The sequence below is a fragment of the Anolis sagrei genome, chromosome 1, assembly GCF_037176765.1.
Source record: "Anolis sagrei isolate rAnoSag1 chromosome 1, rAnoSag1.mat, whole genome shotgun sequence".
Lineage (NCBI taxonomy): Eukaryota > Metazoa > Chordata > Lepidosauria > Squamata > Dactyloidae > Anolis > Anolis sagrei.
Genome location: NC_090021.1, coordinates 323,386,395 through 323,447,342, shown reverse-complemented (window position 1 = coordinate 323,447,342; position 60,948 = coordinate 323,386,395). Strand labels below are relative to the sequence as shown.

The following is a 60,948-nucleotide window of genomic DNA, read 5'->3' as shown; positions in this document are numbered from 1 at the left end:
TATCATTACCCCAATACCCCCATGCATATGGGATATATTGAGTATGGTGATCAGATCATGATATGAATAAACATAACAGTTTATTTTATTTTTTATTTATTTTATTTACTTTGCTTGTATACTGCAGTTTCTCAGCCTGTAGGCGACTCAACGCGGTTCACAACAAGAGCAAAAAGACAATCATAACAATATACAATTTAAAAACCATTAAGAGCATAATATACAAAGTAATGACACATCAATAACAACACATTAACGTCTCGTAACTAGAATCGTGATCCAATTCGCCATCTATAATTCCGTTCCTATATTCATCGTATTCATTGCACTGTTTATCCAAATGCCTGTTCAAACAGCCAGGTTTTTAGTTTTCTTCGAAACACCATTAACGTAGGAGCTGATCTAATGTCCATGGGATGGGCGTTCCACAACCGAGGGGCCACCACAGAGAAGGCCCTGTCCCTCGTCCCCGCCAGCCGTGCCTGTGATGCAGGTGGGATCGAGAGCAGGGCCTCCCCAGAAGATCTTAGAGTCCTGGTGAGTTCATAGGCAGAGATACGTTCGGATAGGTAGCTTAGACAGTTTAAATAATGCACCAGTAAGGCCTTTTCGCGAACCACCATGAGAATTTCGGGGGGGGGGGGGCTGAAGCCCCCCAAGCCCCCCCCCCCCGGCTACATGCCTGGATGGAAGGATTAAAAAAATGGACAATGGACAAATGGAGCGAATACACTTATGAACAGGACTGGCTGCACTTAAAAATGCTTTGTTGTAAAGTTGGAGGGAGGGGGAAGGGAAAAAGGGGGGCAAAAATGTAATGGTTTATGGATGTATATAAAGTATTTCGATGGATTAGAGGGATACCATTGCAATAATTTTTTTTTAAAAAAGATGTATTCTAATGCCTATTCCAGGATGTTTTCCTGTGAGCTTCCTTGAGTCCCCTATTTGGGATAAAAGTAGGATATAAGACCAATCAATCAACAATCCATCATTAGTCAATCAAGTTTGTTTAGGCTCAAGAAATATCAGAAGACCATTTATACACAAACATAGTTTTATTTTTATTAAAAAAAAAACCTTTTAGAGGAGGAAAATGTACATCATGGCGTAGGGATAGGTGTTTTCCCTGAAGGTGACTCATATGGTACAGCATAACCTTGATCAACCAAATGTCAGTGGAAAAACTGGCAGTCAAGGCAAGATTTTCTTTTCCAAGGATATAAATCATGGAGGGCGGAAAAGAAGGAGGAGGCGGAGGAAAAGAGCATAACCTTGTCTGATATCATGGGAGCGAAGGAGACAGGGCTTAGCCCGACAGTGTTGTGACTATACTGTTCTAAATGGCTAAAACAGCAGCTGCAAAGTCAAACTCAAATATGTTGTTTCAGTTATAGGATTGCCCTCCAACCTTAAGAGAACAGTGTTCAAATGACCCCAAAAATGCCTCCTTTTCTTCAAAGCATAGATTCTGCCTTTCCTTTCTTCATATCACTTGTTTCTTCCTTTGTGGTTTAGGAGTGATTGAAGCGAGGAATGGTGAAGATGTCTAAATAGCTTTGAAGCTTAAAGGCATCTTTTGATATAGACTTTAGCAAGGAAAGACAACACATCAACATTGTTCATCAGAGGCTTTAAGTATGAAAAATAAGGACTTGTCCTATTGTTAGGCAAAGTGAGATGACTACAAATATTGGGAGGTTTTGGTGGGCATTGACCATGAGTATTGGAGTTGTAGTTCACTTACATCCAGAGAGCACTATGAAGCACAGTGATGGATCTGGACCAAAAGTGAACACTGGTGGAGTTTGGGGAAAACAGACCTTGACATTGGGAGTTGTCATTGCTGGGATTTATAGTTCAAAGAGCCTTCAGAACTCCACCAGATATAGAATTGAGCCAAACTTCCCACACAAAACCCCCATGCCTTGAAGGGACTTGTTGGCACGAGCCTCCCTCCTGTCTCCCATGCTCTCCCTCGGCCGCACATGCGCACCACACTGCCTTGTGCCAAGCACACCTGCTCTCCCCTCCCCACTTGGAGTCAATGAAACAGCCATCCTCCTGGTTGAGTGGCCAACTGATAGGCAGTCCAATCACAGCGGAGGAGGGCTTTTGATTGGAGGATTCTCCTATCTTTCTCATCCAAAAAGGAAGAGAAGACAAAGGGAGAGATCTTCATCCTTCTCTGTCTAAGTGATTCTTAAGACAATCGGAAATGTATGCTTTCCAATTGTCTTTGGCAACCACTCTGAAACCCCCTCGCAACACCCCTCCCCCCGGGGTCCCGACCCCAGGTTGAGTAACACTTTCAGTCAACTGGGACTCAAGCAACCAGAATTCTCAAGCAATAAGCATTTTTTTAAAAAAAAACAAACCAATAACACATTCTGAATTCAGAAATCTGTTTTTATAATGTTGTTCCGACTCTTTGTGACCTCATGGACCAGTCCCCGCCAGAGCTCCCTGTCGGCCATCACCACTCCCGGCTCCTTCAAGGTCAAGCCAGTCACTTCAAGGATGCCATCCATCCATCTTTCCCTTGGTTGGCCCCTCTTCCTTTTTCCTTCCATTTCCCCCAGAATAATTGTCTTCTCTAAGCTTTCCTGACTTCTTATTATGTGGCCAAAATACTTCTATCTTCCCTCCAATGAGCAGTCGGGCTTTATTTCTTGAAGTATGGACTGGTTGGATCTTCTGGCGGTCCAAGGCACTCTCAGAACTTTCTTCCAGCACCACAGTTCAAAAGCATCTATCTTCCTTAGATGCTTCCCTATGGTCCAGTTCTTTATAATACAATACAGTAAAACTGTGTTAAATTAATTTTGTCTTTATGTGTCTTCATTTGATTTAATTACTATATTTCAATATTGGTTACTACAGAATTAGTGGTATGGTATAGTATGAGGGATTAGTCAGGCCTATTTTAATAGTAACTCCCAAGTAACCAGAAACTACATTTATCTAGCATCGCACAATCTCCACAAGTGCCGGCTAACTGAGAGTCTGCAGTAGTCCTTCCTCTACCTCCAATAAGATTTTGAAATCTTTCACACTTTTTTCTAGAAATCGCTTGCTGCAAAGTGATTTCCCTCCCGCAGCTGACTTCTGCATTGCTTTTTTTGTCCCCTAACATCGTCGTCTTCACCAGGACATACATAATGTATATCATAAATACTGCTTGTTTCTGTCATGTGAGCATATGCCCACTAGGGACTTCACTGAGCCCACCCGTGAATTTAATTCACCCAACTGCTGTCTTGCATTGATGAATGTCTGCGACTCTAATGTTGTGCCTGCCAGAATGATTTTGAAATATTGTAACATTAAGAGCCATAGTAAATTTCCTAATAAGTGCGAGGACTGCTTGCTTGTCACTTTGTCACAAGAGTTTATATATCATGCTTTTGGGGGCTGCAAATGTGCTCACAGGTCACAGTAAAGGAGCCAACAAAACCACTCACTTTAAATAGCAAGCAAACACTCTAACAGAGACAATATTGCATTGGAAGTATTATATCATAAAAAGCTATAACTTTTATAATATTACTCAGATATTTCCACATGCATGGCAGGAACAATAAAGGATAGCACTTTGCATATGAGCTAGGGTGGCATGGTGGTTTGAGCATTGGATTAGGACCCTGGAGACCAGGCTATGGAAAGTTACTGGATAAGTCATATTTTCTTAGCTCCGGAGTAAGGTTTTTAAATAAATTGGAAACAATTTTAAACTACACATTACTTTGCTTGGTCTCTCTACATGAAGCCTCCAGAGATATCTATGCTAGCCAGTGGTGATGGAAGTTGTATCTTAACACACCTGGAAAATTTCAGGAACTCCATGCATTATACCATTATACTTCCACTTCAATTACCATGACTATGTTCTTTGGAACTTTAGGGCTGCGGTTGCGCAATGGGTTAAACCCTTGTGCTGCTGAACTGCTGACCTGAAGGTTGGCAGTTTGAATCTGTTTGATGGGGTGAGCTCCCACTGTTAGCCCTAGCTCCTGCCAACCTAGCAGTTTGAAAACATGCAAATGTGAATAGATCAATAGGTACTGCCTTGGTGAGAAAGCCAAAAAGATGCCTCATGCCATCATGCTGGCCACACAATCAGGTGGTGTCTATGGACAATGCATGTTCCTCAGCTTGGAAATGGAAATGAGCACCTCCCCCAGAGCCGGAGATGAGCACCGCCTCCAGAGCCAGAAATTAAAGGAGAAGCCTTTGTCTTTGTGTATATTTGTCTCATTGTATTTCACTGTAACAAGGCATTGAATGTTTGCCTGTGTCTGTTAGTGTTCATATGCTGTAATCTGTTCTGAGTCCTGTTGGAGAGAAGGGTGGAATATAAATAAAGTGTGATAAATAAAGTGTTATTAAGTTTTGTGCTTTGGTGAGGCACAAGAACATCTGGTTGGAAATTCGAAATACTCCTTCTAATGATAAATCCTGGAGCCATGGCAGTTGAAAGGGACCCACAGTGCTATAGCTGAGGCCCCTTCTACACTGCCCTATATGCCAGGAATCTGATCCCAGATTATCTGCTTTAAACTGGATTATATCAGTACCCACTGCCAGATAATCTGTTATATAAAGATAATCTGGGCCTCAAATTGAGAATACAGCAATATTGTATAAAAAACTACAAAAAGTTAAAAACTTGGCAATATGCTAGATTTCCTTTGACCAGAAGCTGGCCACTTGGGGTGTCTGGTGTCGCTGTGAGAAGGTCCTCCATTGTGCATGTGGCAGGGCTCAGATGGTCTGTGGTTTGCTCTTCTCCACACTCATATGTTGAGGACTCCACTTTATACCCCCCTTTCTTAAGATTGGTTCTGCATTTTGTGGTACCAGAGTCTGTTCAGCGGCTTCCAAGTTGCCCAGTTTTTTGTGTGCGCAGGAGGGAGTTTCTCATCCGGGATCAGCCACTGATTGAGTTTCCAGGTTTTCATCCACCACTTTTGGACTCTTGCTTGCTGAGGTGTTTCTAAGAGTATCTCTGTAGATCTTAGGAAGCTGTTTCTTGATTCAAGGCATTGGCTTGCTGGCTGATATCTGAACAGAGGGTGGCGCAGACATGTCAATGCCTTAGTCCTTTCATTGCTGGCTGCTACTTCCCAGCTTATATCAGGTGGTGCAATTTATTTATTTAGCAGTTTTGTATACCGGTCTTCTCACCTCCATCGAGGGACTCAGGCCGGTTTCCAACATCAATATTACAACAATCATTAAAAACATCGTATTCCAGATTACACTAAGGCATTAAAAACAAATACAATCATATAATTACAATGGTCAGTCATCATCATAAAATCATTCGTTTTTGGTCAGCTTTAGATGTGGTTTATTTGGGGTGCTGATTTATTATTTGCAATACAGTATACTCTCTCCATTGGTGTTGGGCGTAGACATACTGTGATAACGCGGCATATCTCATTAAGAGCCACATCCACTGTTTTAGTGTGATGAGATGCATTCCACACTGGGCATGAGTATTCAGGAGAAGTGCAGCAAAGTGCAAGAGCAGATAACGTCACTGTGTCTGGTTGTGATCCCCAAATTGGAAGTGAAAGTGTGTAACACCAACACTTGTCTAAGACTGCATTGCTATACATGCCTGTGCTGGAGGCGAGTGCTACAGATATCACAGGCTGCCAAAAAGTCACATAAATGTTTCGTACAGCAGATCAAACTGGATCTCTCATTAGAAGACAAAATAATGGTTAACTACCTCCAGTGTTGCCAACTTTGATTGTTGACTTGTGGGTTTTCCTGGATAGACCTACATTGTTCAAGATGAACCAAATGGATATCATCTGGCTAGAAAACACTAACGCAGTGGTTCCCAACTTTTCTTTGACCAGGGACCATTTGACCAGGGACCACTCTCCAACACTAGTACCAAAAGGGTTTCAAATTAGTTTTTGGTCAATTTTAGATGTGGTTTGTTATTTGGGGTGCTGATTCAGAAAATTACATTGGATAGACCACATCAGCTCTAGTTTCTGATACAGAACATACGCCATCCAGTAGTTACCATTTTCTTACTACAGAAAACCATATTTAATAAGCCATGGCACTATAAGAGGGTTTCGCGAGACCAGTCACTCTCGTTGCAACAGTGTAGTAATGGTGAGGCTGTGGACCATCTTTTAGTTCTTGTGGACCGCTGATGGTCCATGGACTACAGGTTGGGAACCACTGCTGTAACATTATGCAAAAATCTATCCAGACAGTCCTGAAGCTTCAACTAATCTAGAATTTGTCCACTAAAATTCTAACTAGTTCTCCATATTAAGCCTCACAATGTTGATTTTCTGGAAAGACGGTGCAATGTGAAAGAATGTGCCTTTGCTGTGGTCATATGTCCCAACTTCGAAATGCCCTTAGAAGATGAATTTGACTGGAGGCAACAATATCTTTATGTAAGTACCAGGTTGAAATTGTTTTCTTTGCCCAGGCATTTTGATTTGTTTATATGGTTTCTGGCTGGATGATGATTTGTTTCAATCTCTCTCAATTTTATGGCTGCAATTCTAAATATATTTGCTAGAGAGTAAATTCCATCAAACCCAGTGGTTCACAGGATTGTGATGTTGCTGTGTTTTATGATTGGGTATGTTAGTCTGTCTTCGTACTTTGTCCCGAAACTCACTTTTTGTGGTTGCAGATCTTTTTTTAGACAGTGCATGGGAGGCCACAAAGAACTGAGTCCCACACTTGGTGTGATGTACCAACAACCTATTTCTCCCAGCTCTTGAGAAGGGTGATTTAAGGACTGCAGAAGCATTATGCTTTCGAAGCGGAAAGAGACAAATGTAGTCTCCTTGAAAAAAACAAAACAAACCTGAGAAAGATTCCATTGTATTAAAATATAATTTGGAGCTGAATTAATACTGATCCTGAAAAGCCAGCAAAAACAGGTGTCCTGAGCTTGTCTCACCGTAAATTGGGGTAGGGCAAAGGGCATCTATCAGTATTTCTTTTCATGCTACCGATATGTGAATGCCACTGGGGTTTCAACCACTTGATGGACTTTACCAAGCTCTGGTCAGGGTGACATGCTTCATTTTCTGTGAAGTTTGGGTAAATAGCACCAAGATCTTGGCTCATTTATATCTTCAAAATAGTGTTTCTTCAGACACACTCACAAGCCACAATTGGTGTCAGATTCATCAAGAATTGGCCCTTTTAATATCTTGTCGTTGGTCAATCAGAGTTGAAGTTCTGTTACATGCATGGTTTGAAGAAAAGACTTATTTACATAGTGCAGACAGCTGACGACTGATTGTCAGTGAGGTTTTGGCAGCAACACCGGAACATTTTATTTATCCTTGGTGACTGTGGGGAGTTTATGCAACTTATTTATCAGGCTCTAATCTTGTTGATCATCCAATTGCCTTCAGTGAGCATTGCAGCAGTAGTGTGCTAGGTTTCACAGATGACAAATTTGGTTTTGGTTCTCCCCTGAAGTTAGTGTTGGTTGAGGTGACCTATCTCAGACGCAACATATTCAAAGTAATAGAACTTGTCCTTTATAATAATTTACTACCCTGAACATACTTTATCTTTAATGAAAGCTAAGCAAGATCAAACTGGAGACTACCAGAGAATGCCAGAGATCTCTTGGCAGGGCTAGGAATTAATCCTTCCCAAAACCCTGGAGAGTTGGCATAGATGAGTTAGATCAGGCATGGGCAAACTTTGGCCCTCCAGGTGTTTTGGACTTCAACTCCCACAATTCCTAACAGCTAGTAGGCTGTTAGGAATTGTGGGTGTTGAAGTCCAAAACACCTGGAGGGCCAAAGTTTGCCCATGCCTGAATTAGATGGACCAATGTCCCGACTGGTTGCTTCTACTTCCTTCACAAAACAGAAAGACAGACAGACAGATAATGAAATATCATTGCCTGTATAGGAACACTCTGTTGGCATGGCAGTAAGACTGAATTACAGTATGGGCAAACTGCATGTTAGGCTGTATCCAAACTGCTGAATTATAGCAGTTTGACACCTCTTGAACTCTCATTGCTCAATGCTATAGAATTTTGCAATTTTGTGAGATATTTAGTCTTCTGTTTCAGAGAGCTTTGGTGCCAGAACAAACTAAAACCCCCAAGATTTCATAGGATGGAGCCATGACAATTAAAGTGGTGTCAAGCTGCTATAATTCTGCAGTGTAAATGGCCTCTTAGAGTTCATCCTGTAGTGCACTGCAGAATTATAGCAGTTCAACACCATTTTCACTGCCATGGCTCAGTGTTGTAGAATTTTGCTATTTTTGTGAGATATTTAGTCTTCACTTTCAGAGAACTCTAGTGCCACAACAAACTACAAATCCCAGAATTCTGGAGCATTGAGTCTTGCTGGTGTCAAACTGCTATAATTCTGCAATGTGGCTTCACTCCATGATTCTGGACTGCATGAATTTAGCTGATCAAATATGCCATCTGCCCTTTAGGAATTGCTCTTACTTTACTAATGCGGTACTCTGGTGGTTCAATGGTTAGACCACAGCTTTCCAAACATTTCATGTTGGCAACACACTTTTTAGATATGTATCATTTATGTTAATTCCTTTTTACTAGCAAAATGGAGGTTAAACCAACCCCTTATAAGAGGTACGGACACATACATAAATTGTAATAACAAAATGTCTGGGGACCTAACATCTCATCAAAATCTTTGATTTATATATTTTTAATATATGATCTATTGGTTATTCATTCAAACTTCTCATTCTATGGTCAAAGACTTTCACGGCCAGAATCACTTTGAGTTTGCTTTGAGTTTTCCAGGCTGTATGGCCATGTTCCAGAAGCATTCTCTCCTGATGTTTCGCCCACATCTATGGCAGACATCCTTAGAGGTTGTGAGGTCTGTTGGAAACTAGGCAAGTGAAGTGTATATATCTGTGGAATGTCCAGGGAACTCTTGTCTGTTTGAGGCAAGTGTGAATATGGAAACTGGGCACCTTGATTAATAATAATAATAATAATAATAATAATAATAATAATAAGCAGCTTTATTTGTACCCTGCCACCATCTCTCCGAAGGGGACTTGGGGCGGCTAACATGAGGCCAAGCCCAAAATTACAGTACAGCAAAATAAAATACAAAGAAGCAGAAAATACCATCAAAATAAATACATGAAATAAAATAAAATAAACAGTTACAAAATAATATGATAGAGAAATAGAACACAGTGGGCAGGCCAAATGCACTAGGATAAAATGGATTAAACCCTGGATGAGATAAGTAGTGGGAGAATGTGTTTCTGAGGAAGGAGCTCTAAGGGAACAAACAATGGGGTTAGACCTTCATTAAGGGCGGGGGGAAAGTGCATAATGAGGATAGAAACTATAGTTGGAACAGACAAAATATGGAATATATGTTCACTCGTCAAAGGCACATCGGAAGAGCCAAGTTTTTAGGTCTTTCTTAAAAGCTGCCAGGGTAGGGGCTTGCCTAATCTCACTAGGTAGCGAGTTCCAAAGCCGAGGGGCCACAGCGGAGAAGGATCTCTCCCTTGATTAGCATTGAATGGCCTTGCAATTTCAAAGCCTGGCTACTTTCTGCCTGGGGAAATCCTTTGTTGAGAAATGTTATCTGGCCCTGATTATTTCCCTGTTTTTTGAGTATTGCTCTTTATTTACTGTCCTGATACTGTCATTCTGCTTGCATGACACACCTACACACTGTAGCCGATACACTAACGTGTTATGGCACATAGTTTAGAAAACTCTCTAGAGTATTAAAGCAAGATTTGGGAGATCCAGGCTCAAGTCACCATTCTCCAGTGAACCAGGCAATTCATCATGGATCAGGCCCACTTTCCCAGCATGACCTACCTCACAGGATTGTTGTTACAGACAGTGTAGAGAAGAGGGAACTAGGTATATCATCTTGAGCTCATTGAAGGGAGAGGATAGAAAACAAATATTAAAGATGTGATATAAGTGAAACTAAACATATCTTAGAAATTTTCTTTTAAGGTGAAGAAATACAATGACAAGCTGAAGATGTCCATAATTGGTGAGATCCCACATCAGTCAAATGCTGCTCAGTTAAGGGATGCCTCTTCTTGAATGTTGGGATGTTATGTTGATTTATCTTACAAGTAACCTTCCAAGCATTGGAAAGTTTTGTTTGTAGGTACAGTTATTTAGATTTCATTGATTAACTTTAAGTCCATTAGGGTGAACAGCAGATGAGAGATCAATTATCATTGCCAGGTTGAAACTCAACTCTATGCAAAGTTTGTTTCTGAAAAATAATTTTTGGAGAATTTGGGCTCTGATATGATTCTAGTAACTGCTAGTTCTTGCTTTACTTCCTAGAAGCCCTGTCTACCAAGAACAATTATGTGAAGTGCCAGCAAGAAAGGATGTGTGTGCCAGTATAAGGTTACAACAAGCCAAGGACGAAATAATTTCATTTAATATAAATGCATTCTGGCAATAATTTTTAGGTTATATTTATTTATATACACTTACACTGAACTGGATGGGGCTTGCTGCATTGGACTGTACAGTCAGCTCTTCACATTTGCAGGTTTAACTTTTGAGAATTTGATTATTTGCACAATTGATCATAGAGTCACATTATAGGACCTACAGATTTCTAAAAACAAAATTGCCTCCAGAACATGGCCATATAGCCCGGAAAAACCTACAACAACCCAGTGATTCCGGCCATGAAAGCCTTCAACAATACAATACTTCTCTTGATATTTGTAGGTCTTCCAGCACAATTCAGTGATCAATATCCAGTGGAATTTGACCATCCAGGACCCCATATCCCAAATTGTATAGATTTTGGGCTGTTGTAGGTTTTTTGGGATATATGACAATGTTCTAGAAACATGGCCATATAGCCCAAAAAAACCTACAACAACCCAGTGATTCTGGCCATGAAAGCCTTCGACAATGTATAGATTTTGCTTCCTTTATGTTCTTGCCAGGTCACTGGAACAAATACAGTCATCCTCTGAATGTTTTTTTTTCTTTCAAAAAAAAAAAAACAATTCCAATGATATCATCATCATCATCATCATCATCATCACCACCATCTACTACAGGCACCAGAACCATGCCAAAACATGTTAAATACACTTGCTAATCTTGGAAGCTAAGCAGGGTCAGTCTCGGTTAGTACTTGGATGGGAGACATTCAGTCAATATGTATTTTAAGGTTTGATATGCTTTTAATGATTGTTTTAATATATATGTTTATTTTATTATGTATGTGGCATTAAAACATTGCCTATATATGTAAACCTTCTTGAGTCCCCTACGCGGTTGAGAAAGGTGGGGTATAAATAGGGTAAAACCTCAAGAAATGGGGCTACAAAGTGGAATCCACAACATGCCAGTGTGGAGAAGAGCAAACCACTGACCACCTGCTGCAATGCAACCTGAGCCCTGCCGCATGCACAATGGGGACCTTCTTGCGGCAACACCAGAGGCACTCCAAGTGGCCAGATACTGGCCAAAGGACATTTAATCAACTACCAAGTTTGCAAACTCTGTTTTGTCTGTTTGTTAAAAAATTGTTAAAAATGTAATACAATTGTCTGGTTGATACTGACACGATAAATAAATAAAAATAAATAGGTTAAATAAATAAATATCAAGTGTTGCAGAAGGAACTAGCAAAACCACCTCTAAGGATTCCTTGCATAGGAAAACCCTATGAAACGGGGTTACCATAAATCGATAGGGGACTTCAAGGCACACACACACAGCGGCATTATCTGGGACTTGGAAATGCTTTACAGTAATTAAAGACCATTGTTTCTTCAGTTAGCAAATATTTCAGTTTACCTTGTTGCCAAACCAAGGACACAGTGGGAGGTTGATACCTTATCTGCTGCCAATTACGTCAGCCTATGATGCATGTTGCTATTTTTTTTAAAGGAGGAAAAAAGGTCATGCTACTTAACTAGGTTTTAGAGATTTAAAACATCACCATACCCCTCATCTAAAATCAGGAATACATTTTTTACTTCTTTGTAGGGGTTAGCATGGGATCCCAAGCCCCGGGGAAGTCAAAACGTGCACTTCTGAAAGTGGGAAAACCATTATTTCTTTTTTAAAAACTACTTTTTTAACCCAAGAGAATGCATTCCTAGGAATCTCTGTGTCCACTCACTAATCATCCTGATGTCTGACACAGTCTTGTCGACCCAGGCAATGAGACCCAGAAGGGGATTTGTTTTAGCTTTTTGTAACTTATTTAATGGGGATTTGCACATTTAATGGGGATTTGTCACATCTGGTTCTTCAGCAAAATCCTGACTGATTTGGGAGATCAGAAGAATACAGATGTCCCTGTCAACGCACTCTCTAGCCTCAAGGGAGCACACAATTACACCACTACGGAAATGTAGTGCTATGGCATATGTAAAATTCACAATAAAATTCCAAGAATATTGACAAAATATTTGAATTCTGTTGCCATTGGAAGGATTGCAATATCCCAGAAAAAGTGACACTATTTGGAACATAAAATATCATCTGATAAAAACAGGGGTATGAGAGAAAGAAGCTGGGACTTTTTGAAAGCAGCTAAAAACCTGAGATGAAAGGGGATTAATCAGGACTGTCCCTGCCAAATTGGAACAGTTAGACCAGGCATGGGCAAACTTTGGCCCTCCAGGTGTTTTGGACTTCAACTCACACAATTCCTAACAGCCTACCGGCTGTTAGGAATTGTGTGAGTTGAAGTCCAAAACACCTGGAGGGCCAAAGTTTGCCCATGCCTGAATGTGAAAAAAAATCTTAGACTCCTTGTGGACAGCAAGTTAAACATGAGCCAACAATGTCATGCGGCGGCTAAAAAAGCCAATGGGATTTTGTCCTGCATAAATAGGCGTATACTGTCTAGATCCAGGGAAGTCATGCTACCCCTCTATTCTGCCTTGGTCAGACCACACCTGGAATACCCTTCTCCATTGCAAAGATGTACAAATATGAAAGAGTCACTGAATTTTTAATTTCTAGAGAATGTTGGTTTCCAAAGATACCTAGATAATCATTTTTTTCTGAGAGGCAAGGTAGTGTAATGAGTTTAGGATTAGACTAAAACCATTGGGTGATTTTGGGCAAGTCACACTCCTTCATCATCAGAAAAAAGTACAACAGAAAACAAGCTGTCTCCCCCTTCAATATGATGTCTTTTCAAACATGGCTATTATGTCACCTCTTAACCTTCTCTTTCCAAGTTGAGTATATAGTCAAGTATAAGCCGACCTAAATATAAGCCAAGGCACCTAATTTTACCACAAAAATTGGGAAAACGTACTGACTCTAGTATAAGCCAAGGGTGGGAAATGCAGCAGCTACTGGTAAATTTCAAAATAAAAATAGATATTAATAAATTACATTAATTGAGGCATCAGTTGGATAAATAATTTTGAATATTTACATAAAACTGTAATTTAAGATATGACTGTCCAACTCTGATTAAACCATTATTCTAACCTTCTTCAATGTAAATGTGTTTATGTATCCTTCCAATAATAATAGAGTAAAATAATAAATGTAATAATAATAGAGTAAAATAATATAAATGTAATAATAACAATAATAGAGTAAAATAATAAATATAATAATAACAAAAGAGTAAAATAATATAAATGTAATAATAACAATAATAAATAGAGTAAAGTAATAAATGTAATAATAACAAATAGAGTAAAATAATAAATGTAATAACAATAATAAATAGAGTAAAATAATAAATTTAATAAAAATAATAATAATTACAGAGTACAATGAGAAATCTCTTGAATCATGGTGCACAGAACTGGACACAGTATTTCATTTTTTTACTATTTTTATTTTATTTATAAATGTGTCCAACAAAATGTATAAGCATACATTCTTCTCTCTTTTTACAATATCTTAGACAAAAGAGTATGTCATATTATATACAATCTAACAGTAAAAAAAATCAAAAACATCTTTAATTATATTTCTTGTCATTATTTTTAAATTTCCATTACAGCTTATACTACATATAACTCTATCACACCCCTTTTATCCACTTATACATATTGTATTTCTTTATAATTATTATTATACTGTTTTTCACCTCTTCCCCTTACCCTTAGTTTGTTCCCCCTTCATCAGGACCAACCAACTCATGTTGTTTCACCATTCCAGGATGGCTGTTGAGCCTACTTTTAATTGTGGCAACAGTTATTTTGGGGTGTGCAGCACAGGCTGTGTGGCATATCCATCACTCATGTTGTTGACTTACACAGTCAAGCTCCAACTATTGATGGAACTAGCTGAACCTGTGTATTGTGGAATAACCATAGTATTCTGGAGTTTTGCATGTGGTGCCATTGTGCAAACATGTGGATTGTGAATGGAAGCTTGTTCATTGCACATGGTTGTGCATGATTTACATGCCACAATTTGAATAAAGATGTAGGAGCATGTTTGGTTCTGCATTTGGTAACACAACATTGGAGCCCTCGATGGCTTAATGGGTTAAATCCTTGTGCTGGCAGGACTGAAGACCGACAGGCTGGAGGTTTGAATTCAGAGAGAGCATGGATGAGCTCCCTCTGTCAGCTCCAGCTCCCCATGCAGGGACATAAGAGAAGCCTCCCACAAGGATGGGTAAAACATCAAAACATCCGAGTGTCCCCTGGGCAATGTCCTTGCAGACTGCTAATTGTCTCACACCAGAAGTGACTTGCAGTTTCTCAAGTCGCTCCTGACATGAAAACCCCCCACAATATTGCTACATAAATCTTCATAAGGTAAATGTACACTCCGCATGGGATCTTGGCTGGAGAGTCCAGAAGAAGAAGCCTAGCAGCTGCGTTAAGCTTTCCTTATTTGTAACTCCCCTGAGACCCAGCTAGATGGAAGAAACAGCCAGCTACATCATGAATATATGTTCATCCCATGACGCATCGCTATTAAATGTTTATTTCCAACTGTCTGGGGATGCAAAAGGTGACGAAGAAGAAAGAAAAGGGGGCACGAGACAGCCTATTAAGTGTCGGCCAATTAACATTCCTTCTTAGAAAAGAAAAGTTTTGAAATCTTCCTGGAATTGCAGATTTATGATTTTCCGCAGCAGCCTACACGTCGAGTCCTTCATTTACAACTGTGGCTGTTACCACAGAATGCATGGTCTATGACTAATTTCCACAGTCATGCTTGGTCCATCCAATCATACAGTGTGAAGGCTAGTAGGAAGAATCCACCCGAGAATCCACTCCTCGGTGTGGAGGAGTTATTAATGAAAAGGAAATGCAAGGGGGGAGGTAGCGGGAAATGTTCTAACATTGGGAAAAGTACATTGAACACAAACGTAAGAAGGGTATCGAGAAATACTTTGGGACAGATTCAAACTTTTATACAGTGAATTACAGAAAGTCAGCGGGAGAACTTTCTCGTATCCCCCCTCCCCACACTTTTTAGTTGCCGCAAGCACGATTTATATCCTGCACCTTATTTAGAAATACCTTCCATTAAAAAATGTCCTTTCCATAATGTATAGCTCATATATAGTTCAGGCGTCCTCTGAATTGTCTCCCCTCCCCTTTAGGTTGAGAGATGCTGACTTAACATTGGTTTCAAGGATCATTTGAATTGTAGTTTGCCAAACACTTGATTTGTCCCTCCCTCCCTCCTTCCTGGCATATATTTGTTGCCTCATGACCCACCAGGACCTTTAAGTGATGCATAGCCAATAAAACATTTGAAAAACAAATAGCTAAAACCACTTTAAAACAGCTCAAAGTCCTATTTGAAAATAAGACTAAAGCCAAGGAAACAGTTTTTCTAAAGCGTTCTAACTGGAGGTCAGCTGTGACCAACAGTGCTGAAGAGGCACAAATGGAGGGGAAAAGGGATAAATGTGCCAAGAGGAAGAAACATCAAGCCAACTCCTGTTGGGACCGTCTTCCATCTGGAAATTAATGTCTGCACTGCGAAAAAACATGCAGATCCAGAATAGGTCTCTATAGTCACCTGTGGACCCACCGCCAAGACTCTACACTTGGAAGGCAATCACACTTGGCTGCGAGTGATAGCCTATGACGATGATGATATATATATTCGGCTGGAGTTATACTTTAAAAAGTTTCTGTCCCAACTTACATACAACTTCAACTTAAGAACAAACCTACAGGATTTATCTTGTTCGTAACTTGTATAATTTATTATTATTTTTTATTGGCAAGTGTTTCTTAAATTATATTTTTTGCAGAAAGCAAATAAATGAAGCTAGATAAATAAATGGAAAAAAATGGGACTATATTTTTCAGGAACCTGCCAGGATTATGATGACTGGATGGGTAGGGGCACTCCTAGGCGAGATGGTCCCCCAAAAGGAACATTTCTACACCCCGATTCAATGTAAGTAAAGTAGTACACAGTCCCACCCAGAGAGGGCAATGATACAAGAATTATTATGAAATTATTTAATTCTGGCTCTGTGTTTAAAATTAGTTTAGAGTTCCTTCTTGGCAGTAGAATTTATGCATCATTTGAGAGACAAGGATCCTTACAAGATATGTTTGGAATTCTACTTTATTTGTGAAGCCCTGATCAGCCATCAAAAGGCATTCGGGAACACTTGAGTCCAGCTTGTACTTTGTGGTTAGGTTATTTTAGCTTGCTTATTTTAAATTCCTCCTCTCTTCCTGTGTCCCTAAAACAGTTGCTGCTGGTCTGGAGTTTTCAAGATAAAGAACCCCTGATTGTTTTCCCCATTTGTGGATATTTAGATGGAATCTCCCAATGGGGGACAAATTGTTTTCACACACAAAAAAGGGAAGCTTTTGCTCATCTGTGGGTTTGGAGGCACCTGTATGCTAATCCAACACCCAATCTCTCCATCCCATCTAACTCCAAGGAAGCTATTTCTGTATGAATCCAGCAACTGCTGTATGATTGTTATGTGATTTCAGCTTCCACAGTTTTGCTGGTTTGGTGTTCTGGGATGTGGTTAAGGTTTTGGTTGATGAGTACTAATGGCTATAGCCCTGCTAGCCTAGGTGAGACAATGAATATGGGTTGTTGTAGGTTTTTCTGGGATATATGGCCATGTTCACCTCACTACCTCTGAGGATGCTTTCCATAGATGCAGGGTTTAGTTTATTATTGGGTGCACAGAGGTATTGTTAGGATATTACATCCAGAGATGATGGGATTTGCCTTGTGATCCCCTTGGTGCGTGTGGACATGCTTGTGCAACTTATGGATTCAGGGCAAAGGCCATGTGTGGAGGTGTGCAGGACTGGGTTTCTGGGGGAAAGATCACCCACAGACTCAACTGCTGGGACCCTTTACAACATTTCCTTCGACCATGGGTATTGCGGTCCTTTTTGGGTTCTAGGGTTTCAATGATATGATGGCTAACAAATTGAAAAACAGAGAAGAAGAATACCTTGGGGAAGAGACAGGCCCGTAGCCAGGATTTTTTTTTTGGGGGGGGGGGCTGAGTTTGGTTTGGGGGGGCTGAGTCTGAGTGAAAGAGGGTCTACCCTAGCAAACCTTTTGTATCGTTACCCCAATACCCCCATGCATATGGGATATATTGAGCATCATGATATGAATAAACATAACAGTTTAAATAATGTACCAGTAAGGCCTTCTCGCGGTCCACCATGAGAATTTCGGGGGGGGGGGGGGCTGAAGTCCCCCAAGCTTCCCCGGCTACATGCCTGGGAAGAGAAGGTTAAGAGATATCATAATAGCCATGTTTAAATATTTGAAATGGTGTCATATTGAGGAGGAGACAAGCTTCATTTCTGCTGTTCTAAATACTAAGATGTAGAGCAACGGATTTAAACTATAGGAAAAGAGATTCCACTTAAATGTTAGGAAGAATTTCCTGATTGTAAGAACTGTTTGACAGTGGAATATGCTGCCTTGGAGTTTGGTGGAGTCTCCTTCTCTGGATGTTTTTAAACAAAGGCTGGATGGTCACCTGTCAGGAGTGCTTTGATTGTGTGTTCCTGCATGGCAGGGGGCTGGACTGGATGGCCTTTGTGGTTTCTTCCAACTCTATGGACCTCATCACACTAGGGAATGAATCCACTTTAAATCCAGTTGCTACCTCCTGAAGAATTTTGGAGTTTGTAATTTAGGGAAGGAACCTCGCTAAACTACAAACCCCAGAATTCTGTAGGAGGCAGAAATCGGATTTAAAGTGGATTCATTCTCTAGTTTGATGAAGTAGCAAGATTCTATAATGTTTGATTCTGTAACCCAGACATGACAGTAACAGGGCTGATGAGGATATCTGCATTCAATCTGTGGTGGACAGGGTTATAGTTAATCCTGGAATTTCAAGTTTGTGGCGTTGATGTATACCTGGGCTTGAGGATGAGGTTTGGGGTACTGGAAACCTGTTTAAATAAAAATATTGATGCTTGCAATAAGATGGTGAGCCAGTTGGGCCTCTATTGGTATAGTATAGTTTAGGAGCAGGCACCAAGAAGGCTCTCTCCCATGTCCTCACCAGGATCTTCTGTCTGAAGTTGTTGTCTCACTGTTTCTATTGTTGATCCCTGCTCTGCCAAGAAGTGAGATTTACATTCCTTCTTCCTTCCTATTAATCTGTAGAAAGATCCTTTCAACTTCTTTGCATTGTCGGTGGTCCATCAGCATCAAAATGTTTGATGGTGGCATTTCACAAACCACGCCTACATGTCTAATTCAGTTTTCTTTTTTGGACGTTTACTCACCAAAATCTCCATACTGAGAAGCTCCAGGAAATGGGAGTCTTGAGTTTGCCATGTTTTTGCCTTGACTTGTAAAGTTATCTTCTTTGAAGAACAGCTGTTAAGCCCCAGAAGCTCCTTCTCGGTATTTAATTATAATGATAAATGGCAAGTTAGGATTTGTGGTCACATTCTAGAGCCTGATAAACAACCATCTGAGGAGTCTGAAACCACCACTTTCCTTCCCAGAAGGAAACACAAACCCTGTGAAGCAGGTCTGACAATGAGACTCAGCTTACTTTAAATTCACAGGAGTGGCTATTTTGCTGGTCAAAATGCAGATAAGACAATACAACAACAAAATCCACTTTTAGAATTGATTTTGAAATATCATGATTGCTGAAATAAAGCTGTGCAGTTTAATGAATTGTTGTCTTTTCCCAAGTGGATCAGGGATGCAGTTTGAGGTCAGAGCTATAAGTTTCCTTTAACTTGTGCTAGAAAGAGCTCCCTAAATCACATCGAGTTTTAATGGCTATTTTAAGTGTATTTATTATATTTTAATCTGTTTTTACTACACTGTAATATTTAATTTCTTTTTAACTTTTGTCTTGAACTTTTCCAACCTGGACTAAAGTGTGGAATTGTTACCCACCTTGAGTCCCCAAGGGGAGAAAGGCAGGGTATCAATAAAGGTAATAATAATAATAATAATAATAATAATAATAATAATAATAATTCCTTAATCTAAATAGATTAATTTGTTTTTGTCATGAAAATCTAAATTATTCTTTAGGAAGCTAGAATTATGTAGTAGTTGAGATCTGGACTATAACTCTGAAGACCAGGGTTCATGCCCACAGTCAGTGACCTTGAGCAAGTTGCACTCTCTCAGCCTCAGAGGGAGGCAAAGGCATGCCCTGTTCACAGGTTCAACTCTTAGAGGTTACTGACTCAGTGGTGATAACATCAAGAGTGTGTTTATCATCCTGCCATCAGCAAGTCCACCAACTTCCCCTACATTGAATTTTCTACAGTTCCCTGAGAGTGCAAGGATAATACCAGTCTGTCTCACAGGGTAATGTGTAACGTGTAGTAGTAGTAGTAGCAGTAGTAGCAGCAGCAGCAGCAGTAGTAGTAGCAGCCATGGTGGCACAAGGAGCTGCGGTAGTGCAAAGAGCCGCTGTGGTGCAATGAGTTAAACTCTTGTGCTGCTGAACTCATGTCCTGAAGGTGGCTGAACTAGTGACCTGAAGCTTGACTTTTCAAATCCACGAGACGGAGTGGGCTTCCATCTTTCAGCTCCAGTTCCTGCCAACCTTACAGTTTGGAAACATGCTAATGTGAGTGGATAAATCGGTGGGAAAAGGCAAAGAGATGCTTCAAGCAATCTTGTCAACCACACAACCAGGAGGTGACAATGCAGGCTCCTTTGCTTGAAAATGGAGAAAATCGCCTCCCCAGAGCCAGAGATGAGTGCCTACAGAAGCTGGAAATGAAAGGAGAAGCCTCTGCCTTTGTTTGTGTTTGTGTTTCTCATTGTATATGATTGTAAAAGCATTGAATGTTTTCCCTATGTATGTAAATGCTGTGATCCACTCTGAGTCTCCAAGGGGAGAGGGGTAGAATATAAATAAAGTGTATTATTATTATTATTATTATTATTATTATTATTAGGAGTAGTAGTAGTAGTAGTAATAGTTGTAAGTTGTAGTAGCAGTAGTAGCAGTAGTAGTAACAGTAAATCATCATCATCCTGCCTTTTCTCCTGTTTAAGACTTAAGGCTGCTTACAACAGTTAAAACAAGCATAGTTAAAAACTCACAGAGCCAAAAAATTCAACTTTGAAAAAAAATTTAAACAAATTAAAATTTTACTTAAAGTAAATAAAATTGAAGAAAATTAATCAAAGAAAACAACAGATAAAAAATAATACAGTAAGGAAAACCAGCAATAAAATACTTAGCATGTTAAATAAGTTCTGTTTCATCCATTTACAAAGTTCCCAAAGGTCTGCTGGAATAAATAAGATAGCAAGGAGGGTGCCAGTCGAAACTCTTGACACAGAGTTGCCTGGGAGCAACCATAAAGGAGGCCCTGTCCCACATTCCCACCAAGTGTGCTTTGCGAGGGCAATGGACCAAAGAGAAGGGCCTCTCGAGAGACTTCAAGATTTGAGCAGGGTCATATTAGAGAATACGTGTTCTGCCATGAACTCCTTAGAATAAAAATGCAATAAAACTGGGGCTAATGAGGTTGGTAAAGGGGGTGGAGGATTTGTTTTAAAGATGTTGCAGTCTATGTAAAAAAGAGGAAATGAAATCTTTTGTTGGATGTACATTGTTCATATAAAAGTATTTTTTAAGGAGCAGGGGAGATTTAAGAGACAGTCAAGCGTTTGCAGGATTCCCCAAAGATTGGCCTTAACAATGAGCCTTTGTGCTAGAATAACTCCGCTAACAATGTCTTCCAGAAGCACTATGTGGATCAACAGCAGTTGCTTGCGTGGAAACATTTTCTCTTCTGGGATTTGGCGTGCAATATGCTTGGGAGTCGCCTGTACACACTGATCCTCTCCTAAGTGCAACGCCAAGAATCATGGACAAGTATTTCTATAAGAAAGCAAAATTTACTACTACGGCTTAAGAAGTACTTAGCAACAGCGGGTACTTCCAGATGAGGCTTTCAATCTTGCATTCGCCTTGCCTCATTCATAGAGGTTTACAGGATGATGTTACTGAGATGACATCAGCTTTTGCTTGTAAGCCTCCTGTTTCTCACTAACGTGTCTATCTTTTTTTTATTTACACACATACTTGTCATATTAAAAGGAGGACAGACAGAATATCTGCAAATTGTCTTTTTGATTGGGTGGAAAAGTAGCATACAGTGGATGGACCCTTCGGATCTACTAGGGCTTGGATACCAAAATTTGTTATTGCTCAAGTATCTCTATATACAATTGCATAGTAAAAGCAGCTTATAATATGGCAAATAACTCAGGGCCGAGGAACTGTGAAAAGCTGGGAGATTAGAGGATGGTTTCTACAATTTAATGCTCGGCATGGCATTTTGCTTTTTGGAATATTATATTTTTGAGCTGGTTGGTTGGCTCCACTGATACACAGCCTGCGAATATGGAGGTCCAACTATAAAAACTAAAATTGCCTCCAGAACATGGCCATATAGCCCGGAAAAACCTACAACAACCCAGTGATCCCGGCCATGAAAGCCTTCGACAATACATTAAAATGATTTTAATATGGAATGAAATGTTTTTAAAATGCTTAAGCTGTACTAATTTTAATTTAATTTTAATTTTTATGTTATTGGAATTGTATGTGTTTAAGGCATTGAATATTTATTTATTTATTTATTTATTTACCACATTTGTATATTGCCTTTCTCAGCCAGAGGCAGTTCACTGTCGGCAGAGATTTGATGACATAATAAATATCAAAATACAGTTAAAACAATTATAAAAACCATTCAATATTTAAAATGTAATATAAAAAGTAAATATATCTGTAAAAACAAGATCCTCTGCATCTGCTTACTAAAATTTGTTCAGGGGGGGGGCTTGCATTTGTCTTTCTCTGAGGTTGAGACTTGGCAAGGTCACTCATTAGATTTCCATGACTGAAGGGGGATTAAACCTTGGCCTCCAGAGTTATATCCCCACACTCAAACTATTATACTGCACAGGCTTTCCATTTCGATTATGAAAATTCTAATCCCAACCTTGATATTTGTTTGATTTTTTAATATAAACCACTATTTAGAAACAAATTAAACATAGTTCTGTTTTTCAAGGCAATGACAGTCATGGACAAACTTAAAAAAAACCAACATGTGGTAAAGGTGATTCTAAACCCACCTCCCTCCACCCTGAATCTTGGTTGCCCTTTGCTCACTGTCCAAACCCCAAAACTAATTAAAATTGGGATTTGAAAAACATGTTTTCTTTTGCAACCTCTGGCCCACAGTCTTGATTTCTGTCAAAACAATAACGTAGCCTTTGTGTTAAGTTGGACTACATTTGAAGCACAATTCCTATTGTAGCCATCCAGGCAGCATTCTCTAATATTTTGCTTTTCTGTTTTATTGTTCTGCTTTTCTATTCTATAACAGAAATTGTATAAGATCAAGCAAATGGGAGGTCTAGTTTTCTCTATTACACTTTGCAAATTAGCAGTATCTTGTTACAAGAAATGAATCTCCATGTGAAAAGTTATAGTAATTGGATGAGATTAAAAAATGGGGTATTCAACTATTTACTTGGACTTTACTTGCTGACTACACTTGGAGTAATCCTCATAAGATTACTAGGGTTAGTTGCGATTTATGGCCATTTCATACTACACATTTTTAGCACTATAATTTCATTTTAATTGTTCTATAGATTTGCAGTTTAGGGACAGGTGCCATAAGGATATAAGAAGTTATAATATAGTATGATGATTGGCATAGTGTGTTTGTCTCTCTATTAAATACTGGAAACTGGAACAGGAATACAGAAATAAGAGCATGAAAACTTCCAAATCATGTAAATCCAAAACCAAGGCTTGACTTGAAACAAGAACCAGGGAATTCAGGCCTAGCTTCTCACTCAAACGTCATGTTGCCTGAACTGAATATGGGTTCACATAGGCTAATTATAAACAGACATGAAGTCATGACATCTTCCATGGATTTTATCTGTTTCCCATGAAGCCTTGTTGATCTACAGAGGTGACTATCTGTCCTAATTTGCAAATTTAATTCTTTGCTTAGTTCCATATTGCCAGGTGTTGTCCCATGAGTTTTCTGCCAATTCGTCTTCACTCGAGCCCTTATCTAGGGATGTTGTTTCTGTCTCCTGTGACTGGCCTTGAAGGTCAGAGGCAATTGCATTCTCTTGGCCTGTATCACTATCTGAGGCAATTGTTTTTTCTTGTTCTTTATCACTTTGAATCCCAGGAAAGCCCACAATCCCTTCGGAGTCTAACACATCAGTGAGTTAGCTGTTGTGACTACTGAAACTGCTGAACTACAACAGTATTATACAAAATCAGATATAGAGCAATTACAGCTAGCCCTCCACATTCACTGGTGTTAGGGGCAGAGGTCCCCTGTGAAAGTGAAAAATCTTTTTCCTGTCATTCTTGCTGTAAAATTGGTATTTCTTCATGGAAGGGAAAATAATAATTATCACAGAGGTACATGTTAAGTTTTCCGCTGAAGAGGAAATAGTAACATTTCAGTTTTAACTGGAAGATGTCATAGGACAAGATAATTACCCCTGAATTTGATTTCTGGATTGGAAGACATCTAGTTGGCAGTGGCGCTTCCCCATCACATGTGAGCTGTGTGGCTTCCCTACACACTGGACCCCTGGATTCCTTATGGAACATGGGAGGCTTCCCATGTTCTGGATCAAGCGTCCTAGGATGCTTGCACCCCAGCTCATTGATGGAGCCCTGCTGGAAATCAGCTTGTGTTGTGTGATGGGCAATGTGGAGCTGCATTGACCAGTTGTGCTGCAAGTATCTTAGGATGCTTGCAGCCCATCGTGTAATGCAGTCTTATGATTGGTGAATTTCCCCTGTTGTTGATGCATGTCTCCAAGTTGTTTCTGAGGTTTGGTGATCCTAGGGCAACCCTATCATAATGTTTTCTGGGACTGAGAGAAGGTGACTTACCAATGGCCACCTAGTACCTTTCCATAGCTAAGTGAGGAATCCAATTTTCATCTTCAAAGGCCAAGCCACTTCACTTTTCTATACATCACAGCACTTAAAAGTTTTCCAGATGTAAAAGTACAGAGTCTTCTTGGGAAATTCAATAGTCTCTGTCTAAAAATGGGCAATTAGATCAACATAAGGGATTACCTCAATCTCAAAGGTAGATATTTTTCTGTTGTTAATGGAGTTGAAATTTATTATTTATCTTTTTTTTGCATTTTCTCCCTGGTCCCTTTATGGCCAAGATAAGGAGTGACCTCTCCCTGCATTGATATCCCTCTGGACTATCTTTACCAACAAGAGAGATGACATCTGAGACAAAAATGTAGGTCATTGACTATAACATCATCACTTTTCTTTTCCTGTATGAATTTAAATATTTTCTGACTCATGAAAAAGCCAGTGAAGCTTGCATGATTTATTTTCTGCAGTTTGCTTGGCCAGTAAAGATAAGACATGGATTTTTGATTTTGTTGTATTGTGCTGTATGGCCAAAATGGCTAACCATGAATATGTTATCTTCCCCTCGTCACTCTAGTCTCAGTTGCTGCCTCAACTTGTAGTGGCAATTAATTTTATTTCTTTCATTTAAACTACAGGATATCCCTAATCTCTAATATCCCAAATCCCACTTCATTTGGCTTTCGGTGTTCTATCTGGACTGGTGTGTGCCAAGAGAAGGGGAAAACAAAGCATTGAATCAGTATATAAAAAAAGAGCAAGCCTAGCACCAGAACTTGGAAAGGTACCTTTTTTGATTTCTGTTGCCAGAATTCCGAGCCAGCTATTTCGAGAATTCTGGGAGTTATAGTCCAAGAGGAACTTATTCTGGCTGGATCTCAAATAAATAGGGCCCCAAGGATGGAGCAGCTTTGACACCTTGCCTTCTCTTGACAATTCTGCAGCATTGTAGCCAAATTGAGCAACTTGTGTAGAATTGCAGAAGCCAGAAACTTAAAGCTGAGTTTTTGCTGATTTCTGTTTAAAATAAATAAATAGCATTGAACTGGAAGATGTGTGGTGGTCTGAGGATAGGCAGGTGTCAAGCAACCTGCAGAAGTTGCAAAAAATGGCTAGAATCACTAACCCAGCATTTCTCAACCTGGGGGTCAGGACCCTTGGGTTGGGAGGGTTGCAAGGGGGGATGTCAGAGGGGTCAGCAAAGACTATCAGAAAACATAGTATTTTCTGTTGGCCATGGGGGTTTTGTGTGGGAAGTTTGGCCCAATACTATCATTGGTGGGGTTCAAAATGCTCTTTGATTGTAGATAAACTATAAATCCCAACAACTTCAACTTCAAAATATCAAGGTCTATTTCCCCCAAACTCCACTAGTGTTCACATTTGGGCATATTGAGTATTTGTCCACCTTGTTCAGACACAGAGGAAGCCTGTGAGGACAGCAGGAGACCCAATTCCAGGACTATCAGGTTTGTGTGGGAACCTGCAGTCAGGTCCTGGGATTTTTTGTCTTCCATTTAAAACCCACATTTTGGCACTGTCTGGAAGTGCCCTCTGCAAACTGCACATTGATTCTGGATTGGCAACATCACACTCTTGTTTCCCTCCTTTTGGTTCTTTAACAATATTTGGATTGAAAACAACATATTTGGATCTTATCTTTAGTAGTCTCACTTATCCAACCTTTGCTCATCCAATGGTCTGTATTATCCAACACAGCCTGCTTCCTGCCCAGATCCACAGCTGTTTTGATACATTGCCATGTTTTGGTGCTTAATTAGTAAATACAGTAATTACTACATAATGTTACTATGTATTGAAGTGCTTTTTCTGTTGATTTGCTGTAAAACTTGATGTTTGGGTGCTTAATTTGGAAAATCATAACATAAATTAACATTTAATATTCTTTTCTTTAATCCCTCCTTATTATCCAATATTTTCACGTTTCCAACGTTCTGCCGGCCTGTTTATGTTGGATAAGTGAGACTCTACTGTACTTTAAAATAGAAGACTATTTCTGGGGGCAGGGTCTGCCCCTTATAAAAGAGGACATATGGCTAGTTTAGAAAGTCCCCAAAGAACTAAAAAATGAACCTTGTTGAATAGGGTTTTTTGTGTGTGTGGTTAATATCTCCGAATAAACATGTTTAAGCTCAGGCTCAGGCTGTAAATCTTTCAGCACTCTGAGTGCCAAACAAATGTTAGCAATGGTGGAAAGTATTTAGAAAATTTCGCTGATGTGGAAAAGGCCGAAGGAAATGAGTCGGAAGGAAGTCTGGGTAAAACAAAGAGAAAAAAAAGGGCGGAGGGGAATACCAAGCGCTGAAGGACAACTTGTCCTGCCGTAGGAGCAAAACCCAAGATCCTTAAAGTCCTGCAGGTGAGCCAGGTTGGAAAGGAAGAATGAAAGAAAAGAAAGAGGTCTCCAATGATGGCATCCTTTCAATTTCACCTTCCTGTAGCATTTTCTGATTGGAGATACATAAAAATATTATGTTAACTAGGGAGGAAATGATTTTTTTTTAAAAGCATATTTTGGCTGTGTTTGGACTTTAATTGCAGAGTACATCTTGCTTTTGTCATTAGAAGAGGTCAGTCAGGTTTGCTGAAGAAATTATTACGCTCTGCTTGCCATTGGTTAAAGCTTAACAGGAGTAGCTTGCCGTCATTCGTTCTGAGCTCCAAGCTTCTTTTTTTATGCAGAAAGGAACCAAAACATAACAAAACAGAAACAGCCCAAACAATGAATGGACAAATGTTGGGGGAATTTAGACGAGGACAACGGAGGAGAGCATGAAATTCTCTTGGCAAGGACTGGGATCCAGGAGGAAAGGTTAAGATAACTTGGCATCTCCTGCCAAGTTTGGAAGAAGAACATGAGGGACAGCGATCACCGGAAGCATAAAGGAATGTTATAAAGAGGACAAGGATCAATTATTCTCATTAGTCAATGAGGGCGGAACAAGCAGTAATTGGCTTGAGCAGAAAGGGAAGTTTTAGGTTAAATATTCTGCCGGATTGTACCAGGCCTCTTTGACAATGGAGTAAAACTGCCAGAAAATGTTGTGCAACAGCTTTTGCCAGAATTATTCCAAGGCAGAGGTACCAGTTTGTAGGAATAGTTATAGAATAATTAAATCAATCCTGCCACAGAGTGAGAGAGGGTGGGCAAAGGGGATCTATTCGATGGTCAGTGGCTCAAAAGGTGCAACAACTCAAGAGGTATTTTCAGTGGATTGCTAGTGTTTAAATTAAGTGAATGTCAAATGAGTCAAAGACAGTAAAAGATGGTGCAAGCTGTCCAAATGTGGTTATTATTTTTTATTGCATCTGTTATCCAGATTTCTTGTTTGAGCAGTGCAATGTGCTATACTCATTAGCCCTGATTTGCCTTCAGGTATTAATCGCAGATACGTATTTTATATAATAGGGTCACATAAAAATTTCTCAGGCAAAAAGGGGTCACAAGTAAAAAAGATTTAAGAGTAGTGTTTCTCAACGTTCCTGGTGCCATGACCCCTTAATATAGTTCCTCATGTTGTCGGGAACCCCAGCCATAAAATTATTTTTGTTGCTACTTCATAACTGTAATTTTGCTACTGTTATGAAGTGTAATGTAAAAATCTTATATGCAATATGTATTTTCATCCACTGGATGAAATTTGGCACAAATACCCGATATGTCCAAATTTGAATACTGGTGGGATTGGGGGTAGGGATTGATTTTGTCATTTGGGAGTTGTAGTTGGTGGGATTTATCATTAATCTGCAATAAAAGAGCATTCTGAACTCCAACAACAATGGAATTGAACCAAACTTGGCACACAGAACTCTCCTGACCAACAGAAAATACTGGAAGGGTTTGGTGGGCATTGACCTTGAGTTTTGGAGTTGTAGTTCATCTATATCCAGAGAGCACTGTGGACTCAAACAGTGATGGATCTGGACCAAACTTGTTACAAATACTCAATATGCTGAAATTTGAACACTAGTGGAGTTTGGGAAAATAGACCTTTACATTTGGGAGTTGTAGTTCCTGGGATTTATAATTCACCTACAATAAAAGAGCATTTTGAAACCCACCAACAGTAGAATTGGGTCATAGTTCCCATACAGAACTCCCATGACCAACAGAAAATACTGTGTTTTCTCATGGTCTTTGGTGACCCTTCTGACACCCCCTCACGACCCCCTCCCAGGTTGAGAAACTCTGTTCTAGATGAACAGTTCAGACCTTGGAAAAGTTGCAAATGGACCATGGAATCCTAATCTAACCTAACAATTTTACAAAGCTTTGGTAAGTTATTTTTTGGAGTACAACTATCAGAATGCCACACATCTAGTGAGAATATTGGGCTTGGAAACTCTGGAGCTCCTTTCTTTCAAAAGTCAGACTGACACCCTCTTACTGTCTTCCCAAGGGTGCTGAAAAAATGTTTATTCCAGCAAGCCATTAATTTGGGATTTTTGGGAGGGGCGGGGAGAAGCAGTTCTTGTATAACATCCTCTTCTTTGACTTGTTGTTGAAATGGTTTATGTTTTAAATTGGTTTTAATTTCAATGTACTGTCGAAGGCTTTCATGGCCGGAATCACTCAGTTCTTGTGGGTTTTTTCGGGCTATATGGCCATGTTCTAGAGGCATTTCTCCTGACGTTTCGCCTGCATCTATGGCAGGCATCCTCAGAGGGTGAGGTCTGGAGCTGGGAAAAAAGGGGGTTTATATATCTGTGGAAAGACCAGGGTGAGACAAAAGGCTACTGTAGGATGGGCTAGGTGTGAATCTTTTCAATTGACCACCTTGATTAGCATACAGTCAGCCCATTGTATGCTAATCAAGGTGGTCAATTGAAAAGATTCACACCTAGCCCATCCTACAGTAGCCTTTTGTCTCACCCTGGTCTTTCCACAGATATATAAACCCCCTTTTTTCCCAGCTCCAGACCTCACCCTCTGAGGATGCCTGCCATAGATGCAGGCGAAACGTCAGGAGAAATGCCTCTAGAACATGGCCATATAGCCCGAAAAAACCCACAAGAACTGGTTTTAATTTTTTAACAGTTTAGTTGATCTTTAACCTTTGTATATTGCGAACTTTTATCTATGTTTTAACCTTTGTAGGCAACCTTGTGCCTCAAAACTGGAGAAAAGCTGGGAAATAATAACAATGGCACAAAACTTAGGGGATAAAGGAAGAAACAATGAACCCCTAAATCAGACCAGGTAGATCAGTCTCTGTAGCTGCCAAATAGTTAACACTGTGGCATAATGGAAAAATGAACAGTTAAAATATCAGTTCTAAGCTTCCCTGAACATATGGTTAATGATTTCTCTCTGTTTTCACAGGTCAGAGAACTGGATGAGCCTCATGTTAAGAACTATCATGAAAGCCTGAACTGTACTACTGGTAATAAAAGCAACGGCTGAGTGGCTGGAAACGTATTGGTGTCATACACATGCACATGTTCCTGTATGCATACGGTTGTATTTATTTGCCCATTGCACAACAGATGAATTAAGTTCATGATTGCGTCAATGGAGTTCCCCAAGTGTAACCATTTCACATACACATTCTTGGATGATCTGTAACTATCTGTTTTTGGCCTTCTGTGTGCCACTTGATTCACTGGAACTATGAAAACAACGGTTGTGCTTTCCCTATTGCTCAACGGGGAATAGGCAAGAGCTTTGACAGATGTGCAATGGCTTGTACAACATCAGTATTTATCAGCATTTATATTTAGGGGTGTTTGGTGAAAGCGCTGTCACTATATAAGATGTACAGTATGCAGTACAATATACCATATGTAATTATTAAGCCTGGGTAACAACAGAAAAATTTGTTTCTAAACTCGTTTCGTTTTTAGGGGTCCATCACGTTTCGTTTTTTAAAAGAATTCCGAAATTTTCCTTTTAAAAATTTCAAAATTTACGAAATTTCGTATAATTACGAATCGATTCGTTAATGGCGGACGCAATTGCGCAATATGCTAAAAAAACCTCCAAATGGGACAGGGGGAACTTCTGGAGCTTCCCTCTCCCTCTGTTGTTGACTGTTGGTGTGATAATTTATTTTTTATCACTGAAAAAACAAACAACAACTATAAAACTTGCACCAGACATACGGAAATAATTACGAAACAATTACGAAACAATTTCGAAACAATTTTGAACCAATTACGAAACAATATGAAATAAATTGGAAAAATTGTTTTGATTTTTAATTACTCCTCACAGTAGTCCTGCATGGCTCAATATTGGATCGTAAGCTAATTTAAATACGAATTAATAACGAATTAAGAAATTAATGAATGAAACCGCCCAAGCCTAGTAATTATATATAAGTCAACCTCATATATAAGTCAAGTACAGGTTTAGGGTCCAAAATTATGGATTTTGATATGACCCATGTGCAAGTTGAGGCTAATCCTATGGAGAGGGAGGCACCAATGCCTCCTCAGGGGGCTAACTCTACTTCCCAACCAGGCATTCAAAAAGTCCCAAAATGGCATCACAGTAAAAAGAGTAGAGGGGGTCAGCCCTTCTTTCAGGTTATCTTGGGATGGACTAAGCTCTTGCCTTTCATCACTGTACTCAGAGAAGGGGATGAACCTTTTTTTGGGATAAGAATTAAGATGCAATGCTCACATTGAACCATTGATAAGTCAACCTATTTTTAATTAATTTTTGAGTAAAATCTCTAGACGTGTACAAACTTTCTAACTTGGGGGCTGCATGGTGGGCAGAACAGACTGGGAGGGAGGGGGCTCTCCCCAAGTCTTCTCTATGCCCTTTCCTCCCTTCCGCTTCTCTTCTGGAGGCAGAAAGTGAATGAAAGATGGGAAATGTTTGGATTCCAAAAGGGTTGGCCTGCCCGCCCAGGGTGGCCTTGGTCAGGATGACATGGTGAATGGGAGAGAAAAAGTGTATCTATTAGACTTCGTATTGCCTACTTCTGATCTAGAATCCTAGAAAGGCCATCTAGTCCAACACCCTGCCATGCAAGAAGGCACAATCGAAATAATTCTGATAGACAGCCTCTGCGGAGAAGCCTCCAGAGAAGGAGACTCCATCACACTTCCAGACAGCCTACATCACTCTCCAACAGCTCTTACTCTAAGGAAGTTCTTCCTAATCAGTTTAGTCGAATATCTTTCCCTGACCTTTGAACCCATTGCTCCCTTGTGTCCTGGTCTATAGAGCAGCAGAAAACCTGTTTTCCGCTCCTCCTCAATGTAGAAACATGGTTCTCATGTTCCCTCTCAACATTCTCTTCTCCCAGCTAAACATCCCTAGGAGGAAATGAGGAAGGAAAAAGAGAAGGAAGGAAGGAAAGAAGGAAGGGTGGAAGGGAATGGAGAGAGGGAAGAAAGAGAGAAGGAAGGAAAGACAAAAGGGAAGGAAAGAAGGAAGGGAGGAAGAGAAGGATGGAAGGGAATGGAGGGAGGGAGGAAAGAGAGAAGGAAGGAAAGACAAAAGAGAAGGAAGGAAGGAAGAAGAAGAAAGTGAGAGAGAGAAAGAAGGAGGAAAGAGGGAAGGAAGGATGAAAGGGTGGAAGGAAAGGGTAGAAGGAGAAAGGGGCAGGGAAGAAAGGGAGGGAGGGAAGGAGGAAGGAAAGAGATAAGGAAGGAAGGATAGGATGGTGAGAGAGGGGAGGGCCTGAGAAAAGAGCTCAAGGGGCTGCATCTAGCCCCTGGAGCTGGGTTTGACCATATAGGCTGGTATCTTGTTCAATGTCTGCTGGACAAGAATGTTTTCCCCCAGGAACCTAAATGCTACTAATGAAAATATCTAGCAGTTTGTTCCTAGGTGGCCATTTACAGACGGGTGGCCAAAAAAGTGACATCTTTTTTCCTGATAGCTATTTGTCACACCATTTTGTGCATCAGCCTAACAACATCTGGAACTCCAATCCAACAAAACCAGGAGGTGAACACATCCCCCACCTCTGCACCAGATCGCACCAGCTCTGTGGAGTCCCCTACCCATTTCAACAATCTGAGTAATCTTTGATTTGTGTGGGAGAGTGTGTATGGTTCAAGCAAACATGCCACCCACAGGCTCTTGGAAACTCACTTCTCTTTTGTTGATGTTAGACTGAAGCATTAGCAAGCTTTTAATATACCAGCGGCAACATCATAAAGTAAAATCCGTTCTTCTTCTCCTGCCAAGGCTGAGCTTCTTATGTGAGATGGTCTGCCCAAACATATTCTGCCCACCACAAGGCAGCATGTGCCATCTGTCAAAAAGGAAGCGGCTGGCTGTGGAGACAGGCACCATCTGCCCAGTTCAAAGGAACAGTAGGAGAGAAAGAATCATAACACGAACAAGAATCATTTCAAAGCAAATTAGCAGAGGCACCCAGATCTCAGTTCTGTCAGTCTAGAAGTTCTATATCTGCAGTTGCTGAATTGTGTATCATTGTTAAAGGTCCAATCAGGTGTGGCTTTATTTGAAGGCCGCTTATCTTTATATGTATAAATAGCATCAGGACTGCAAGTAACAGAAAGAACATGCTTCAACTTTGAATTTTTTTTAAAGAAAATGATGAAGACCACCAATTTGAGTGTCCAGTTTGCTCTACACAGGGCTGTCTTAAAAAGTGGTTGGAAGCTGTAAATAGTACAAACTGCGACAGCCAGTCAGTTAACAGGTAGGAGCTCCCGGTGGCGCAGTGGATCAAACTCTTGTGCCGGAAGGACTGAAGACCGAAAGCTCCCAGGTTCGAATCCGGGGAGAGTGTGGATGAACTCCCTTTGTCAGCTCCAGTTCCCCATGCAGGAACATGAGAGAAGCCTCTCACAATTGGGCAAGTTGTAGTTCACCTACATCAAGAGAGCACCGTGAACCCAAACACCAATGGATCTGGACCAAACTTGGCACACTTACCTGATATGCTGAAATTTGATTACTGGAGGGGTTTGGTGGCAACTGATATTCCTTTCTGGGAATCGTAGTTCACCCACAACCAGAGAAACTGTGACCTCCACCAATGATGGACCTGGACCAAATTTGGCACACAGAACCCCCATGACTAACTCAACCTATTGGAGGTGTTTGAAGTGACTGACTCTCCATAGTGGGAGTTGTAGTTTACCCTGCAGCCAGAGAGCACACTGAACCCCACCAATGAGGCATATAGAGCAAACTTGCCCAACATAGCAAACTTTCAATAGTGATGGAGTTTTTCGGGCTTAACCTGGCATATGTGAGTTGTAGTTCACCCACAACCTTACGCATTTTGTACAATTAAAAAGCTGACTTTTTCAATTAACCCGGACAACACCGAGTACCCAAGCTAGTAAAATAATAAAATAATAAGATAGTGAAAGACTGTATATTTTGGTTTTGGCTTAGTTTGTTGGTGTAAATTTTGGCAGCTTCCATAGCAAGAGCAGCAGTAGGCCATGGAAATTGTCTGGTAGCCACATGCAGCTACATGTGGCCCTTTAATCCATGATGAAAGAAGACAAGATTATAAGGAAAAGGGGCAAGAAATGAAAGCAAAAGCCAGAGAGCTGGTTCAGAAAGGATGCGTTGCTAAATACTGTTTGAAATAGCAAAGAAATGCAGATGGTGGTATGCAATTAATATTGGATAAACAGGAAGGCAAGAGAAAAATAGGAGAGGAATGACACAGAAGAAGAAACAGGAGGTTTAAGAAGAGGAAAGTCAGCACGGAATGAGGACAATCATTGACAAGACAAAGCAGGAGAGAAGAAAGGTAATGAAGAAAATAGTAAGTAGACGGAAGAATATAAAGTAACACCACTCCAATGACCATACTGGCTCTGGAACATTCTGTTAACCGAAATCCTCAAATTACCTTTTCTAAAATCTACTTTTTGGAAATTAAACATTGTTACACTTTTTTAATTAACCATTTTAAGTCAACTTAAGGCAGCAGTCTTAGGATTCACAGTTTTTCCTCCAAATCTCTTGATCTCAACCTACTTAACTTCAACAAGAAATCTCCTTCATCAGACTTGCTGTTTATGTATTGTACACTTAACTATCTGTCTGTCCATCCTTCCAGCTTCGTGGAGAGGCAGGTAATAAATTCATTATTATTACTATTACTATTATTATCCATCTATCTATCCATCTTTCCACCTGATGACCTCAGCCAATATTGCCATAACAAACCAGATCTTACAGATGATCTGACTCTCTCTCCCTTTATGAGCCCAGTTTTACATTTTTCAGTCTGCAGATTCCAGAAATCTCAAAAAAGTGGCATGTATTTATTCACTTATTTTATTTACATCCTGCCCAGAAGAAGTACTGATAATTTTAATTTGGTTAAATTGTTCTTCATTTTAAATATTGTATTGTTCTTCCATTTATTGCACTACAAATATGATATGTCCAGTGAGCTCTTTCATTTGTTTATGTTTTTCCGAACTATGCTCTGCCCTGCAACAGTCTAAGGTACTGTCAAATGGCCCTCGACACTACACTGTATAATCAATGGTGTCCAGTTCTGGACACCACAATTTAAGGGAGACGTTGACAAGCTGGAATGTGTCCAGAGAAGGGTGACTAAAATGATCAAGGGTCTGGAGAAGAAGCCCTACGAGGAGCAGCTTAAAGATCTGGGCGTGTTTAGCCTGCAGAAGAGAAGACCGAGAGGAGACATGATGGCCATTGGGAGGAGGGAGCAAGCTTGTTTTCTGCTACCCTGGAGACTAGGATGCAGAACAATGTCTTCAAACTACAGGAAAGGAAATTCCACCTGAACATTAGGAAGAACTTCCTGACTGTGACTGCTGTTCAGCAGTGGAACTCTCTGCCCAGAGTGTGATGAAGACACATTCTTTGGAGGCTTTTTTTATTAATAATTTTTATTATTTTATAATACATTTGTTATACATTTGTTTTACAGCAGATACATATTATTCAATACAGCCTAACATACTTTGGCATCTAGTATTATTATTCTGCTTAAACATATTTTCTATTCCTCACCATTGTGCTCCCCTCCCCGCCCTCTCAAGCCACAACTTTTACATGTCGTCTGTCCAAAATTTCAATTCTTCTTGTGGAGGTAACTTTCCTTCTTTATTTTTTTTATCCTTTTACAATAAATTTTCTCCATACATCATCAAAATCACTTTGTTTCCATATACCTCTTTTAATCTTTGGAGGCTTTTAAACAGAGGCTGGATGGCCATCTGTCAGGGGTGCTTTGAATGCGATTTTCCTGCTTCTTGGCACGGGGTTGGACTGGATGGCTCACAAGGTCTCTTCCAACTCTATGATTCTATGATTCTAAGTGGTGTCAGTGTGCAAATTACTTTTGATTTCAGAAGCTACAATATTTGAGTTTCTGGCAAATCAGTTTTCGACTTGCAAGAGAGCCAATGATACATCTGCCTTTGGTATCTTGGCTGCAATCAGTTTCTGATTCCCAGCAGATCCTGCGATGATATTGAGGGGAGAGAAAAAGAGAAGCAGGCGGCATGATGAGGGAGGCATCCGAAACTTGGTCCAGCGATGTCTCCAGAGACCAGTCATGACAAAAAAAAGTTACTGCACAAGCATTTGGAAGAGGGCCACTGAAAACAACTTGTCCTCATTCCAATTGAGCAACTGTTAGCAGAAACTTTTTTCAACAAAGGCCATTTAGGGACAGATGGAAAAAGGAAGGATGATATTAAGAAGAAGACAAAAGAATCCGATAAATCCAATTTACCTACATGGAGATGTGAAAGGCAGATCAGCAGCAGGCAGCTATGGTCACATTTGGAAGCAACCTATTTCACTCTTTATGGCTTTATCCTGTTTTTCCTCTGTGCTACAAAGTTCACCATCATTGGAAAAGTTACTTTTTGAAATACAACTCCACATGCCAGCATGCTGGGTTTTTTTTTTTTGAAATTGTATTTCCACACTCAGCATTTGCTACAAGAGAACGACTCAGTTGCAAGCAAAGTGCAGGTGACAGAAATACTTTTTAAAATTCAGGTAGACTAAGAAAGAAGGAGCCCCCGGTGACACAGTGGGTTAAACCACTGAGCTGCTAAACTTGTTGACTGAAAGGTCACAGGTTCGAATCCAGGGTGCGGTGTAAGCTTCCGCTGTCAGCCCCAGCTTCTGCCAACCTAGCAGTTCGAAAACATGAAAATGTGAGTAGATCAATAGGTACTGCTAAGGCTGGAAGGTAACGGCACTCCATGCAGTCATACCAGCCACATGACCTTGGAGGTGTCTACGGACAACACTGGGTCTTCGCCTTAGAAATAGAGATGAGCACCACACCCTAGAGTCGGACACGACTGGACTTAATGTCAGGGGACAACCTTTACCTTTAAGAAAGAATGTTTTAAGACTAAGTCAGTGGAGTGCTGTAGAGTATTTGGTTATTTTAACAGTTTTGACGTGTTTTATGCAATTTTCATTGATTTGTATGTCTAATTCTATTCTAATATTTGTAACCTGGGTTACCACTTTGTAGTGGGATATTCTTGAAGACACTTTGGTTGTATGAAGACTATTTGGAATTCCCTGATGGAAGGGAGATGGATTCTTAGAGTGGTAGCAATAACTAACTAAGCTACCCCATCCCAAAGCACAGAAAAATCCTGACTACCTATCTTCACTTTTTCCAGGCTCTCCCCTTGTAAATAGGCAGGCTGGAGGTCCTGAGATTTGTTTGTGTCTCTGGGGTAATCACTGGGGCTCTGCTAGAGGATGTGGCTCACTTACATTTCTACAGCCTTAGACTGAAAGGATTATACAGTCTATTTTCTCCAAACTCCACTAGTGTTGACATTTGGGCATATTGAGAATTTGTGCCAAGTTTGGTCCAGATCCATCATTGCTTGAATCCACAGTGCTCTCTGGATGTAGGTAAACTACAACTCCAAAACTCAAGGTCAATGCCCATCAAACCCTTCCAGTATTTTCTGTTGGTCATGGGAGTTCTGAGTACCAAGTTTGGTTCAGTTCCATCGTTGGTGGAGTTCGGAATGCTCTTTATAGTTCATTGTAGGTGAACTATAAATCCCAGCAACTACAACTCCCAAATGACAAAATCAATCCCCCCTTCAACCTCACCAGTATTCAAATTTGGGCATATTGGGTATTTGTGCCAAATTTGGTCCAGTGAATGAAAATACATCCTGCATATCAAATATAAGGAGGTGCTCCTACGTTCCTATATACTAATGCCCTATTCTTTATTTTATTTTATTGGCCTTGTTTTACATTTTGCTGGCCATTAAACACTAATATTTGTATCTTGTGGATTTTAAATCACAATACAATGTTGTGAGTTATTTTGCATCGTCATCGTCATATCTATTTGTGTGCTGTTTTTTGCTCTTAACAGACTCAAAGCAGCAAACGGTGCTGAAAGCATTGCAGCATACAATATAAATCTCAAGACTGTAAACATTAAAATAGAATTAAATGAAACACTATTTACAAATAAACAGTGAAAATTATCAAAGCCATTTAAACCCTATTTCAAATACATAAAGCACTTCATCCCACCTTCTGATTTTTATCTCAGTCAAGAAATTAAAGTAAGATATAAACAGCAAAAGAGGAGAGAGGAAACAATCTAGGACATCTAATCACCTCTCAACAAAAGCTTGCCCCAGGCACTGCCAGGCCATCAAATGCCAATTAAGGTGGTCAGTTGAAACATTCACACCTAGCTTCAGCAGACAAGAATCCTTTGTACCACCCTGGTCATTCCACAAATATATAAACCCCTTTTCCTAGTTTCAACAGACCTCACTACCTCTGAGGATGCTTGCCATAGATGCAGGCGAAACGGCAGGAGAAAATGCCTCTAGAACATGGCCATATAGCCCGAAAAAACCTACAACCTAAGATATAAATAATAATAATAATAATAATAATAATAATAATAATAATTTTTGTCATGTCAGGAGCGACCTGAGAAACTGTAAGTCTCTCCTGTTGTGAGAGAATTGGCCGTCCACAAGTACGTTGCCCAGGGGATGCCCGGATGATCTGATGCTTTATCATCCTTGTGGGAGGCTTCTCTCATGTCCCCGCATGAGGAGCTGGAGCTGATAGAGGGAGCTCATCCGCCTCTCCCCAGATTGGAACCTGTGACCTGTCGGTCTTCAGTCCTGCCGGCACAGGGGTTTAACCTTTAGCCATCAGGGGCTCCATAATAATAATAATAATAATAATAATAATAATAGTAATAATAATGCCTCTGACTTTGAATTCAAGTCAAAAAGAAGATGTAGAAACTTATTTTTAATTTTTTTAAATTCACGTATTTATAAAAAATAACAATACAAGTATATATACATGAACCAGTGCAATATATCCAAGTTAAATAGAAGATAAATGAAAAAGCGCAAGACTATCTGTTGTGAAAAGCATTCTGTGCATAATAAATGCAAGGAAAACGAGGAACTCAGGAGAGGGGTGGGGAGATCATTTCCTTTCAGTGTTTATTGATTTAAGTCTGCATTCGAATGTAGGAGCAAGCAGGCATGATAAATACATATTCCCAGAGGGACAGGAGTGAAGACGTGGTGGCATCTGTGTAAGTATGGCATTAGGCAGGATTTAGAAGAATGGGCCACCCTCATCCATTATTCAGCTGAAGAAGTTCAGCTAAGGTGACCACTCCAGTGCAAAGCATGCTGCAGTTGTGTGAGTCACTCAAGGCTCATGTGTCCCATGCCTGGTGAGACTGGAATTGCTTCCGGGAATGATAGGGTTGCATGAAACCAAGGTCGGGAGATCCATCTTGCCCAGAGCCTGGAAAGCTTACTTTTTTGGACTATAAATCCTTGAATGCCAGCTAGCATGTCCAAAGCATTCTATAACTTTTTTTGGATCTTGCCACAGGCTAGTTAAAGGCAATTGTATTTTCCTAAAATTGTGCAGAGAAAGCTATTATTTTGCAGAATTTGTACTGGTTCTTCTAACTGAGGGGTGTTTATCTTGCAGACGCTGAGGGAAAGCACATTCCTCATTTCCTTTCATTTCTGAGAATTTACCAGTCATTGCTCAAACATCCTCAAACATGCATAAGAACTAAAATTTGTAGTGTTTTTTTTTAAGTAAAGGGGAAAAAAGTGAGCTCGCCATGATACTGAATTTTTTGTTAAATACATATTTCATGCTTGGAAAAACTTGCCTCCCCCATGAAGAACTAGAAAGCAAGAATGACATTTGCAAAGATATCTATAGCATACTATTAATTTTAAGGGCAGGCCGCAATTTAAAAGTAGAGTATGGGAGACTTCTGCATTTGGGAGAAATGGTATACTTTACTGATGCCCAGAGTTCAAGGCTGTCAATATAAATTAGAATCAGAACAAGATGCTACACAATGGAGCTGAATTTTTGTGTATAAGTCGTGGTTTTGTAGTCCAGAAATGTAAAGTTTTAATGTGGCATAAGGGTTGGTGCCACATTGGTGCAATAGAATAAAAACTTCAAGGTGAATCCCTTTATTAATAAGACAAAATACAAAATAATTAGCAAAGTACAAAATATTTAGTGGTGCAGTGGGTTAAACCACTGAGCTGCTAAACTTGTTGACCGAAAGGTCACAGGTTTGAATTCGGGGAGCAGTGTGAGCTTCTGCTGCAAAAACATGCAAATGTGAGTAGATCAATAGGTACTGCTCCGGCGGGAAGGTAATGGTGCTCCATGCAGTCATACTGGCCACATGACCTTGGAGGTGTTTATGGACAACGCCAGCTCTTCGGCTTAGAAATGGAGATGAGCACCAACCCCCAGAATTGGACACGACTGGACTTGATGTCAGGGAAAAACCTTTACCTTTACCTATATTACTATCACAGGGCCTTGGCTGTTCGGCAGTAGAATATGCTGTTTTGAAGCATGGTGGAGGCTCTTTCTCTGGAGTTTTTAAAGCAGAAGCTGGATGACCATCTGTCAGGAGTGCTTTGATTGTGTGTTCCTGCATGACAAGGAGTTGGACTGGATGGCCCTTTTGATATCTTCAAATTCTATGATTTTATGAAAGGATGCTTTGATAGTGATCATGGAATTGACTAATAAATGTTTCTTGATATTTCTGTACTCTACTGCTTTGTGGTCGTGGATGATCAAAGCAGAGAGCTTGGTGATGTTTGAAAGCTTTTCCAGCTGATGTTTGGAGCTGTAATTTTCCAAATACAAATACATTTTGTAATGAAACAACTATTAAATTCTCTTAAGAGTTTCCCATTCTCATTTGTAATTGTGCTACCATTGTCACAACCATAAATGTCCCTGAAACTGATGTTAAAATGCAGCTAGTCACACTGAGGCTGTATCTACACTGCCATATAATCCAGTTTCTGAATCCAGATTATCTGATTTGAACTGGATTATATGAATCAACACTGCCATATAATCCAGTTTATTTATCATGCCAGAAGTGAACCAAGGGTACAGTTGTAATGTATTTAAAAACACAAAGTTTAAAAACTTGGCATTATACTAAATGCCCTTTGACCAGTAGCTGGCCACTTGCAGTGCCCATGGTGTTGCTGTAAGAAGGTCCTCCATTGTTCATGTGGCAGGGCTCAGACTGCATTGTAGTAGGTGGTCTGTGGTTTGCTCTTCTCCACACTTGCATGTCATAGACTCCACTTTGTGGCCCCATTTCTTAAGGTTGGCTTTTCATCTCATGATGCCAGTCTGTTCAGCACCTTCCAAGTAACCCAGTCTTCTATCTGCCCAGAAGGGAGTCTCTCATTCTGTATCAGCCATGGCTTAAGGTTCCGGGTTTTAGCCTGCCACTTTTGAACTCTCGCTTGCTGAGGTGTTCCTGTGAGTATACTGTCTAAACAGTATAATTTCTCCAGCGGTGTTGGGCGTAGACATCCTGTGATAATGTGGCATGTCTCATTAAGAGCCAAATCTACTGTTTTAACATGGTGAGATGTGTTTCACACTGGGCATGTACACTCAGCAGCAGAGTAGCAAAGCAGAAGGGCAGATGTCTTCACTTTGTCTAGTTGTGATCCCCAGCTTGTGCCAGTCAGCTTTCATATGATATTATTTCTAGCACCCACTTTTTCCTTGCTAGTGGGTCAGAGCATGGTCCAGGGTAATAATCCATTTGAAAACAGGTAATCTGGATTCAGAAATGGTATTATATGGCAGTGCAGATGGGGCCTAAATTCAGAAGTACAGGTGCACAAGGCAATAAAGGATGACAAAATGATGAGCCACAGAACAATGAGCAAAACCAGGGATCTCTTGGGAACTTGTCACGATTCCTCAAGACATTGTGGCTCTCTGGCAGGAAGGAACTGTGACAGAATTTTTTGGGGAAGACCTGAGGAACACTTCAGTATCACAGACAGAAAATGCCTGGCAAAAGATCATGTACAAAAGCAAGAAAAGAAACTTAACATTGAATGAACTGCCCAGGCATCCACCTTTCAGAGGTTGCTGACTGAGTTGGGATGCCTTTTTAGAAAAGGTATGTATCATGATTGGAAGGAGGCCATTTGTGCTGAGCTGGTGGGCATTCCTGGGGCAATTTTTGACATACTCTTACAGCTTACTGTGGCTCGGTATTCTTGCTGGATCCAATGATGTGGGAAAGAGGCATGGTGTAGTGGGAAATCCAATCCTTTAATAAGATCCAGACTGGAACAGAAAGTTTGCTCTATTCCTTCAATTCCATATAATGCAGACTTAATGGCAAAGCTAATGTCGCAACCAAACTGGAAGCACCGTAACATTCAGATACAGCGAGAGATTTGTCAATGCCAGTAACCTTATGTTCGGGAGATCCCTCGCTACTTGCTGTGGGTAAGTCTGCTCTTTCTTCGTATTAGAGTGCGGATGAGAGAAGGGACTCCAGCAAGGAACCCCTGCTTTGACTCCTGTTTCCAATTTAGTAGTTTGTTTATGTATGCTTGCAAAAACACACTTAATCTAAAAGCAATGTTGTCAGGCAATGTAAGCATCTGGAAAGTTTCTTGCTGTCCACTGCCACCATCCCCTGTCCTGTCTATGAAAGAAGAAGAGGAGGATGAAGATAATTTGGAGTTGATCCCTCTGCCCAGTGGCAGAACATGTGTTCTGCAAATGTTGTGGTTTTTCATTTCTCGAGCACTTAAGGTTAGCTGAAAACACTGTCAATAAAGCAAAATAAATAAGAAAAGCGGTTGGGATCCAGTAAGGTGCTTGTGTAGCAGTTCACAGAGGGCATGTCACTGACATTTTGACTCTTACAAATGCTACAAACGTCTGAAGCTACAAAACATTTCGATTATGAAACAAATGGCACATTTTACTGAGTGCAAACTGAGTGTGATTTGGTAACAACTACCTCCAGAGAACTCAGACTATCCGTCAATATAGAAGTGTAACAACAATTGGTTTTCTGATTTGGAAGGGTGTTGTTAAAAGTAGATGGGTGGTTATACTGTGATATTTTAAGGGAACAGAAAATTGAGAATCAACAGGCAGAATGTGTGGTGTAATGTAAAATCACGCATAATTTACGTTTGATCAGTCCACACAGTGTCTTACCAGAAAAAGAAAATATGCCACGCAGATGAACAGTAAAGAACAAGTAATTTACTCATCGTAATTCAGAACAACATATGTACAATCATGTGATCAGTCGCATTAAGTCACATAATGTCCTTTTAGAGAGCTATAAAATGGTCTTTCTTTGTCCATGTGGAAAATCTTCCTCCAGTGACTCATGAAGCAAGAGCACACTCTAAACTGTCTCTCTGTGCTTCTGTGTAAACACCTGCACAGCTCAAGCCTGAAAAATGTAACAGTAACCAGAACTCCCAGGGTCAGCTAGCTCCCAACCAATCGGTTTCATGCATATTATTTTAAGAAATAGTTTTTTAAGATCTACAGAGACACTTGCAGGAACACCTCAGCAAGTAAGAGTCCAAAAGTGGCAGTCTAAAACCAGGAACCTTAATCCGTGGCTGATACCAGATGACAGACTCCCTCCTGGACATACAGAAGACTGGGCGACTTGGAAGGCACTGAACAGACTATTTTCTGGCACCACGAGATGCAGAGCCAACTTTAAGAAATGGGGCCACAAAGTGGAGTCCACAACATGCGAATGTGGAGAAGAGCAAACTACAGACTACTAATACAATGCAACCTGAGCCCTGCCACATGCACAATGGAGGACCTTCTTATAGCAACACCAGAGGCACGCCAAGCGGCCAGCTACTAGCCAAAGGACATCCAATATAGTGCCAAGTGTTTCAACTTTGTGTTTTTAAAATACATTACAACTGTACCCTTGGTTCGCTCCTGATACGATAAATAATCTTATTTTATAGTTGACACATACACACTAACTAATTTCTTACATGCCCTAACAGAATGTGAGGCTCATAGATTAGTTTTTATTGTTGTATGCGTAATTTGTGTTTAGTAGTGAGGGGTTGTGTGTATTATGAACAAGCAGAGGCAAAGTAAGGATTGTGTGGATTGCTGCTCTTGAGGAGCAGACAAGTATAGGAGGAGAACTACCAAGGAGAGGAGGAGGAAGAGAGGAAGGGAAAAGGAAATTCTATTTAAGAAGAGAGACGCTAAAAATATGAGCTGTACTAGAAACTCAGCCTTCCTGGATTTATTTTTCACTTCTTTTTCTACCTTCTACTGTTTTTCCCAAACATGGCACACTGTTACAGTTGCTGGAAGGAAAATGAGTCAATGGAAGTCCATGGAGTGTTGGAGAAGACTTTCTTTGTTGGGTTGACTTCTCAAAACAACAGGCTGCTCATATTCATAAAAAGCATCAGTAAGAACAGGTTTTAGAAAGATTTTTTTTTTGTCGTGCCAGGAGTGACTTCTGGTGTGAGAGAATTGGCCGTCTGCAAGGACGTTGCCCAGGGGACGCCTGGATGATTTTTGATGTTTTTTTATCATCCTTGTGGGAGGCTTCTCTCATGTCCCTGCATGAGGAGCTGGAGCTGATAGAGGGAGCTCATCCGCCTCTCCCCGGATTCAAACCTGTGACCTGTCGGTCTTCAGTCCTGCTGGCACAGGGGTTTAAGCCACTGCGCCACCGGGGGCTCCTTTAGAAAGATGGGAATCCTATCTTCACCTGGATTGAGTGATGGGGCTTCTAGGTGGGAGAAAATACTGGAAAGGGGCTGTTTTGTAAGGTCTTCTGCTCATTTCTCAGACTTTCCAAAGTGTAATATCTGAACTGGTCACTTGAGGGAATCAGAGAGCATTCCCTTTAATTTTCTGTATTTTTCAATTGTGGAAGTTGTAATCCGAAAAGTAATTATTCAAGCTCATTGTGTACTACACACACAGCCCTTGAGAGGTTCATTTGGACTGCAAGACATGTTTGTTTGCCCAGCAAATCTTGATCCATTCTTCAAGCAGCACATACTGTCATGGTTTTAAAAGCGATATGGAACAAGTTACTGCAAAAATAAAATAATAAAACATAAAGAAATGATACAGCAAAGAGTAGGGTAAGAGATTTCAGGAATTAGTAATGATTGGGTGGGTTAGAAGCTCAGTTGGGGGATTAAAGATGCTACCAGCATCTTTTCATGAGTTGAAGGATATACTAAACAACCATCACACAGAATGGAAGCAGTGCCTGGTGGATTACTTTCCAAGTAGGCAGAGAGACAAAGGAGTCTATTCACAATGGGATACAGTCAACCAATCGCCGTACAGGACATTCTACCAGGCCTCTGAGCCAGATATTGTTTGAGTCAATTTCCTAGAAAACGTTGAACAGGGCAGGACAGAGAGTCTTAGTGGATCAACTTAGAATGAACTCTCACAGAATGAACTGGAATAAAAAAAAAAGGTTGTTATTGAGGAGGAGCCTGATGAAATTGATGATATAGTGTGAGTGTGAAAGAGCAACACTGAGAAAGAGAGATGAAGGAAAGAAGGCAGGCAGGTCTATTTTGAGTTGTAATATTTTGAGCAAAGCTAGGAGGTCATGAGTTAAAATTTTGTTGTTGTTGTTGTTGTTGTTGTTGTTGTTGTTGTATTTGTACCTTGTCTTTCTCTCTAGATCAAGACCCAAAGCAACTCATAACCTTAAAACCAATACAATTTAAATCCTACAAACTAGTAAAATAGAATTAAACATACACTTTTAAAAAACAAGTCAGTTACAATCACAGTAAAAAAGTAACAACTGTTAAAAGCAAGTAATGTTGAGTAGGGTGGGTGCAACAAAGGCAGACTCTACACTAGAACAACGCAGTTTGATGCCATTTTAATTCAGTGGCTCATTCCTATGGGATCCTGGGATTTGTAGTTTGGGGAGGGACTAGCACTCTTTGGAAGAGAAGGAGAAAGACCTTGTAAAACCACAACTCTAATAATTCCCTAGCATGGAAACATGACAATTAAAGTGGTGTCAAATTGCACTGATTCTACATATAGATGCACCCAAAATTGCGTCTTAGGCTGGATCAACACAGGCCTATATTCTAGGATCAGATTCCAGATTATCTGCATTGTAATGGATTATATGAGTCTACACAGTCAGATAATCTGGGATCAGTTCCTGGGATATAGGGTCCTTCTACACATAGCTAAAAACCCAGAAATAACAGGAATAAAAAGGGTGGGGGTGGCTAAACAACATTTACCTAAAGTGCAGATGGAATCGGGTTAACAGCTGAAAAGCACGTGTTAAAAAGGTGTGCTTAAAACCTGATTCTACCCTCCGCCAAAATGTGCACCTTCGCATGCCAGTCATGCAAAACATGTGTTTTCCTTCTTTTCCCCCTGTGTGGACTGCTTCAGTGCACACGTATGCTTTAAAAGCATGAACCATCTGATCAGTTGATCAGGCTGTCAAAACATGGAGCAACGGAAAAACAGATGGCTAAAGAGAAGCAGAATGGGAAAGCAATTAGAATTCTCCGAAGCTCTTTATTTTAAACTTTATCATATTAAACATAGCTTGAATTAACAATTTGGGGAAGAGAGAGATAAGTAATCTGATTGTGTGTACATTAAGACAGTGGTTCTTGAACTGTACTCCGCAGAGCCCTTGTTGTTGTTCATTCATTCAGTCGTCTCCGACTCTTCGTGACCTCATGGACCAGTTGCAGTTTTCAACCCGTGGGTCTCCAGATGTTTTGGCTTTCAACTCCCAGAAATCCCAACAGCTGGAAAACTGGCTGGGATTTGTGGGAGTTGTAGGCCAAAACACCTGGGGACCCACAGGTTGAGAATCACTACCTTAGGGCTTCATGAAGCACAGCCAGGGCTCTGCGAAAGCTCAGCAGCCCCCCTCCTCTGCCTAGGAAGAATGCAAGTTTATTCCGAAAACTGCTGAAGATCATCCTGAATGGCATTGTATGGGTTCTCTGGGTTCTCAACATCCTTAGAGGAATTACCAATTTCACAAGAAGGGTGTGCCAAGAAAAACCTCTATGATTTGATTGCTTTGGATCTAATGTCTTCCTTCTCAAGGCCACCAGTCTTAAAAACCCAAGAGTGTGCTTGTATCTTTAATCTTCCCACTATGGATGTGTTCACACTGCAGACTTAGAGCATTTTGTTGCCACATTATTTGCCAAGGCTCCATCCTGTGGAATTCTGGGGTTAGTAGATTGTTGTTGCACCTGAGCTCTCTGACAAAGAAGGGGTAAATCTAAAGAAGGGATGGTTAATGTGGAGTCAAACTTCTCTAACTCTGCACTGTGGATAAAACCTACAACTTGCTCCGCTCTTGCTTGCTTTCCTCCACTGTATGGAGTGGAAAAAGACTCAATATTTGCTGGATGTGGTTGTGGGTGGAGTAATGGTGGTTGGGGACTAGAAAGGAAGGATTTGGTTGAGCGGCCACAAATAAGCCCCGTTCCATTTTACTGGGAGGTTTAAAATTAAACACATGTTCTCTGGGTGTCATTCAAGCAATTCCGCCACCATTTCCGTCACAGCTTGTATTCCTAAGAGGAAGCAGCTGTCTGTACCACCATCTCTTTTCCTTCTGGGATTTCATGAGAAGTCTGAAAAAATACCTCACAGCTAGATTCTGGAACATGTAGGTAATCTGCCCTTCAAAGCCCCCTCCCCCCATCCCCAAAAGTAACTTATCAGACTGTGCCTTATATCTCAAGCTTTTTGTCTGCTTAGTTGTTTGTGAATTGCTTTTTAAAAACCATCATTTTTATTAATTACACAATAAACAGATCTATTAGTAAACAGTAAACAATCCATACGTTATCAATATAAACATGTCATATATAGTAAATCAGTACATTAAGTTCACTACTGACCAAAAGGTCATGAGTTCGAAGCCAGCCCGAGTCGGAGTGAGCTCCCGACCAAAATTGTGTAACTTGTTGTCGACCTTTGCAACCCGAAAGACAGTTGCATCTGTCAAGTAGGAAAATTAGGTACCACTTTGTGGGGAGACTAAATTAACTGATTTATGAGGCCATAAAAATCTCCAGGAAGTATGCAAGTATGCAAAGAATGAGGAAGCGACAGCTCCCCTGGTGGCCAGAAGCTGGAAAGTTATTAGCCTCTGAGTGTTTGTCTATATATGTTGTGTGTCTATGGCATTGAATATTTGCCATGTATATGTATATTGTAATCCGCCCTGAGTCCCCTGTGGAGTGAGAAGACTGGAATACAAATACTGTAAATAAATAAATAAATAAATAAATAAATAAATAAATAAAGATATTCTTCCAACATCTTCAACTTAGTCTTCTCAGTTCTCATAATCTACTCATATTATTCTTAACTGCAGAGATGAAACAATAGATGACTTCCTCAGCTGCTGCAAGAAGATCGCGCAGACAAACTACAAGCAGAGGCACAACACCGTTGCTCAGATGATTAATTGGAACTTGTGCTACAAATACCATCTGCCTGCGACAAAGAACTGGTGGGATCACAAGCCAGAAAAAGTTACAGAGAATAAACACGTGAAACTACTCTGGGACTTCCGGATTCAGACAGACAGAGTTTTGGACCACAATACTACTGACCTCATAATCGTGTTAAAAAACAAAGTATGGATTGTCGATGTCGCAATCCCAGGTGAGAGCAGGATTGAAGAGAAACAACTGGAAAAGCTGACATGATATGAGGATTTAAAGATCAAACTGCAAAGACTCTGGCACAAGCCAGTCAAGGTGGTCCGTGGGTGCAGTGCCTAAAGACCTTGGCCTGCACTTAAACACAATTGGCGCTGATAAAATTACCATCTGCCAGCTGCAGAAGGCCACCTTACTGGGATCTGCACGCATTATTCGCTTATACATCACACAGTCCTAGACACTTGGGAAGTGTCTGATATGTGATCCAATACAACAGCCAGCAGAGTGTCTGCTGTGGACTCATCTTGTCATGTTTCAAATAATAATAATAATAATAATAATAATAATAATAATAATAATGGAATACTGTGAGTTGAAGTGTTTACAAGGTCTTTAGTCTTCTCTGCTAAAGAGAACTCCAGCTCCTAGGATTCAGTAGACCCGAGGCATGGCAGGTAAAGTGGTGTCAAACTGCATTGATTTTTCAGTATAGATGCACCCTGAGTGTGTTCCGTCACAGTCTCAGGAGGTTAAGTGCTAAGAGCCTAGAAAATGTTAAGAGACCTGGCAGTGGTCTTTGGAAATCTCTCCTGGTTCGATGATTCCATCATTCTCGGAGAGGTCAAAAGTTCTAGTGCATACCTGAGGTTGTATAAGCCTTTGTTGTGCATAAAATTGGGCACACATTCTCAACAGCATGGCATAGCTATTTCAGTTTGCCCTTGAAGCATAATGCTAATGAAAATCTTAATGCAGAAGCCACTCCAATTCTATTTCAAACTCTTAAGTACTTAATGTGAGTGAAATCCGAAATATGTAGAGCATCCTCGTCCCCCACGGTGAAGAGGCTAGAACAATTAAGACCCTTCCATTATGTTCCATCAAGCATTATGTTTATTCCAAAGGACAGGATGCATTTGCAAGATGTTTGTGGTGACCTGGAGAAGAGTTCAAGCCATGCGATTGTACTCAGAAAGCCCAGAAAAACCAACCCAGTTTTCTATTCCTAGGACTAGGGGAAGAACAATCCATTTTTGCCAAGAAAATAATTGTTGGGCTGAGTCATTTTTGTGGGGAAAGAAAACAAACGTTCAATCGCCATGAATAATGATGCTGAATCCAAGCACCTGGGTTCAGGATAGAGTTTTTAAAATGTTACTTATTGGACCAAAACAGCCAAAATCTCCCATGCTGGCTGGTCCAAAAGAATAGATGTTGGCTATTAGTTTGTGATGGTATCAGATTTAAGCAGCATAGTGATTTTAATGTGGATTTCTAAAATATGTTATTTCTAAGTTATTTATGAGTGAGTGCCATTCCATCCTTTACTTTTGACTTCCCCAGTAAGTTGGCAATGCACTTTATTTATGGGGGACATGAGAGAAGCCTCCTCGCAGGATTGCAAGAGATCCAGGCGTCCCCTGGGCAACGTCTTCGTAGACGGCCGATTCTCTCAACCCAGAAGCAACCGGAGACGACTTGAAGCATGCAAACAAGGAAGCAAAACAACCAACGGTCCTTTTCAGGACCAACCATGACAATAATCGCAATCAACATCGAAGGCATGTCAGCTGCTAAAGAACAACTGCTCTATGAACTGTGCCGAGATAAGAAATGTGACGTGCTGTGTGTCCAAGAAACACACAGGGATGAACGACAGAAACGACCCAAAGTTCCAGGAATGATCCTAGTAGCGGAAAGACCACATGCGCAGTATGGAAGTGCTGTCTTTGTCAAACCAGGCCTCCAAGTCAGCAGTGCCCACAACACTGAAGAAAACAATATCGAGGTTATAACAGTAGAGCTTAATAACATCACCATCACCTCTGTGTACAAGCCCCCAAATGAAGATTTCTGCTTCTCCTCCCCCGAGAACTTTGACAGGCACCAAAGGGCGGTAGTAATTGGTGACTTCAACAGCCATAGCCATGTATGGGGCTATGCCCAAGAGGACAGAAATGGAGAGGCTGTCCTGTCCTGGTCTGAACTGCACAAACTATCACTCATCCATGATAGCAAGCTCCCACCATCCTACAACAGCGGGAGATGGCACCGAGGTTATAACCCAGACCTCTTATTTGTGAGCGACAGCATCGTACAGCAATGCACCAAATCAGTGGGACCACCAATCCCAAACACACAGCACCGACCAATAATATGCCAACTGTTCCCAACAATAAGGCCTCAGGAAGTTCAATTTAAACGAAGATACAACTTCAGAAAGGCAGATTGGACTAAATTCTCAGACATGTTAGACGACACGATCTCATCAGTCGCGCCAATCCCTGAGGAATACGAACATTTTATTGAAATAGTGAAAACCTGCTCACGGGCCTCCATACCGAGAGGCTGCAGAACCCACTACCTCCAGGGCATTACTCCTGAAACAGCTGCCTTGTTGGAAAACTATTACAGGCTCCACAACGAAGACCCATTCAGTGAGCAGACCCTTCAGGCAGCGCAGAGCATTGTGTCCTCCATCTCTGAAGCCAAGAAAGAACAGTGGATCAAGTTGATCACAGAGGTCGACATGGGCAGGAGCAGCCAGAAGGCGTGGAGGCTGCTGAGACGGCTGAGCAACGATCCCTCACAAACTAATACCCATGCCAACATAAAGGCAGATCAGATAGCACACCAACTCTTGAAGAATGGGAAACCCAACCTTGCCACCAAAGTAGGAAAGAAACCAATAGCCAGACAACCAGAGACTGAGAACAACAACCTCCATGAACCCTTCACATCTACTGAATTGGACATGGCTCTCAACAAATGTAAGAATGGCAAAGCAGCTGGCTTGGATGATCTACGGATGGAACAAATCAAGAACTTTGGTCCCAAAGCAAAGCGCTGGCTGCTAGAGCTGATGAACAACTGCACTGCATCCTGTCAGATCCCCAAAATCTGGAGGAAAGCAAGAGTCATCGCCATCTTGAAGCCAGGCAAAGACCGTAATGACCCAAAAAGCTACAGACCAATCTCCCTGTTGTGCCACCTCTACAAAGTTCTGGAGAGACTTATTCTGCATAGAATTATGGAAAAAATAGACCCATGTCTGATCCCACAGCAAGCTGGCTTCAGAAAAGGCAAAAGCTGCACATCGCAAGTGCTGAACCTGACCCAGCACATAGAAGATGGCTTTGAAAGGCAGCAGATCACAGGAGCTGTCTTCATAGACTTGTCAGCAGCCTATGATACTGTGAACCACCGCCTCCTCCTGAGAAAAATGTATAATATCACAAAGGACTACCACCTCACCCGCCTGATAGGAAACCTGCTACAAAACAGGAGCTTTTTTGTTGAGTTCCAGGGCCAGAGAAGCAGATGGCGGAAACAGAAGAACGGCCTGCCTCAGGGGAGCGTGCTTGCTCCATCCATGTTCAACATCTACACAAATGACCAGCCACTGCCAGAAGGGACAGAGAGTTTCATCTATGCTGACGATCGTGCCATTACTGCTCAAGCAGGGAGCTTTGAGATGGTAGAACAGAAGCTCTCCGAAGCTCTAGGTGCTCTTACTGCCTATTACAGGGAAAACCATCTGATCCCTAATCCATCTAAAACACAGACATGCGCCTTTCACCTTAAGAACAGACAAGCATCCCGAGCTCTGAGGATTACCTGGGAAGGAATCCCACTGGAGCATTGCAGCGCACCCAAATACCTGGGAGTCACTTTGGACCGTGCTCTGACCTACAAGAAGCACTGCCTGAACATCAAACAAAAAGTGGGCGCTAGAAACAACATCATACGAAAGTTGACTGGCACAACCTGGGGATCACAACCAGACACAGTGAAGACATCTGCCCTTGCGCTATGCTACTCTGCTGCTGAGTATGCATGCCCAGTGTGGAACACATCTCATCACACTAAAACAGTGGATGTGGCTCTTAATGAGACATGCCGCATTATCACGGGGTGTCTGCGACCCACACCACTGGAGAAATTACACTGCTTAGCCGGTATTGCACCACCTGACATCCGCCGGGAAGTAGCAGCCAATAGTGAAAGGACCAAGGCAGAGACATCTCCAGCTCATCCCCTGTTTGGGTATCAGCCAGCACGTCAACGACTTAAATCAAGACATAGTTTTCTTAGAACTACAGAGACACTCGCTGGAACACCCCAGCAAGCGAGAGTCCAAAAGTGGCAGGCCCAAACCCAGCACCTCAATTCATGGGTGATACCAGATGAGAGACTCCCCCCTGGGCACTCAGAAGACTGGGCGACTTGGAAGGCGCTGAACAGATTGCGCTCTGGCACCACAAGATGCAGAGCCAATCTTAAGAAATGGGGCTACAGGGTGGAATCCTCGGCATGCGAGTGCGGAGAAGAACAAACCACTGAACACCTGCTGCAATGCACCCTGAGCCCTGCCACATGCACGATGGAGGACCTTCTTGCGGCAACCCCAGAGGCACTCCAAGTGGCCAGATACTGGTCAAAGGACATTTAACCAAATACCAAATTTACAAAATCTGTGTGGTTTTTTTTTCTTTTTTTTTCTTTTTCATTTTAATCTCTGTGTTTGTTATGCTCTGTTAGAATTGTAAAACAATGGTTGCTGATGACACGATAAATAAAATAAACTTTATTTATATTCTGCTCTATCTTCCCGAGGAGACTCAGAGCGGATTACAACATACACAGACAGGCAAACATTCAATGCCTTTACTACAGTGAAATAACAATGACACACAAATACACATGAAAGGCTTCCCCTTTCATCTCAGGCTTCTGGAGGTGGTGCTCCACTCTGGCCATGGGGAGGTGCTCCTTTTCCATTTCCAAGCCAAGGAGACTGGTGTCCATAGACACCTCCTGGTAGTGTTGCCAGCGTTGCTGCATGGGCACCTTTATTACCTTCCTGCCAAAGCAGTACCTATTGATCTACTCACATTTGTATGTTTTCGGACTGTTAGGTTGGCAGGAGTTAGGTTTAACAGTAGGAGCTCACTCTGACCCACAGTTTCGAATTGCCAACCTTCAGGTCAGCAGCTCAGCAGCACAAGGATTTAACCCATTGCATCAACTGTGGTATTGCAATTATTGATACTGTTATTTGCTCTCAAGTTGGCTTCAATGTATGACATCCTTGTCAAGGGGAAACCTGTAAGAGACCCAGTATGCAACAGCCATTGCTTAGGTCATGCAAATTCAGAATGATACCAACTTTATGGTCTCAATCTATCTGCAATGCAATCTTTTTTTTAAATTTTCCTACTCCCGTCAACTTTCCCAAGCATTTCCAGTAGTCATCACATCTCATGATGTCTCCAAAGTATGATAGCTTTAGGACCCATCATATGGATGTTTTCTTCTGTTTCTACAATTCTAAGGTGGACTCCCATGGAGCCCATCAAACAATGCAGAACTGCTTCTGTGTAGAAACGGGAGGATTTTAAAGATGGGCAGAAATCAACTCCAATACTATCCCTGCATATTGAAACATTTAAAATGGGTGCTTCTCCTTGTGATGGGAAATGGAAGATTTGCCCAATTAATTAGTGATATTTAAGTGTGGGCATTCATGTGAGCGCTCTGCTAATGCCCCTTCTGTTTTTATTAGTGGCTTAAAGATGGTGTGGGTCCCATTGAAATAAATGCTTTAAAAAGTGTGCCTGTCTCCTTTAGTGTAGGGGCTTAAAGGTAAAAGATCCCATAGAAAGTGCTGTCTCAAAAAGATGCCTGTTTTCAAAAGTGTGCTGGTATCCTTGCAATGGTTGAGGTAGAAAGGGGAGGAGGCAATCCTTTGTGGTGGTGGTGAGAAAGTTCTCCATCTTCTTTAAAATTGAACCCCCATCAATGTCATGCAAGGAAGACTACCCCCCCCCCCCCAAGTCTCGTGGGATGAAGTCCTTAGTCTACTTCTAATGAGAAGTCCTGCTTGACTTGCTTTAGGACCTTTAATATATTTTATTTTATTTTATTTTAGTTTGTTAAGTTATAATTCCTGTTTATACACCAGGTTGTTTAAATTTTGTTAGTATAGATGTATTGTTGTTGTATTTGGCCATTGAATGTTTGCCTTTTATGTTTGGAATCTGCCCTGAGTCCCTTCGGGAAAATAGAGCGGAATATAAATAAAGCTTTATTTTTATCTATTATTATTTATTTGTGAGATATTTTGGGGGTGGGGATGGCAATTCATTGTATCTATAAAACTTCTTTCCAGCACTACATTTCAGATAAGTTCATTTTCTTCCTGTCAGCTTTCTTCCTGTTGGCTTTTACAATCATATGTAGAAATGGGAAATGCCTGATTCTGACTTTGATATTTAATGATATGCCGTCATATTTGAGGATCTTATCTAGTTCTGGGTTGCGGTGAGTTTTTTGGGCTGTATGGCCATGTTCTAGTAGCATTCTTTCCTGACGTTTCACCTGTGCCTGTGGCTGGCATCTTCAGAGGTCCTCTGAAAATGCCAGCCACAGAGGCAGGCAAAAAGTCAGGAGAGAATGCTACTGGAACATGGCCATACAGCCCAAAAAACTCATAGCAACCCGGTGATTCTAGCTATGAAAGCCTTCAACAACACATCTAGTTTTTTCATAGCTGCCCTTCAAAATCCCAGTAATCTTCTGATTTCTTGATTGCATTTTGATTGATGCCTCGGTACTTTAAATATTTGGATACCACCATAGTCTACATAAAAGTCAAAGAAATAATCCGATATCAGCTAGAAGCTGAACATAGAATTACATTAGAGGTGTTCTCTATGGAAATATCTAGGTCAGTGAGGGCAAATGTTTCTGGAGACAGCGTATCCAAACCAGTTGGGCAATGGGGGGGGGGGGGGCAGGGTGGCATTAGTGCAGAAGGTGGGGGGGCAAGTGGGGGGATGGACAGGCAAATGAGCAGAGGCCAGGTAAGTGGCCAGTGAGTGGTCAACCAAGGGTATGGGTAAGGGGGGGCAGTTGAGTGAGCAGGTGAGCAAGAAAGGGGGCGAGTGAATGGACAAGCAAGGGAGCTGGAAAGTGGGGGGTGGGTGGGCAAGAGAGTGGGGTGGACAAATGGGCAAGTAGGGGTGAGTGAGCAAGAGGGGTGGACAAAAGAGCAAGTGTGTGAATGGAAGTGGGATGACAAGCAGATAATGGGTGACGGCATGCATTCCAGGAGAGAGTGTGCCACCTTTGTCCAGCATGGTTGGTGGACATTGATCATATACTCACAGGAGAGAACCAAGGACCTCATCATATTTATCATCCCCCCAGTTCTGTTTCACTGGGAAACAGAACTGGGCACCCCGCAACCCCTCTCTCTTTTCCTATCACGTGAGGGCATCGGAACAAAGTGCTTTGGTGCCCTGTCCTTGCCCCCATGAGATAGGGGAAAAGGTGGCAATGCACATTGCCGCATTGCCCTTTCCCCCATAAAATGGGTGGAAAGGGCCAAAACCGTGGGTAGCTCAATTGGAGCTACCCAAAAGATGACTTACCTAGCATTGTCAGCAAGGAAGTATCTTGGGCCACTTCCTTGCCACTTTGGCCATGAATGGGCAAGGCCATGTGTATTGCATTTTTTTAAAAAAAACACACACACAAAGTTTGCAAACTTGGCATTCTATTAAATGTACTTTGACCAGTAGCTCGCCACTTGGAGTGCCTCTGGTGTTGCTGCAAGAAGGTCCTCCATTATGCATGTGGCAGGGCTCAGGTTGCATTGTAGCAGGTGGTCAGTGGTTTGCTCTTCTCCACAATCGCATGTTGTGTATTCCACTTTGTGGTCCCATTTCTGAAGGTTGGCTCTGCATCTTGTAGTACCAGAGCGCAGTCTGTTCAGTGCCTTCCAAGTCACCCAGTTTTCTGTGTGCCCAGGAGGGAGTCTCTCATCCAGTATCAGCCATGGGTTGAGGTTCTGGGTTTGAGCCTGCCACTTTTGGACTCTCGCTTGCTGAGGTGTTCCAATGAGTGTCTCTGTAGATCTTAGAAAACTTTCTTGATTTGTGTGATGATATGACAAGAGATTCCTAAATATTTTAATCCAATCTACAAATAATCAAATCTGCAAAAGTCAAAACTGCAAATGGGGAAGGACAGTTGTAGCATGTCTTGGCCTGACCCTAGTTCAATGCACTTACTTTTATTTTGCCTCTTTATTTTCCTGCGTTGCTTGCAAGAGCGGTACATAAGGTAATGGACTCAAACTCCATGTGCACTGAAGAGAGGAAGCTGTAACAAAAGTTCAAGGTAAGTTGCCTAGGAGATACAAGGCATTCAACTCTGCGAAATTATTCTGAGTCTCTCCACAATAGCAAACATGTCATATCTCCCATTGAAATGGGAGATGAATAGTACTTTTGAAGGTTAAGAGGGGATGGCAAAAATACACAGGGAAGAAGTCAAGTGCAGTTCCTTTCATTTTTGCAGGGAGAAATGTTGTGTTCACATTATTTTTCTTTCATTTCTGTTTCTCTAAGTGGGATCTTCAGTGTATTGTGTCCTTATTGATGAATAAAGATGAGGATGTGAACTCTTGTTCATCCCTTGCCTCCTTTGATATTATGAATGTTATTAGTCCAACATCAATTTAGTATTAGTCCTTTGCGGCTGATGGCTTCCATGACCTCAGAGGCTGACAATCCTTGCTGGGTTTTAGTCCAAACTTGAAAAGGTCTAGAGAGTAATCACATTTGGATTAATGTGAGAAGCTATGTGTGGGGCTGGCTTTGAAGAGTTTGGAAATTTCAAGTGTTTTAAAGAGCCAGATTCTTAACTGGGACAGGAAGCATGCAACTCTTTTCTTACAACAGCTCCACTGGCTACAAGACTTAATTCAAGCCCAACAAAAAGTTATGGTTATTACCTACAAAGCCCTGGAAAGTTCAGGTCCAGGTGATCTGGTGGCCTGAAGCTCTGTATATGGGCCTGATTGTATTGGATATTTTCTAAAGAGGCCCTTCTCTTGCACCCAAAGAGGTACTTCTCTTTGGGTGGTGGAGAAGTATCTCTTTCAAACTCTGGGACTTCCTTCCCAGAAAGATGACATTGATATCTCCCTTGCTGTTTTTAGCAAGCAGATGTGACATTTTAATTTCAGAAGACTTCAAAAAAAAAAAATAGCTTATTTATTTGGTACTTTGATTGTACTTTCCCTGCATGGCAGTGAGTTGGAATGGATGGCCTTTGTGGTCTCTTCCAACTCTATGAATCTATAATTCTAATTGTTATTATTTTTTTAAAAGCTATAACTTTTCAATATTTTCAGATATTGTTGCAGCCATATTTTTAAACCTATACTGCAAGTTGCCTTGACTCTCTTTTTGGGAAAAAGATTTATTTATTTTATTTTATTTATTTGATGCACTTATTAACCGCCATTCTCAGCCCTTACGGGCGACTCATGGCGGTGTACAGTACACATAAAAAGACAGTTACAGAGGCCCAGTATCAACAACATATGACTATACAACAAATACAAACTACATAAAAATCCGCTTCGTCTCTTAGTAGAATCATAGCCAGTCTCATCTTCCTTATACCATTCCAGTTCTCATTACCGTAATGTTGTTGCTTAGCACTTAATTAAATGCCCTCTCGAACAGCCAGGTCTTAAGGCTTTTTCGAAAGGACATGAGGGAGGGCGCCTGTCTGATGTGATGGGCAAAGATGGGCAATCAATCAATCAACCTCCCCCCCCCCAAGTTAGCTTGATCTGTGTCCTGACTAACCTTGTTTGGGGGGGGGGGGGGTAGAGCAGAGGCAGGAAAAATACAGACTTCTAAGTGCTTTGGTTTACAGCTGATGTTTGAGCCCCACCCAGAATGGCCAATGATAAAGGATTGTGGGAGTTGTAGCCTAGAGGTAGCTCTTTGTTTCAAATGAACCTTCATTTTGGGCTGTCTTTGTTTGACTCTTGCATGACACCTTTATTTTGATGGAGTTACTTACTTACGCTGATATACATAGTTGTGTATGTTATACTGACGTACACTCAGGGAGATAGGGTGGGCTACAAATAAAGTATTATTATTTGAAACACAAGAAGATGAGTCCACAGCAAACAAGATCACTCTGCTGGCTGTTGTATTGGATCACACGTCGGACACTTCCCAAGTGTCTAGGACTGTGCGATGTATCAGTGAATACTGTGTGCAGATTGCAGTAAAGTGGCCTTTTGCAGCTGACAGATGGTAATTTTGTCAATGCCAATTGTGTTTAAGTGCAGGCCAAGGTCTTTAGGCACTGCACGCAGTGTGCCGATCACCACTGGGACCACCTTTGCTGGCTTGTGCCAGAGTCTTTGTAGTTCAATCTTTAAATCCTCACATCGTGTCAGCTATTCCACTTGTTTCTCTTCAATCCTGCTGTCACCTGGGATTGCAGCATCGATGATCCATACTTTGTTTTTTAACACAATGGTGAGGTCAGAGGTATTGTGCTCCAGAACTGTCAGTCTGAATTTGGAAGTCCCAGAGTAGTTTGATGTGTTCATTTTCTGTAACTTTTTCAGGCTTGTGATCCCACCAGTTCTTTGTCGCAGGCACATGGTATTTGTGGAAGCACTATTATTATTATTATTATTATTATTATTATTATTATTATTATTATTGACACCATCCTCCCAAGCCCATCCTAACAACCAACAGCTGCCATAAAGAGAACAACATTTCCAGTCCTCTCCCATTAGTGAATTCAGTTGCCATGGAATGGTAACAGTTCTGCTTCTGATTTTTACAGACTCACTCACTGGTGTTAAAAGGCTAGAAGTATGATCCCTCTTGCACCTCAACTGGCAGTTGAACAGACCTCTTTTGTCCAGTACAGCTGCTGGCTCTTAAGGTGGGCCAAGGGGCATTGACTAATCTTGCAGTAAGGCTACATAGTCTTACTCAATATAGAGTACTTCCTCACTCATAAAAATAGGTTATGCATCTATAACTGCAATACGGGATGCCAGGCTAAGGCTTGATTTGTAAGAGAAGAATCAGCTCTTCAGCTGCCTTCTGAGAAATGATGTTGTGTCATTCCCGTCTAGCAACATGTGCTGGTAGCAATGTTTGGCCAATCACTTGGCCAAACATTGCTACCAGCACATGTTGTCAATCAGCTCCATTTATGCTAAAACCATTAAAAATGTTCTCCTGAGTGTCCCAAGCTTGTTGGTGGTTACTGGAAGCATCAGACTTGCCTCCCACTCTTTCCCCCAATGTGATGGTCAAATGAGCTGAATGTGGGATTCAATAGTGAAAGAGTCCTAGTCCAACATATCAGTGTGAATCTTCAACTCATTGAGTTTCTCCAATGGGAAGAAAAATCACAACCAAGCAATGGCCAACCATTTTTAGAGCTGTCCTCAAAAGTTTTCGCTGTGGGAGGTGGAAAAAAAAGTCAATTTGTCACAATTGAATTTTCTGCAAAGAAATTAATTGGACCTCATTACAGCTATTCAGATGTGGTGCATGAAATGCTGGAAGTGACGCATACTCAAAAAAGAAGACGTCTGTTCATTAGTTGTGACTGTGCGCTTCAGAATTTAAAGCCACTGACTGGGTTGCAGAACGCTTGCGATTAAACTGCCTGGCATCCCCAAGCTGCCACCCAGGGTCAAACCAATTGTCCCTCCAACCAACTGTGGATGATTTACAAGAATTTGCAACAATTCCTGATTAAGCCATTTCTCCCCTTCCATGTACTTACTTCAACCCTAACTTTCAGCAGTCAGCTATTGCTCATCTTCTTGAGATTGACATTGCTTGCTCCGCCTATCTTGAGTGTAAGGTTGATGCAGGAAGCATGGGAGAAGTTATGTTTTGGACTACAACACCCAGGATTCTTCAACCCCCATTGCCAAATTCTGGGAGTTGTAGGCCAGCGGGTAACTTCACCAAGTTTTGCTGACGAAACAGTCCTCTACACATTTGTGTTAATTCTCTCAGTTCTGCCCATTACTACACCTTGCAGATACATCAAAGGATTATACTCCAACTCCCATAAGCCTATGGTAATATGGCCTATGGTTAGGTATGGTGGGAGCTGTAGCCCATTGACCTCTGTGGGAGCACACAGGTTCTTGCTCTGTGTACTTATTTCATAGAATCAGAGTTGGAAGAGACCTCATGGGCCATCCAGTCCAACCCCCTGCCAAGAAGCAGGAAAATTGCATTCAAAGCACTCCCGACAGATGGCCATCCAGCCTCTGTTTAAAAGCTTCCAAAGAAGGAGCCTCCACCACACTCCGGGGCAGAGAGTTCCACTGCTGAACAGCTCTCACAGGAAGCTCTTCCTAATGTTCCTCCTTTCTTGTAGTTTGAAGCCATTCTTCTGCATCCTAGTCTCTAGGGCAGCAGAAAACAAGTTTGCTCCCTCCTCCCTATGACTTCCTCTCACATATTTATACATGACTATCATGTATTCTCTCAGCCTTCTCTTCTTCAGGTTAAACATGCCCAGCTCTTTAGGTCGCTCCTCATAGGGCTTGTTCTCCAGACCCTTGATCATTTTAGTTACCCTTCTCTGGACACATTCCACCTTGTCAACATCTCTCTTCAATTGTGGTGCCCAGAATTGGACACAATATTCCAGGTGTGGTCTAACCAAGTCAGAATTGAGGGGTAGCATT

The 60,948-nt window shown here is 41.1% G+C and overlaps 1 long non-coding RNA gene across 1 annotated transcript; it reads left to right on the top strand.

Annotated features, from left to right (window-relative positions):
* The first annotated feature begins 24,672 nt into the window (after window positions 1-24,672).
* On the top strand, window positions 24,673-29,829 carry LOC132761808 (uncharacterized). Its single transcript, XR_010909109.1, has 3 exons — window positions 24,673-24,753; window positions 25,028-25,173; window positions 29,734-29,829. It is a non-coding gene; the product is annotated as an uncharacterized lncRNA (long non-coding RNA).
* The last annotated feature ends 31,119 nt before the right edge of the window (window positions 29,830-60,948 follow it).